Source organism: Lactuca sativa, chromosome 1 (genome assembly GCF_002870075.4).
Source record: "Lactuca sativa cultivar Salinas chromosome 1, Lsat_Salinas_v11, whole genome shotgun sequence".
NCBI lineage: Eukaryota > Viridiplantae > Streptophyta > Magnoliopsida > Asterales > Asteraceae > Lactuca > Lactuca sativa.
Window position 1 is genome coordinate 125,118,420 of NC_056623.2, and position 72,089 is coordinate 125,190,508.

The 72,089-nt window shown below is 37.6% G+C and overlaps 1 protein-coding gene across 1 annotated transcript; it reads left to right on the forward strand.

Annotated features, from left to right (window-relative positions):
- The first annotated feature begins 17,950 nt into the window (after positions 1-17,950).
- On the forward strand, positions 17,951-20,610 carry LOC111893558 (putative receptor-like protein kinase At5g39000). Its single transcript, XM_023889645.2, has 3 exons — positions 17,951-18,083; positions 19,192-20,115; positions 20,198-20,610. The coding sequence occupies exons 2-3, from the start codon at positions 19,318-19,320 to the stop codon at positions 20,414-20,416; spliced, it is 1,017 nt and encodes a 338-aa protein (XP_023745413.1). The 5' UTR covers positions 17,951-18,083; positions 19,192-19,317; the 3' UTR covers positions 20,417-20,610.
- The last annotated feature ends 51,479 nt before the right edge of the window (positions 20,611-72,089 follow it).

Below are 72,089 nucleotides of genomic sequence, written 5' to 3' on the forward strand. Positions count from 1 at the left end.
CGCTTTGATACCAATTGTAAAGTCCAATTCGGATCAACCAATGATCAAAAGCAAATAACAAGCACACAATGCGAAATAATAAGCAAATAAATAACAAACCAAGCTTGCATACGCTTTATAGCCTTAAAACATCTGATACAACTTGGTGGAACTGGAAAATACAAAAGGCATCGACAACCTAAAACATCTGACACAATTCTCTATATATAGACCTTAGGACTGTCAGGAGTTTACGGCCGTAAACTCTATTACAACCGCAAACTAAACAAAAACGTTTTTCATACACACACCCCTATCATTAACTCTTATAACTAGACTAAACCATTATTCTAGGCCCTTCAAACTCTCCTTTCGGCCAAGGGCATCTGCTACCACATTGGCCTTACCGGATGGTAGCGGATTTTCACTCGTAATCACTAAGCAGCTCTATCCATCACCATTGACTCATGTTTAAGTCTTTCTGATTGAAGATGTGTTGCAGGCTTTTATGGTCAGTGAAGATCGTGCACATAGTTCCGTAGAGGTAATGTCTCCAAATCTTTAGTGCGAAAACTACTGCTCCTAACTCCAGGACATGAGTCGTATAGTTAACTTCATGTGCCTTCAGCTGTCTCGAGGCATAAGCAATAACTTTTCCTCTCTGCATAAGTACACAGCCTAAACCCTGATTAGACGCATCGCAGTAGACAACGAAATCATCTGTTCCTTCGGGCAGTGAAAGAATAAGCGTGCTGCACAAGGCTCGTTTCAATGTTTGGAATGTGGTTTCTTGTTTCTCACTCCAACAAAAGGGTACACCTTTCTGCATCAAAGTGTTTAAGGGTTTGGCGATTCTGGAAAAATTCTGGATGAACCTACGATAGTAGCCAGCGAGACCCAAGAATTGACGGATTTCTGTGGGTGTCTTCGGTGTCGACCAATTCTCTATCGCCTTGATTTTGGACGGGTCCACGTGTATACCCTCTTTGCTTACCACGTGACCAAGGAAACATACCTTCCGAATCCAGAATTCGCATTTGGAGAATTTTGCGTACAGCTTCTCCGTTATAAGTGTTTCCAACACTAACCTCAAGTGTTGTTTGTGATCTTCTTCGCTTCGAGAATAGACAAGTATGTCGTCAATGAACACGATGACGAACTTGTCTAGCAAAGGACGACACACCCGGTTCATCAGGTCCATGAACACCGACGATGCATTGGTTAGACTAAAGGGCATCACTACGAACTCGTAGTGTGCATATCGAGTCCTGAATGATGTCTTGGAAACATCATTCTCGTGAACTCGAAGCTGATGGTACCCTTATCTAAGGTCTATCTTCGAGAAGTAACTGGCTCCTTGAAGTTGATCGAAAAGGTCATCTATTCGAGGAAGAGGATAATGGTTTTTGACTGTCAACTTGTTCAGCTCACGGTAGTCTATGCACATCCGAAAGGATCCATCTTTCTTCTTCACAAATAATACTGGGGCTCCCCAGGGTGAGGAACTCGATCTGATGAACCCTTTTTCGAGTGGCTCATTGAGCTGATTGGATAACTCTTGCATTTCTGCTGGAGTTAAGCGATACGGAGATTTAGCTACAGGATTAGCTGAAGGAATTAGGTCGATGCGAAACTCGACTTGATGTTCAGGAGGAATTCCCGGGAGCTGTTTGGGAAACACATCAGGAAAGTTGTAGACTTCGAGGATGCTCTCGAGGTGCTTAACTTCTTGTTTCTCGTTGATTACATGAGCTAAGAATGCGTGACACTCCTTTCGCAGTAGCTTTTGAGATTTGATGCAGGAAATGATACGAAGATTGGAACTGAGTTTATCGCCGTAGATCATGAGAGTATGGCCAGAGGGCAGATTGATACGGATGGCTTTTTCGTAACAAAGGATATCTGCATGATTGGGACTCAACTAATCCATGCCAACGATAACATCAAATCTCTTAATGGAAACTAGCATTAGGTCAATGGGGAATGAATGACCGTTCAGGGTAAGGGTACAGCCTATGAATGTGTCGCTAGCGTTTTCTTTCTCACCGTTAGCCATCTCGACGGTAAATGTCTCGGTTAATGGTTGGGGATTATGTTTAAGTAAATGTTTGAATGAATGGCTAACAAAGGTTCTTTCAGCACCAGGATCGAAAAGAATACTAGCATAAGAGTTGTCAAGAAGGAACGTACCCGAGACAACAGTGGGATTAGCGACTACCTCTTCTCGTCCAATAGCTAGGACTCTCCCAGTGTTACCAGCTGTCGTTGCTTTGGGGCAGCTCTTCTTGAAATTCCCTACTTTCCCACATCCGTAGTAGGCCTGACCGACACCTGCTCCGGAAGATTGATTTGTCGATTGAGTTGGGGCTTTGAAAAATCGAACCGTATGCCCCTTTTTACCGTAGTTGGAGCATGATAGATCACGGAAGGGGTCGGGGTTATGGTGGAATTTACACTTGTCACAGAGAGGGAGGGTACCAACATACCTACTGGTAGGTGTTTGGGCTGTGGATCCAACGGTAGAAACAACAGCAGGGATAGTAGCAGCATGGACTGCCACAGTTTGCTATTTCTTTGAAGACTCTTGGGAAGACTGACCCTTCTTCTTCTTCCAAACTTTCCTTTTCTCACCACTCCTCTTTGTCGGCTCCGGAGTGGTGTCCGCTTCTTCAAGGTCATCACTATGGTCAATCAAAGTCTGCGCCAGGCATTTGGCGCTGTCGTAGGTGTCTGGCTTTGCAGCCAAAACGTTTCCCTTGGTTGGCTGGGTCAGCCCCCAGATAAATCTCTCAATCTTTTTACTCTCCAGGGTAACCATTCCCGAAAAGAGGAGCGCCAAATCATCGAATCTGGAGGTGTAAGCGGTGATATCAGAACCCTTCATCTTTAGGTTCCAGAGTTCGTGTTCCAGCTTCTGTATTTTGCACCGAGGGCAGTACTCAACAAGCAGAAGCTCCTTCAGGACCTCCCAACCCATAGCATTGGCTACAGGTAAAGTTAAGGATTTGACTCGACCGTTCCACCAAGTTAGGGCATTGTCGGTGAGAGTGCAGGCGGCGAACTTCACCTTGTCGGATTCTGAGCAGGCACAGATTTCGAAGATAGATTCGATTTTCTCGAACCATCAAGTTAGGGTAATGACACCTCCAGTTCCATTAAAGGGAGTGGGTTTCGCATTCATAAAATCTTTGTAGGAACACTCCTTCTGGTGTCCCGGGCTACCTTCTATGTTTTGAGGCTGAGTCCCACCTCCTGGCCCGCCTGAACCACCAGGGTTCATTTGTGACATGCCAGCAGCCACAACAGCAGTAACAGCTACTTGGAACATGGCGGGATCAAATGGAGAGGGAGGTGGTGGTGGAGGAGGATTGTTGTTCTTTGAGCTGGGTCTTTTCTTGGGAGGCATCTTCATCTATAATAGCCAGGAAAGAGAGGATCATAGGTCCTCTGAATTGAATCAAGAGATATGGAACAAGAGATATCTCATTATGACAGGTATAAAGTTCTAGTAAGCGATAAAACAGGAAAGAGTTATCAAAGTAGATAAACTATCGCTAAGGAAGGAGTGAGTAGTAATACTCTAAATGGATTTCTACATGTAATCGGCTTTGGCTAAAATACTCTCATAGCATTTTACGTTTCGTTGTAACAATGAATCATTGTTTGGATCTTTGGTATGTTTTAGGCATGCTGCATACCACAGTCACTCCCAAGCACATGTTGGCCATGTCTCGAATGAATATAGTTGATCAGGCTATATTGACCTTAGACACGACTACATAACTGCCCAGGTTTAACCGCAGTGTACAACACCCATTTACTTATGTTTTGTTCTACTGGTAGTTACGGATTCCGGCGGTTAGGTATACTTGTATACTTTTGAAAAATACTTACATTTTAAAGTATACTTTTAGTTCAGAGCACTTCGGCCCCTTAGTCTTTATAGTCTTATACCATGTAAGGTTTCGTATACTAGTTCACTATAAACAAGGGCTCTGATACCAATCTGTCACACCTCGAAACCGATGGCGGAAACGTTCCGGGGCGGAGGACGTCATGTAAAGTATCACAACCAATGTACATAGTAAGCATAGTAAACACAAAACATTATATTACATAGGAATAATTACATTCTTTTGAGTGTAAAGTGATATATGTTTATCTATACAATAGTTTGAACAAAAGTAAAGACGTGACTTCTATACGCTCCGTCTTCTCCAAAAGATCGCGGGTACCTGTCTAATGTGGACCTGAGAATACAAGCAGTTTGAAAATCAGCATAAAGCTGGTTAGTTCATAAGAGGTTTGTTTTCTGAAAATGAACAAGTTTCCTTTGTTTTCTGAAAAGGTGGTTATCCAAGAAAATCCCATATTTTCTTATAAATAAAGTTTAGTTATCCGTTTGTTACACGATCTGGTTATATACAGTTTGTTATCCCAGGAAAAACCCTTATTTTCCTTAAAAGTTTGTAGTCGGTTATCGGTTCTGAATGTAATGTACAAGTATCTACCATACTTAAAAAAATGTTTGTGTGATGTTTCCTGAAAACCTGGTTATCTTTGAAAATGTATGTTAGTTTTATCACGTATATAAAACTCTGGTGTGAAAAGTAAACTAATTCATAAGGTTATTAGTTTACTAGATCCATTATTACCAACAAGTAAATCTCTGTTATCTAAATTGCGAGTTCCATAACCATACGATAGACTATATATGGCAATAAGTAGTCCATTATCATTTTATGACTTTCGTCACCCTTGAACCTTTCGGTTCGACTGTAGCTAGCATCCAGGTGCGGGGTTGTCAATCCCGTATAGATCTATACACTCAAGTCACGCTCTCCCTCCAAGAGATTCTAGTTACGGGGGCAGTCCTCCACTCACGTATATCTGTGGAGTGTTTCCGAGGACGTGTCTCCAATTATTAAGATTAACAAATTTACAAGTAATTATGCGGAAAATCCTGTTTGTGATTCTGGTTACAACGGGGGTCCTCCACTCGCGTATCTCTATGGAGTGTTACCGAGGACGTGTTCTAATGTTCTAGGTTAATGATTTTAACATAAATGAAGTGGAAAATCATTAGTGAAACATACAATGTAATACTGTATAATCAGGTTTGCAATTAGTTTGAAAACTAACTCTGCAAGTCAAACAGTTGGTTAAAACGGTTTCCATTGTGAAAAGTATATGAAATATGAAACATTTCAAATGAAATCATAAGTTTGAGTACAGGATTTCCTTGTACTTTTGCTTGTATTCCCCCTGAAAACATTAAAAACACGGAAAAAGTGTAGGGGTATGAACTCACCAGACGAGAAACGTGTCGGTTGGATACTAAGTGTTAGTTCGGGGCTTGAATACACGCGAGGTTCCTATGTAATATGAAGAGATACATGATTGTATCTAATTAGACTTTGAACTACCAAATAAGTAAGACAATACACTTGGAGACGCGAAAACACTTTATTTCAAGTGTTAGGAGTGACTCGGGTAGCATCTAAGGTGTTTAGGGCCTAGGTACGGAGTTTACTCTTCAAGAGTAAGCCCTTAGAGGTGTTTACGGTCCAAAGACCATGTCCCCATTAGTTTACAGCTGTAAACTCATGGATGGTGTGTTCTTGGATGTTTAAAGGCCTTACAATGCACAAAGGAAGGTTCTAGGGTTGATTCCATGGCTTAGGAAGTGATCGGGACATGAATTGACGTTGGAAAAGGAGTTTACAGTTCTTGAATGATACTTGTGGAGTTTATTACCGTAAACACATGAGTTTACGGCAATAAACTCATGTTTTTCCATGAATCATGTGCTTTGGTGGTTGTTGGTTAAGCATACAAGGTTCTAGACCCAATTCTAAGTCATACAAGGTGTTTAAGGCACTTAAACACTCCATTGAAGGTGTTTATGGTTTTGGGAGACCTTCCCAAACCGTAAACTCAAGTATGACTCATTGCTATATGTTTTGGTGCATCAAATGAAGGAGTACAAGGTTCTAGGCACCCATGGAAGCCTTTGGAGGTGTTTAAGGGGCAATTTAACACCTTAAAAGGTGTTTAAGGTCCTTGAAGATGTGTTTACGGTTCAAGAATGTTCTTGGACCGTAAACTCATGTTTACTACCCAATTAACATGATTTTGGTGTTCAAATGTCGTATATGCAAGTCCTTAAGCCATATCTAAGCACTAGAAGGGACTTGGAGGGGTTTTGGGGCTTCAAAACCCCTTTAAGGGAGTTTGCGGTTTTGGGAGGTGTTCCAAAACTGTAAACACTTGTTCTTGATGGTTTTGGGTAGTTTAAACATAGATTTTCATGTTAAACAAGATTAGAAACATGCTAGGATAGATTACTTACCAAATTGAAGATTGAAAGGGGTGTTTTTGCCAAATTTCGAGTTTTAGAGAGAGAGTGGAGAGAGAAAGTTGTGAGGTGGGTAAAAGTCTGTAAAGGATGCCCACTCAACCTTTATATAGCGGTTGGGTTTGAGACCCGGTGGAAATCTTCCCGATACCGACATTAAACGGGGTTTAAAATTCTACCCGATTAATTTGCCGTAATTACGACTTAGTCATAAAATAAAATTTTTCCAAATAAATAACGAGGTTATTTTATGCTTTTCTAATGGGTTTGGACACTCATGAGTCCATAATAAAAAGTCCCCAAGTTAATTAATTTAAACCAAAAGTTAACGGAAAAATTGGAATACGAACGATTTTATTAACGGGAACGGGTTACAGTGACGGAATAAATTACGGGTTGTCACAGGGACGCCGTGGAACTATTGGCCTTCAACACAAAGTAGGACCGCCTCAACCCAACCACACATACACCATGTCGACACACATATATAAATTCAAAACACGTATAAGCCTAGTAAACTATAACAACATATTGATATAAGCATTATTTGGTTTGTTGACTGACAACACGAAGCAGTACGGTCTCAACCTACCCACACCACAACGACATATACACGGTTTAACATATAACTAGTCAACATATAATCATGCAGATCTGACATATCACTAGGCATAGCATCATCCTATATACCGGGATACAGATCTAACAAATCACTACATCATATAATCATGTGATAAAACAGGATAACAATCCAAAATTGATTCTTACCCCCAAAACCATCTCAAAGGTTGGTGCTTTAAATACATACATGTCTATTCCATGTCATGTACCCATATTAGGTCAAAATGAGGATTATTGACCTAACCTCTATGAATGGCATCAAAACTTGATTATAGACCATATCCAAGACACTACTAGGTCACCTTGACCTGGAGATTCATAAAGTTGCAAATTTATGAGGTCTAACCATCCCCAACAAACAAGAAGAAGAAGCAAAATGGACAAAACTCAAGATCTAACAACTTTGAATGATAAAAATTAGGTCTTGGGCACTTATAAAGGTCCAGAAGAGTGCCAAACTGAAGAATGGGGCTTGCTTGCTGGATCTTCGCTTCCTTCTTCCACATTCTTCCTTCTTTTAGCTCTTAAAGCACCAAAGTCGCTTAAAAAATGGGAGGGAAAGATGATTAGGGTTTCTTTCAGCGCGTGAGGGGCTGATGGGGGGGGGGGGGGGGGGGGGGGGGCTGAGGGTGGACACAGCCTAGCATCCACATTCCTTTAAATAGATAGCAAAACACATAAGATTAGGGTTTCTTTCTAGCCATAAACACGTCATGTTCAAAGAGGTGAATCATTTCCAACACGTCGTGTCAAATCCTCAAAAGGCGATTCATTCCCAAAATTGTTCCTTAAAATTTTGGGTGTTACAATATAATGTTAGGTTATAATGTAGATGGTAACTATTGTGTGGATATATGGATCATTGTTGTCCAATAATTTTTGTTAAATAAATATCCTAGATAATTAAATTATACAAATAAATTAATAACCTCTCACCAAATGGACACGAATATGTAAGGGAACTTTTGTACATTGGCATTACCATCAAAATATGAAACGTTGTATATTTTGGTAATCGATTAGCTGATTCTAAAATTCTTGCATATATCCATAGTTTGTTATTTTTTTAAATATTATTATGGACTCTTACGGATTTTAGTATTTCAACTTTTTTAATATTTTTCATATAATTCTGATGTCATAATTATTATTCCGTATGCATATGATTCTTTAAGAATACGTGAATAAAATCTAAATCTTTTAATTTTAACGTATATTTTAATACTAACAGGTTTTATTATGTGAGAATAGCATTCTGTTAGAATAAACTAATGAAACAGATTTTATTTTGTTTTTAAATAATGATATACAAAAGATTTGGAATCGATGAAACGGGTTTTATTTTGCAATTTTGAATATATAGATACAAAAATTTATAGCTTGTTTTATTCTTTAAAAATCAAGAATTATATTCATTCTCACATAATATCGACCAAAAACAAATATTACATTAATTATTAGAGAATATGATTATGACTACGACTAAAATAAAATTTAACATTAATTCTTAAAATAATACAAGTAACAATTGCTAAGAATTGCATTTATTATTAAAGAATAAAACTAAGAATGGTTAAAGATGAGGGAAAAATATCAAAATCTAACAAAGAAACTAAGACATTCAAAAAGAATATTGTTGCTAAAAATCACTTTTAACTTTGCCGTCCATTCTTCAGCCATCAACTTCTGTGAAACCAAGTATAAATTTAGTTTAGAAAGGAATAATGCATTACCAAATGAAAAAGATAAAAACTAAAGTCGTTTGTACAAATCTGTAGACTTGTGAGTTGTAGCAAAACTCATAACCAAGAATTGTAGAAAATGCACAAATCATTGACGAAATATTAAGATTTCATTCTGACAGAATCGGAGTTTGAGATTCCATTCTGACATAATTTGAATTCAAGATTCAATTATGGCAGAATTACTTACCCTCATCATTATTATATACCAATGCAAAATAGAACTTTGGAATGTTAAACAAAACAAAAAAGGGAATGTACGATGTAAGAAAGTATTGGCTGATGTCATATAGCACCAAAGTGCATCATGATATGTAGATACATAATATATGATGTTGAAGACGATCAAACCATGTAGCAATAAAACTGCATTAAAAAATTTCTAAACCTAACTCTTCTAAGGGTATAATGTCAAATGATCAATTTACCCGTAAATTAATTTTGGTATAATGTTCTACTACTTGTCATCAACATAGTACCTAGTAACCACAACAAAATTAGGAAGCTTTTTTTAATCTTTCTATCTAAAGTTCTTCCTGTTAAGATTATGTTCATAAACAAATCTACAATACACAAGACGTAGCTTGAGCGCTACTTTCATTCATGAATGCTTATACATAAAACCGTATGCGCAGAGAAGGATCTTGCTTACCTAAATAGATTGAGATTTAATGAAGATGCATAACCTCGAGAAATTGCCATCGTCAATCATTTGAGGAAGATACATAAAGAGGAATATTAAGGACGTACTTGTTGATCGATTGAGGGGATGTTATGCACGAACCGTTTGATAAAGCTTGCCGATTGCCGATCGATTATAGGTTGATGAGTTTTTTTCTACAATAAAAAGGCAAACACGTGATATGTAGTTCAGTGGTTTAGGTTATGGAGTTGATTTCCTTAAATATAGACTCGTTAAAATTAATTTCCTAGTTTATATGGATTCAGATTGTATAATAGTTAATTGAGTTTACCAATTTATTGTAATACCTTTTTTAGATTATTGATCCATATTAGTCCTTGTATTCATGTAATAGATGTTCATTCACATATGAATTTTTTTAAAATTCTGATTTTTTTAAAGCTAATTTAATTTCAATTCTAATATAACTTTTAATGTTAACCGATTTTATTTTCTCAGAATGACTTTCTGTTAGAATGACATTCTTTTATGTTAGAATGACATTCTTTGAAAATGTCATAATGAAGTTTTTGAAGAATAATTTTTTTTTGAAGAATATTAGCATTCTTGAACAAGAAGCTAAAAACAGGAGTTTTATATATACATAGACATATGAACTTAAGTATAATCTCATACATATTCTTATATAATAATAGTCTTTTACAGTTTAATACAATTATATATATTTATCAAAATCTCATAAAAATGAATAAAATTCCTAAATGAATAGCATTTTTAAACATACGATTCTTCAAGGAATGCACTTGATCTTCTTCAATGGTCAATATAATCGACTTGATTCCAAAATTTTTACAAGAGTAACATTATGTGAGAACAATATTAAGTGAGAATAATATTCTGTAAGAATATCATTTGATGAGAATGCATTTATCTTCGTCATCTAGCATATGCAACCTTTGCCAAAAATACACATTTTGATCAATTACGTTGACATACATTATCAAAAATATTGTCCAATATATTTCTAGAATGACTATTGAAAATCATATAAAAAAATTACAAATGAGAATTAGTAAGAATAAAATTATGTTAGAATTATATTTTGTTAGAATACTCTTTTGTTCTTGAAAATTTTATAACAATATTATACAATAACTTTTAAAAGTTTAGAATATATTCTTTTCAAATTTAACCAACAACATTATTTTGTAGATACCGGGCGTGTTCGACAAAATTAGATGGTAGCGGGTGGCTTGTAGCAGGTAGCTTGTAACTTGTAGCGTTTTGTTAAATGCTACATGAAGTAGCATTTGGATTTGGAGCGTTTGTTTAAACTAAACACTAGAAGATTGTAGTGCTGAACGAGGCTTTCTGTTGAAAACGGAGTGTTTTGTCAAACGGTAGAAGCTAGAAGCTCTCAAACGTTCCATACCGAACACGCCCACAATCTAGTCGGTGTAAACTTCTACAAAAAAGGTAAGAAACAAACAAGTTCGTCCATGTTAGAATTTAGAATCTAAAAATAGTATAAATACAAGGCAAGAAAAATACATAGTTTTATAAAATTATATAACCAAAATCAATTATCTACTGCTCACTCATAATACCGTAAGGGATTAAAGTACAAATCTACCCTAATAAATAAGAATAATTTTGTCACATGTCCTTCTCTCATTCAATTTGCCACATGTCATTTTGTCATAATTTAAAGATATATTTATTTTCCATTTGTCATTTATTTCATTTTCCATTTCTAATATATTATTAATTAATTTCCATAAATTAAGCCTACCATAATGATATTAATTTCAATTTCAAATAAATTTACTGTTTAAACCTTTGTGTTTAACATTTTGTTATAATTAACCTGTTTAGTATACGGGTCTGATAACTAAACAATAATTTTAATTTATTTATTTTTTGCATGTTTTTTTTCTCATAATTTTTATTTATTTCAAATTTCGAATTCAAATAAAATTTTCATTTAATCGTTTCTATTTAATATTTTGTTTTAATCAACCCGTATAATATACGGGTTTCACAACTAGTTAATACTATAAACTACATGAAGATTGAAAACGAGCACCAAATTCAACTCCGTAAGGGATTAAAGTACAAATTAATACTATAAACTACATGAAGATTGAAAACGCGCACCAAATTCAACTGTAGGATGCATTGGATGTAAAAAACAATGCCTATCCTTTTTACAAAATCTATAAATTAAAAGGACGTCGACACATCTTCTTTTTAAACAATTAATGTCATTGCTAATATTTAAGATTTAAAATATAAGAGTAAATACAAAATGTACAATAGAAATTATAGAAAATAAATGTGTTTATGTATTCATGTATAACACATGAGAATATAAACTATAATATAAATTAGAGACAATTACCATGCTGAAACGTTCCCAAAATACGGTCCAAAAATTCTCATTTTAAATTACTAATAAAACCATAGTTATCAACCCATTTCATAAAAACATAAGTTATAATATCTCCAACATTGTTATTAGATTTTCAAAACATCAGAGTAAACATCCCAAGCTAAAACATCTTGGTGTGTGTGCAATGCAGTCATCCCGAAGTCTTCTCTTTGCAACTGGAAGTACCTGAAACCAAAATTGAAAACTTTAAGCACGAAGCTTAATGAGTCTCCACAAACTACCACATACCATACACATAATCACATACTGCAAACATTGGGCCTAGCCCGCTACCTCGGGCCCCACTCAGCATCGGACGAATCCGGCATCAGGCCTGCCTGGCATCGAGTCTCGTTCGGTATATATATTTGTATCTATTATGCCCCGCCTGTCTCTGGGCCCCGCCGACTACACATGCAAACATATTATCATAATAAAGATAGCACATAACAAGCAAACACAACACTATAACTGCTAGTCTCAAGGCATTGCCTATCTTAGGCCCGACCCCCTACTCTGCTACTAATGAGATATGGAATCCAGTCTACAATCAGCTAGTGATGAGATACGAGCCGCCACCCACACTCATCTCCCTACTAGGCACATACAAGTATCACAAAGACAACGAGTATAACTAAGCATGCATTCCTTCCTCGGGTACCACCCGGCGTCGAACCGTAGTTCGGTAACATAGATATAAACCTCCCTTAGGCCTCGCCCGACATCGGACCGAAATCCGGAACATATAAACTACATCGGGCTAACCCCGACATCGATTCTAAATCCAGTATACACTAACATACATAAACGGGCCGACATTGGTGCCTTCGACCCGATCCTACTGGAGAAAACCCACCTCACAAGCTGACTGTAGAATCATGCGAATAACCCCTCGCTGCTAGTTGGCAGATCCCCGAACTGTTGATCTCTTGCCTCCTCGGGCTGCCATTACCCAAAATAACAATTAGTCTAAACCAATAATTCTCTTTAGGGTAGAATGACCATTTTAAACCTAGTCCAACATGGACCATATCTAAGGCCCAAAACCATAATATGAAAAGGCCCAACACTACGGAGGCTTCCTAAGCCCATTAGTGGCCCACTAATGGCCCAATTTGCTAAATTGGGCCTATTCCCTCTAATGGGCCTTACCTTAAGCCCAAACATATTCTTGGCCCAAATCATCTGACGTATGATGGCCCACTAAGGCCAAAAGAACCAAAATCTACTGCATGGCCCAATCTGAGGCCCAAAACACGCCAAGCCCTCTGATGAGTACGTGGGGCGTACTCCTCTGTACACCAAGCGTACAAGCTGCATGGTGTGTATGTTGCACGTACTTGAATGTACGCCCAACGTACTTCTCTGTTAAGTCACTTTTTCATTAATAACTTAATAATCTATTCCAATGACTATAAACACAGATCTAAGTCCTCTTCAACGTCTTAATCAATAAAGTCACTGACTTGGTGACTTTACATGACCCTAATAAGCCAAATCTCCAAAATGGCATTCTATTCTCATAAAAGTGATCTTAATTCATGCATGAACCCAATAAGAGATCCAAGATTGCAACTTTATGCCTTAGGGACTCATTTAGCACTGAGAGTGGCAACTCTAAGCCTATGAATCAGATTTTAACCATAAAGCTCTATACTTTGGATCGATATGACTCTAAAACCAAACCACACTAGATCTAAGCTTACTTGAGGAAATTTCAACCTTGGATCTACTGCTTCTCCTTTGATCTAAGCTTACTTGAGCAGACGTTGGGCGTGCTTCTCATACGCTGAGCGTACTTCTCAAACACCCGCGTCTACTTTCTTCTCTACACTAGGCGTACCCCCAGCTCATGTTGGGCGTACTTTCGTGCCTACCACCTTGCATGCATGGTACTTTCTTGCCATCTTTCTACATTAAGGACCAATAATGCCAATAACTTCAATGTGCTATAACTTCTTCATTCTAAGTCCGTTTCCGACAAACTTTATATCCATGAAAAGAAGGCGGGAAACCCTACGCTCCTAGCTACACCCAAAGCCTAAACCTTCTTAATAAGACCCAAGACCCATAAAAGGCCAAATCGCCTATACCCTTGGCTTGCAAATCCACAACCGAGTACTTCAAAAACTGGGAGTTACAACTCTCCCCCACTTAAATTGGATTTCGTCCTCGAAATCGCTCCTTACTGGCACCCAAATCCAACTAACGATCTGTGGAACGCAACTGATGGTTCTACGCTTAACCTATTCTTCTCAAGACCACCAAGAGCCAACCGAACTTCCTTCTTGAAGAAAACGAACTTCAAGCTTCCACAACTCACTTCTTCCTTTCCAGAGATCGAATCCATGCTGGTCTGTCTCCCTGACAAACTGTCTCTACATAACCATCTGCATGACAGTTATACTTGATAGAAAGCTCAGATAATATTTCAAGTAAGATATTCATCCCTGGAACAGTTAGACTGAAACAAGAGCTACACAATAGGGTCAAATCAAGTACTCTGAGATTATCCAATCCAACTGTAAGTGTCTTCGCCCTTTCTATTCACAAGCTACCCAACACAATAACCCTCACAATCCCTACTTTTGTCCGAACATCACAATATCTCTTATCTACCTTCCAAAGGAAACAGGACCTCCGAGGTCCAAACTTATGTGTCTATTATCTGGAATACTGGATTCCACCCGGTTACTGAACCACTGATCACCTTCTCAGTCACTCCCAACGAATTCCATAGAAAACTTCAGCTACTGAAACAGCTCTATCGACATTTCCACTATTGGCTATATAAATCCTAGAATCCCGGATCCTATATCTTGACCCCATGGTCTCTGCCAGGATCCACCTGCCTTGCTACTACGCACGGGCCTTACCCACGGGTCTCACCCAAACCATACTACTAAGTAGCCTTGCCCCCAGGTCTCACCTATCTGGGGCTATGTACGTACAACTCCCTCGAGTTCTATCTATCTATCCTTTCCTGATTCTAATCTCGCTTACTCGGTGATATGGGACTCACGCAGACCCCACTGACTAGGAGATAGCGGCCTCGCCCACACTCCGCTAACTAGGAGATATAGGCCTCGCCCACACTCCATTGAGTAGGAGATACGGGCGTCGCCTGTAACAATTGACAAATTGGGTCAACTATTGATGATCAGTTACCGTAAGCGTTGCTGTAGTCTAAACCAAATGTATGATTTGCTAATGTTCATTAAATAAGTTTAAATGATATTACAATTAATTGATCAAAATTTATATATTATGAACCGAAAGAGTTATCATTTTTCATCCGAGTTCATTTTAAACGTTAATTTACAATAGGAAATCAGTGGTATGAAAACCATAAAATTGTACCTGGTTGAGTGTGAAACCTTAGAATTTTGAATTCGACATGGTTTCTACTATTCGTAATTCATGTCGAAAATGGTTTGGAAATCGAATTCGATGGTTGCGAATCTTAACGATAAAATAATTCAATATTTCAAAAATCATGTACATTGATGTACGTATATGTATGAATAGCGTATTTTTCAAACTATATAATATGTAGTGGCTAAAGTTATTATAAAAAATCCATATTACATATAACAAATAGACAATTATGTTAAACACAATGTGTATGTGTTAACTAATTAAAAGTCTATAAAAACACTAAATATATATACATATTTATACATATGTTATGTATCATTTTAAATACCAATTAATTGAATATATAACAACTCGAACATTTACTTTATACAAATCCCAAACTCTTTATATATCTTACCATCATACATGGTAAACCTTGATATAAGAGTGTATAAGTATTGTGGATATGCATTATTGCCTTCAAGAATAATTAAACAAATACATAACCAATACATCACACACACAAACACCCATATTCACAAATGGAAACCAAAACTACAATGTACTTTCGAGATCAAATTATAGATTGCAAAGTACCACAAAAGCCTTCTAAATATCTATTTTTGATCACACAAAATTCACTCAATCTTCCCTCACACTCTATCTTTCTTCCATCCTTTCTTTCTGTTTCGATGCACATCTAAGAACACCTCCATTGGAGGTGGTTCTTTTGTGGTTTCCCGGTGAGCTAATGAGCAACAGCCTCTCTCTTTCCCCTATTGTTCCTGTCGATGTGAACAACAATCCAAACCACCTATGAACTCAAATAAACCACCTAATCACTGCCAATGTTTCCCTCTTCCCCTGTTGAACATTACAACCAAACACACGCCACAACCAAAACATCAATTTGGTACCGTCATTGATCTCTATCAAGAACAAACAAAAGCAAAAGCAAAGAACTTTGTTACATATGGTTAACTGTTGCTTCCATTCTCTTCTTTCTCTTCTATTCGGTCCAACCAAGCATCGGAGATGCCTTTCCCTCCTTGTGGCTGCGTGACCACCGAACACGCCATCCACGCGATCCATGATTTTCGATGACGGAGGTTCGACCAAAAAAGGAGCGCCAGACCCCTCCCCTTTTCTTTCGTGTTTCCTGTCGGACAAATGAGGCAACCAAGAACCGCCAGAGCACACTTGATCTGGCTCTCGCTGCTTTTGTTCGTCTTTCCTCTCTGATCAGATAAAGATGAAGACTAAAGATCAAAGATCCTTTTTCCTTCATTTACGCCTTGTTCTCGAGTTTTTTTTGTAAATTTAATAAGGAAAAGGAAGGAAAATTTTGACAGAAAAAAAAGGAGGGGAAGGAAAATATTCATTTATATAATGTTTCTAAACATGATGGATCTCAAGTAATTAAAGCTACACTGATTTCCTCCTTTCAGGGGCTTCATATTCATAAATTAACTTCTATTTTTTATTATGATCATTAATAGGTCGTATATGCATTCAGATTGCAGTAAAAATATTAAATGCTTATGTCAACGAAGCATAAATGAAATTTATTGTTGAAGATGAGATAGTTGCACGTGTTAGCCACAAGAATCCGTCCATGAAGAAGGATGATTGCAACATTATACTTTGTAAATTGTTCCCGATTTATAACACGTAATGAAATATATGTATGTTATTTAACTTGCCAATGTCAAACAACAACCACCAAAACAAAATAAAAAATGAGAGTTGATCTGTACACAATAATTTTTATCCATACACAACAATTAGTGCTTTAAAATGTTGTATTGTATAACTATATAATGCATAAATTGTTGTATATAGCAAAAAAATATTGTCTACGAATCACTTACCATAAAAAATACGTGCAAAACCTCTTACTCGTGCGCAACACGAGGAACTCCCACTAGTTTAAAGTAAAGTGGAGCCCATCTCAAGCCTCTAATAGGTCTTCTTTCAACAATAATAATTTTTCTTTGTGATTTATTTCTTTTTAAAACAAAATTTCAAATAACATTTATGATAATCAAGTTCATTTGATATTAGATGGTCAACATTTTTTTAGCTTCCATAGTTATTTTTTTGGATTTTATTTCATCATTTCAAGAGGACTAGCCCCTACATTGCAGGTCTCGATGGTTTTGTTGTTCATTTGGTTTTAGATTTGCATTTTTATAATCAATCTGTGTTTTTACTTTTGTATAATATTGTATCTTATAAGTTGGAGAAGGGCAAGGCGGTCGTATTGTCGGAGAAGATGAACGGTGTGGTGGAGGCTAGGGGAAAACTGGAAAAAGAGTGAGACATGGAGAGGTGTGTTGAGTGGACGGATGAGATGGGACAATGGGACCGGCATATTGAAGTTGAATAATAATAATAATAATAATAATAATAATAATAATAATAATAATATAATTATTAAAAAAATATACGGAAGAAAAAAAATAGTATTTTAAAGAATGGTAGGTATGAAATACACAACAAAACCCAAACTTAAGAACCTTCTTAGTTTAAAAAAAAAATAAGCATTAAACATACAAATTACCTTAAATGACACGAAACCATTCCTCTAATTTACTGACGTGTTTAATAAAAAATTTTAAAATTTAAAAATATGTTGGATTGAAATATTATAATTTTTACAGTTGAAAAGAAAATAATAAATAAACATCCCATCTTCTTCAACGTGATGCGAAAAAATGTAAATTTAGATGAAAATAACTTTTTAAAAACACATTATTCACAATTATAAAAAATAGTTTGTTGACTAAGAAATTTCAAAAGTCAATCCTAACAACCCTTGGCATTATAAAGCTGATGTCGACAGGATAGATATTGAAGGGCTGTGAAAGGAAGTTAGGAGTTAGGGCCTGCGTTGTAGAACTAGAAGCTTGCTGAGTTGTTTACCATCAGTTTAACGATTTCAAATACATTGTAAGTTGATAATCTTCATTTTCTTCTGCTTTTTACATGATCAAGTGAATATATGGTCCCTCTTACTGTAATCCTTGTAATCTTTCCAGCTATAACTGATGACACAGAGATTAAAAATTTCGGATTTTTGTTGATATTAGATGTTTCATGAATTGGGTTTTTATGATTATCATTATTTTTGCTAAACAAAAGCCTAAAAAGAGAGTTGAGGTTCTTATTAGATTAGTTGATGATATTTAGAAGTCAGCCACTGTTTGTCCATCAGTACAAATTGCTTCCACTTGTTTCTGAAAGTTCAGATCGAAAGATTTAAGACATCCAATTGTATTTTGTGGAAATATATATATATATATATATATATATATATATATATATATATATATATATATATATATATATATATATATATATATATATATATATATATATATATATATGGGATAGGGAATATACATTACAGCCCCACCTAAGCTTAGGTACAAAACCTCTAAAATATGTTATTTTAACATGCTAAATATACACGGTTTGGTTTCACTTGGTAAATATATCATTCTCTATAACATTTCTTACTTTCATTATTGTTTTATCATCTCCGTTTTCTTTCCTCAATTATCGTTTATTACTTCATCCAAGTGAACATTACTAAACCCTACACTTAAACCTAAACCCTAAATTTAAACCATAAACCCTAAATCTAAACCCTAAACCCTAAACCCTATACCTTAAACCCTAACCCTAAACCCTAAACCCTAAACCTTAACCCTAAACTCTAAACTCTAAACGCTAAACATAAACCTAAACCCTAAACCCTAAACCCTAAACTCTAAACCCTAAATCCTATTGTGTCGATCTTGAGTTTACATCTCGAAGTATTAATCGTGAATCCATTAACCGTAATCTTTATATAGTAAAACAATGTATTTTCAAAAGGTTTAGTACCTAAGCTTAGGTGGGGCTGTAATGTATATTCCCTTTTCCCATATATATATATATATATATATATATATATATATATATATATATATATATATATATATATATATATATATATATATATATATATGTTGTTTTTGAGTGCTTAAGCATTAATTTGTCGAAATCATTTTAGATCATGTCCCAGATAAAGCAGTCAGAACCCATCAAATTCCCCTTCTAGGCCATAAGAAATTGTACTCAAGACTTCCACGTAAGAAATTTGATTGGAGTGGGTGGATATGGGAAGGTTTATAAAGGAATGCTCTCATGGGGAAATCATGTAAACCAGCTAGTTGCTATAAAACGGCTACATGTAACCGAAGTGGGTCAAGGTACCAAAGAATTCAACAGCGAGGTGACCATGCTTTCAAAGTATCCACACAAAAACGTCATAACCCTTATAGGGTTTTGTGACGATAACAAGGAGATGATATTGGTTTATGAATACGCAAGCCGTGGAAGCCTTGATTCATATTTAACTGACACTACTAGACCCGATAGACCATCATGGACACAACTTTTAAAAATATGCATTGATGTTGCTTCTGCATTGGACTATCTTCATAATCAAGTGTCACAAAACTACAGAATAATACATAGGGATATAAAAAGCGCTAATGTTTTGTTAGATGAGAGTTGGAATGCGAAACTTGCAGATTTTGGGTTCGCTAAGATAGGTCTAGCAAATCAAGATACCAGCTTTGTGATCACCAATGTCGCCGGCACAGCTGGTTATTGTGACCCACAATACCTTAAAACAGGTTTCTTAACAAAAGAGTCAGACGTCTATTCTTTCGGTGTTTTTCTGTTTGAAGTTTTATGTGGAAGGATGGAGTGTGAACAACGTTACAATGATGAGAGGAGATTCCTTCATCATTTGGCCCGGACCTGCTACAAAAATGGAGAGATAGACAAGATTATTGATAACAGAATACGGAAAGATATTAAACCTAGAACATTGCTCAAGTTTTCATCCATAGCCTACCAATGCTTGGAAAAATCTCGGGAAAAACGACCTCCGATTATCGAGGTTGTAATCCAACTTAACCAAATTCAAGTAAGTTTGAATATAATTTTTGTTAATTCCATCAACTTTTTTTAGTTAAAAATATATTTACACATCATGTATTGATCATCAGTTAGAAGATGAGACACAACAAGGGAATACTACCCTTCGTTGCTCCCATCGTCATTGTAACCACCAATCTCCGAGAGGTAGCCCTGAAAGAAGTATAAGAAATTATGAGGATCCTCCAAGAACGATTCAACATCAGGTCAAAGTTGAGTCGAGCCAAGTTGAATATGCTTTAACTAGCAAACATCCTCCAAGAGGACCTCCAGGATCCATGAATTGGTAAATACATACTGGAAATGAGCGTCGTTTAGGGAGTTGGAACACCGTCAAGATGTCCTCAACCCCTCATCTTAATGGTCACCTTCTTGATTTAATTTCATGTTGCTGGGTGATTTTAACACCTATGGTATGTCTCATTGTTTTTTTTTCTTTTCTTCTTGTAAAACTTATTTTTAATTATTTCTCAATGTTTCTCAATTTTTGCCATTTAGTCCGTCTCTACCAAAATGTGTACCGCCTTTAACACTTTTAGAGATGGGCATTTGATGACAAGACAATACATTAAAGTGCACAGGTGGTACAAAAATGTGTGTGAGGGGTGTGTGGGAGTGCTTATTTTAAATAATAAATAATTTTTAACTTATTAGTTTATTAGTTTATAGCAGACATGAAAATTGAGTTTTTAGAAAACTTTTAGATTAGTTTGTACATTGTCAAAAGGTTATAAGCTTTTTAGTGTTTGTCAAATAGACCAAACAAGAATTCTTAAAAGTGTGAGACAAATATAACTAACAAGGAGTTTTTTATTTGTTACGGGGTAATTTATCAAAAATGATTTATTAAAAGCTATCAAACAACTATAAGCTATTTTAATATATATATATATATATATATATATATATATATATATATATATATATATATATATATATATATATATATATATATATATATATATATATATATATATATATATATCCAAACATCTTTTTTAACTCATACCAATGTGGAATCGGTAATAAGCTAAAAAAAATTCATTTTTAAACTTTCCCAAACACCATCTATAACACCGATTCATAATTGAAGATGTTTATGTCATATATTAAAGACATAAACTTTTATGACAGAAATTTGGGTTGTAATTTTGTACTTTTTTTAGTGCATAACAAAAAATTTATGGCATACATTTACGACACACATAATGTATGTCATGATTTTAGGTGTTTTAAAAACATATTTTTTTAGATTTACAAATTTTCAGATAAATGACAAGTAATGCCTCATAACACAAAGAAGAATATCATACATAGAAAAACAATTCATTTCGCACAACAACAGTATATGCCATATACTAAACTAAAGACATTTTAAATTTATTTATCAAAAAGATCGTATAAGTTATATGTCAAATACTAATAAACATTTCAAAGTTACCATGAATATTATTTTTTGATACAAAATATCACAAGTAAATAAAGCTTGGTACAAAAGTTGACCATTTTTCGCGAATTCAATCAATATCAACATTCATGTATATACATTTTTGTAGCCCCAACCCTGGATTTTTTTTTGCTTCACTATAAAGAGTGAATAACATGCAAAAGCATGTGATATATAGAAAACAAATTGTTTGTTTGCAAATTTTAGCATCAAGTACACAACACATAAGTAGCGGAAAAATCAAAACATGATCTACATAAGTGCACATGCAATCTAGAATCTATGTTTTACTATTATAGCAACATACTTTGAAAAAAATCATATAAAAGAATTGCTAACCTTAGATTCTGTTGTTTGTAATCTTGTGCATGCCACTTTGTTGCTAGATGAATGATCCAAAGAAGAATCCCTCTAATGGAATCAGACCCACACACCAAATAGAAAAAAGGAAGAACCCACAAACTAGGGACTTTTTGAAAATCACCAACCCTTGGAGAGAGCTTGTGATTTTTGTCCAAGGGCTAAGAGAAAGCGAAGGGTGAATGATTTTCTAACAAGGAAAACAAGAACCTTAGGGATTAACCCTAACTGTCTATTTATAGGTGCAAACAAAATCTCAGATGGATATAAACTGTAAGGTTTATCCTTTTTTTTAATTCAAACTTGCCATATCCCTATCCAGGGATATGTAGAACCGCCCAATAGAAATCCTCTAGGAGCTTTTGCAATATTCCAATTAATGCAATTGATTAATTAATATCCAGCCCCTTAATTAATTAAAACCTTTAAATATTTACCAAAATAATTTATAATTAATTTATTAATTCCTTAATAAATTAACAACATATTTATCTCTTTTTCCTTATGTCATTTGGGTCATGAGGGAAACCCAAAGTGACCCTATTATTATTAAAATAATACCAAAACAGTTAATGACCTTCGACACCATTTCCAACAGTCTCCGACTTGTACAGGTCATCAACTTTTTGCAATCATCTACTTCATAAATAATCAATAGAGAGTAGTCATCTATGCAACTGCCAATATCTGATTAGAATTTAGTCCTTCAGATAAGTGGTAGAGTTATTCCTTTGTTCTAGATATCTCTATGAACATGAGTTATGGATATGAGTCAATTTCTTAGTTCTACATTTTGTTTCCTGGTTATCGATTTCTGACATTACATCTGTCAATCAAACACATCAATTTAGTCAAGGCTCGGCCAAGTACTTCAGAAGTCAACTCCATATCATCGAAGGGCCCATATATACCATTTCCTAGTTATAAGAAGGAACAAATAAACTTTGACTACCGCCTGCTCGTCTAATCGTACATGGAATATCATTTATGACTATCAGTTACGGATAGCGTTAGAGCACACCAATGCACAACATATTTTGCAAATAAAACTCCATATGCATCTAGGTCTAAAGAATAACATATATTTTTGCTTAGAATTACTTGTGACTACATCTATGTAGTAATCTCTAAGTGCAGGTTGTTATAATACTTAAAATCTTAATTTCAAGTACTCATTTTGTATTAGTGCAATTTCAATTGTAATGCCTACAAACATTCACTCCTGTGAATATGCCGACTATGGAATTTTCAACATAAATAAATATTCTAGAAGTTGGGACAAAACAATCAAAAGTGAAACATAGTATTTGAATTTTCAAAATTTTGATAGAAACCTAATACTCTTTATTAAGTCTCTTTGAAATAAACATTCAAAATGGTTTACAATTCATACTTTAATATGTTTCATAAAAAATCAAACTAACAACTAAACTACTACGTCAAATCACTATCTATTCTCATGCAAATGGTCCTTGCATGACCATCATGTTTCTCTCTTGATATTGGGTCCGTGAATAGATCAACAAGATTCTCCTTAGATGATACCCGACTCATGATGATGTCACCGTCTTCTACACGATGTCGATTATAATGATATTGTTGGATTAAGGTGTCTAAGTTCTGAACTAAATTGGTATAAACTTAGTGAATAAAAGTTAATTCATTTTGGGTTGCCCTCATAAGCAGAAATAACTAGAATTTATATTAGGAGAGAGATGAAATGATTGGTTAATATATTATATACTTATTATATTAATTAGAAATAATTTGTTAATTTATCATATGATTAATAAATTAATTACAAATAGTTGGAATTGTTAATCATTAGTCGGAATTAATCAGGAATTAGTTTGAGATTAATTGTAATTAATTAAATATGCAAGGGTTGAATTGTAATTATTCAATAGTTGAATAAAAAGCAATTCTAGAAGCATCCATGGTATGCACTATTTTTAAAAGGGTTTTAGGATTTTTGAAAGCCTCCTAAAGATGGTAAGGATAATTGCTTTCAATAGATAAAATTTGATTATTTTTATTATTCAAATCATGGTTTATCATGGAGATCCCCTAGACATAAATACCTCCCGTTAACTCCTAACTTTTGTGGCTTATTATACCTAGAAGGCGGAGAATGAAATTTCTAAGTTTCATCCTTTCTCCTTTGTCTTTCAAGTGTTACAGGGTTATGGGTGTGAACTATAAGAGGTGTTTACATTATCGGCGCTTGCTTTCGATGTACTTTTAAAGATCATAGGAGTTTAACATATTCGATTATGTTAAAGGTATGTTTTCTAATCTAGAACTTTTTATTATATCTAGAATAGATTAGTTTGCTCATAGGATGTTGCTACAATGATAAAATGCCATAGATAATTATTAAATGCACATTGGTGAAAATCTAATATATTAAAAGCGAGAATGTGGCTTTTATTCGTCAGGCGTGTCGTGCCCTATACTAGTACATCGCACCATGCCTTTTTGCAGTTGTCTCAGATTTTGTTGCCTTTTTCAAATTGGTAGAATAATTTCTAGTAAGATATAGTTATTTTAATTTCTTAAAACTTGAATGTTTAAAATAGGTAATTAGATAAACCCTAAATTCAAAAATTAAGGAACAAGATAAAGTACTCATATTATTTATTAAATGTTGAATTAACATAATTGTGTAAATCATAAAAGACTTAATTTTAATTAATTGAAAGTTTAATTAAAGATAATTATTAAATCTTAAATGGTTTAAAAGATTAATTAATTAAAAGTTAATTAAGATAATTAAATTTAAACCTTGTATTTTTAAAAGTTTTTAAAATACACCCTATATATATATATATATATATATATATATATATATATATATATATATATATATATATATATATATATATATATATATATATATATATATATATATATATATATATATCAGTTGTAGTATTATATGTGGGCCTCATTCATGAAGCCACACCATAAGACAACTACAAGGAAACAACCTATAAAATGACCGTTGAATGGGTGTCCTTTTTACTTACTGCTTCTTTGTATGGTGGAAGGTTATTAACCTAAAGTGTATGATAGAACACAAATGACATTAAAGTATAATGTATAAGTATGAGAAGATTCTATGAAATCTCAATCTAGTTACTTTAAGAAAAATATGAAATTATATGCTAATCCGTGAAAAACACACATTGTTTCTTTGTGAGTCGTTAGTTAAGTATGTGTTGTGAACTGACACACTATGTGGGCTATAAAGCTGAAGTGATGGTACATACTCAAAATTTATTATTGATGACGGGATGTGTGTGGTTAACTGGCATGTGTATGTGAGATCATAAATGACATCAAGGGTGTTGTGCGGGGTTTTATGTTTATTCACATATTGTTAGTGATCCTCGACATCCCAATCATAAATCAGAGAGCGTAGTCCGATATTAACACACCATTTATTCTTCAATGAATCTCAGGATATCTAGGAGTTTCATTTTTATTAAAATTTGTAAAGTGCTTTACCTACCTAAAATAGATTCGTGATTTGATTACGATACATCTCTTCATATTACGAATCATATATATATATATATATATATATATATATATATATATATATATATATATATATACACACACACACACACACACACACAGAGATCATAGCCTTAATTTAAAAAAATTGGGTTAGTAATTAAGGATTGAATCGACTTATTTAAAAATCTCTCCCATAGGTTAGATGGAAATCCTCTCCTACATCCTCGCACTTTATAAATCTAGCTTCTTTACATTCTCCCTAGGGAAGGCTCATATGTTATGGGATCTTCCTCGATTTTGATATTAGGAAAGATGTCATTGATGTGCATATCTGTAAAATCAATAATGGGTCAATTTTGAAAACTTTTTTATTCTAATAATCATGTAGATTTTTCAAAAAGGTCTCTTGCATCATTATGTCCATGTCTTCGATGTTCCAAAATGATCTTTTTTTAACATGTGAATATATGAAATGAAATTGCAATTGAGTGAAATGTTTCTCCAATAGACAAGGTAACAATGATTTGAAAATAGTCAAAGGTTCCAAATTACATCCCAAATGAAGAAAAATGTTTTGTATGTAATCAATGAGAGCTACATAGATAAACTTGAGATTCTCAATGTTACCCTTGACAAGAGTCTTGTTATAGATCTTGTGCTTGGATCTTTCGTTAGTTCTTATGATAATTTCAACTTGATTTATCATATGAATAGTATAGAGTGTACATTGATGGAAAGGGATTAGCTTTCTTATCCAATCCCAGTTATCACCTTTCTGCTTCTTGGTGGAAAGAAAAGGGAATGTTTGAATCCTAAATGGAAAAGAAAGGTTTCATCCGGGACTTCCCATCATGAGGTAATGGAATCACTGTATCCTCTATTGCATGAAAACATGATTAAAAATAGGCAAGTTTCAATTAATGCAATGATAAGGATCATAGGTAATGAAATTGCCCTACGTATTTTGAGATGGTAAAGTCAAATGTTTGACTCAACATCAAATACTTGAATAATCAAACTCCAAATACATTAAATTCATGGTTCCTTGATGCATGATGTGATAATCGCATTTTGATAGCATTATAGGATCTAAAGAAAAGAAGGAAGCTAAGCATTAGAGATCTAAATCCGATCATGAGAATGGACAAGTGTTGCATGTTTCGATGAGTGAGGACTGTGAGCTTGTGCTTATTAATGAAGTTAGGATTAACCTAGTTATTTTCTATTACTCTTTAGAGATATTTAGAAACCAAATTTCATTTTATGCATCGTATAAACATGAATATCAATTTTCATTTGATAATGGAAATGTGACAATTCTAATTTACAAAGACGATGGTTTTATGTTTAAAACTTCTTCTTGCAATTGAAATTCATGAAATTTTAGTTTTGTTTCTAATAATAGTAAGGTTAAATTTAATATTGATTCATCTAAAAGTTTAGATATGATCACACTTGTGGCATAATCGCCTTGGCCATATAAGTAAGAATCACATCACAAAGCTCCAATTTGACCGGACATGGAATCATTCAACCTTGAGTTGGATGATGTATGTGAGTCTTGTTTGTTAGCAAGATGAAATAGTCACCATTCACATGGATATGAGAATGAGGTGAAGGATTGTTTGATCTGGTACAGACTAATATGTGTGGAACCTTCAGATCCACCATAAGGGATGACATATACTACTATTTCATATTTTCTAATAACCTTAGTAGATGTAATTATGTTTATATGATTAAGCATAAGTCTGTTGCTTTGAAAAGTTTCAAAGAGTATCAGAACAAAGTAGGAAATCAATTGGGCATGAAGATAAAGGATTTACAATCCGAAAGGAAAGGTGAATGCCTTAGTATCGAGTTTAATGATGATCATAGAGATTGTGGTATTGTTTCCATAATTGGCTTCTCTAAGGGCACCATAATGTAATGGTGTTTCTAAAGGTAGAACCGAAGGTTATATACATCGATCTATGATGATTTGTGCTTCGCTACCAATTACATTTTTGGGAATATACACTTGAAATAATAGAGCATTTTGAATCTTTTAACCATCTAAGTAGGTTTTGAGGACACCTCATGAAATGTGGAGTTGAAAAGTTCCATCACATTTATGTATGTTGTTGTGAGGTCTTTCATTAGACATGTAAGGTCCTGAAACGGATCTTACCAGTGATCAAACAATAAACACAATCGATAATAATAAAGAATAGAGTAGAAACAAGAATCTAAACAAGCTTGCACACGCTTCTATTAGCAAAAACGTCTGGTACAACTTGTGGAATAGCAGTCGAAACTCTGTCGCATCAACAACCATTAAACGACCTAGCACACCTCTATTTATAACGGACTTGGGCTGGCCTTGGTTTTACGACCGTAAACAGGCTTACGGCCGTAAACTCATAGCTCGTCGTAAACTCATATATAAACTACAAAAAATGCGTATTCATACAAAAGAACCTATTATAGTGAAATCCTAGACCAAACCATTAATTAGACCCTTAAATCTCCCCCTTAGTTTGGTGCTAGCTTGAAGTTAATCTTTGTCCACAATCATCACATCTTCTTGCACCATAGCTCCATTCCACATTCCCTTGTTTATAATCTCAGCAACCATAGCGGTGTATTCTTTCGTGGCTGACTCAAATATCTCCTCAGCAACTCTGATCTGATAATGGATTAAATGATGAATGTCCCATTTTCTAAACTGGAACAAATCCCTTCTATCATACAAACGAATGCATCCCTCCTTTAGTTTGATGATAGCAGATGCTATGGTTTCATCAAATACCCAATAGAGCATTGAGTGTAAGGATCCATCCGGGTAACTTTGAAGCACTGGAACTTGTTTGACCTGAGTTGTAGCAGGCCACATCACCACCTGGAGTGGATGACCAGTTTTGGGATCAATGACGTCAGGATAATGCTTTATTACATATTCAGAAATCTTCATAGATGGAAAGCCCTTCTTCACTTGATCTTCCAGAAAGTGTTTGAAATTAGTTACTTGTTGATTATCTGTCGGGTTTGAAAAGGGAGATTGAGAAAGCTCTGAAAGATCTACCCTAGTCCAAGAATTAAAATCATGAGAGTCTTTAAAGAGCTCCGTATTGCCGCTCTTTTTCCATACAATCCACATATTTAGGGGATCATGATAACCCCAAGGTATGATTCCTGACCGATCACCATATGTGTCTCTGAAACTTACGACTTCGAGATCCGTAATAGTGATTGTGGATTGATTTCCTGGTGCGTTTTTGTCTGAACTCCTCTTGAACAAGAGTTGTCGCTTCTCAGCGGCTTTGGCTTGTCTGTCTCGAATAATCTCTGCAACATGTGGAGCATGAGTAGGCTCTTCTTCAAAACGATTCACGACCCATGAAGTCTGAGCAGTTGCCATGGTAATAGGATGAGCCTGAGAATGAAGACTGATTCTATACTCATCTGTAGATGTCTTATACTTAGCACCGAGATCTTCTTCAAGCTTCTTCTTGAGATCAAAATAGCTGGAGGTTAAAAGATTGAAATGAGCTTGGAGCTCAGAGATTTGCTTGGTCTTTGTTGCCCTATCTTCTTGGAGATCAGAAACTTGAATCTTCAAATTTGTATTCTCACTCAAGAGATCTTCAACTCGAATGCTGAGCTCAATGTTTTTCTGATCCAGTACATTCACTCTCTTCTGAAGTTTATCGATCACAGAATCATCTTCTCTTGCAGCGGTTTGTTCTTGAGCAAGATGCAAGGCCAAACGCACAGAGGCCTGATCGAGATCTTCCCTTGGAGGATAAAATCCTGGTGGAACAGAGGAGCCACCAGTTTCAAAAATGGTGCTAGGGCCTTCACCCAAAGGTTTTGTAGTTACAATAGCGGGAGTGGTAGTTGGAGTAATTGGCAAGCATTGAGACAAGCTAGAATCTAGAGGTCCGAACCTAGGATCTCATCCTCTTCATTTGGATGGAGGCTGCAAGGTCTGGTCTATTGAGTGATCACCCTGAAGTGGTTCAGATGTAGGCAAAGCACTGTCAAGGGGAGGAATCCCTAACACTGTCACCATAGGAGTTGTAAAACAAACCACTTGCTCTTTAGAAATGGGTGTTGAGTCAAGAACGTCTTCAGTTTCCCTTGTCTCCGTTGCTGGGAGAGCAGCATCACTAACATTATCCAATAGAGTGTTGAGGTTGACATTTGTCAAGAAATCATCATTGCTTCCGAAATTTGTAGGAATTTCATCTTGATCGAAACCAGTAAGATCAAGGTCTTCATATTGATCAGCCTCAGTTGCATTAAAAGAAGACCCCTCATTGTAGTCACTTTCAGTTCGCACTGATCTTAGGTTATGCTCCTCGGCTACAGCCACATTAGGAGCAGTTGTCTCCTCCCCTACTTGATCCGAGACAGTAATCACATCTCCTTCGGAGACCACTTTTTCAGATGAGGTGTGTTCTGAAGATATTTTGTCAGAGGAATTATGAGACTCAGACACCTCATTTCGTTCAGCAAAACGTCCGAATTTGACCAATGGGTAAAGGCCTTGAAAAGTGACATTTCCTTTACGATTTTGTTTAATTAGCCCAATGGTGTGTGGGCCCAAGGACTTCATGTCGAGCATATCACCCTCCTTTACCATGTCTGGGAACTGTTTGTTTATGAAAAGATGAATGAACCTGGGATACATCAAGAAGGTATCCCGAGTAGTGGCATTAATGTTAACCACAAATTCATCCAGAATGAACCTTGAGAAATTGAAACAAATTCCCACAACGAGAGAAACTATAGCTCCGGTGTTTCTCAGTGAAATTTCATCTGCACCAGATCTCCTGCCGGAGATGCAGCTCACAAACACATGAGCTAGAAATCTCCAGTAAGGTGGCAGAGGCTTCTTCATCGTAGGTGGAGAGACGCCCTCATACCCCATCTTCCTTAAAATCTTCTAAGCGTCTTCAATACCGATCTCGGTGGGAAAGCTTGGAAGGTCATTGATTAGTAATGTTTCTCTGATGAACTGCTCATTGATCACAATTTTGCATCCTTGAACAATTGCATCCATAGTCACAGCACCGTCGTCATCTCTCGTCATTTTGGCAGTCTGCCAGAACTCGCGTATGATTTTCTGATAGACAGCAGTGTTCATAGTAATGGCAGAGGCCAAATAGCATTCTCGTAATCCATGAATCATTGATTTGAAGTCCACATGAGCCACTGGAGGATCAGCAAGAACGATTCCCAGGTTGTGCATATCTGCAAACTTTAATGCTGCCATTTTATCTACACTAACACATACCAAGTAAGACAAGAGATAAAACTGAGCAGGTAATATTTTAAATGATTTAATTTCGAGCCCAAATATGAATTAATAATTTTTAAAATTAAATTTCAAGTCAAAATGAAGTTTGCGGTCAACGGGGGTTTACGGCCGTAAACCCGTGACTGTAAGCTTATGGCCGCAAACGGAGTTTACGGTCGTAAACTCTTCACGGACCTAAGCTTGGGCCATAAACCCCGACAAACCATTTTTCATTGATTTTAAGCTCAAAAGTCATCGAATCTCTGAAATAAGCCCATATTCCTGGTTGAAAACGTGATACCTTCAAAGCCATCGTAACAATTTCACAAAAAAAAAAAGAGAAAAAAATTCGAGGAGAGAGAGAGTTTGTGGACGAAAATAGAGAAATAAAGAGGATTCCGGCTGTAAACTCCTTAAATACCCTTGATCCTTTTACCTGCTGACCACACAGTGTAAGGCACAGTCCAATATTTTCAAAAAATTTCAAAAACAAAACTTTTTGAGGATTAAAATTAAAACTAAAATTAAAAATAAAATAAAATTAATTTGCAAAATTTAAAATTTAAAATTAACAGTTAAATTTTAACAATTAACTAAATAAAAAAACTAAAATTAAAAATTAAAAATAAAAATAAAAAGAAAAATCAAATCAAATAAAATATACAACTTAAAATTTTAATTATCGAGAATAAATTTGTGACACTAGCATCAAAGTTGTTGGACAGTCCTATTCCACTTGTCGGTACCTTTATTTTCACGTCTTCGTCTGATCGATCGTCAGTATTGTGGTCCACTTAAGCACGAAACATTTGTGATAGAATTTGGACAATTTACCAATGACATGACATTTTTAGCCCTTATTCTTAAATAAATTTCCTTGTGACCATTTAACTGACTATAACCAGGGATATTGTTGTCTGCCTAAATTGAGCAGCGAGATCTATAGACAATTTGTATGTGTTCAATTTTAGTTGTACTAGAATGTGTTTCCCGCTTCCTGATATGCTCCAGCCATCAAGGACTTCCAAAATACGCCTTACACCGGGTGACCAGACAATTATTAAGAGAGAAGATAGATTTAGAATGCATATGTTGTACATCCAGGTCGGATCTCTCCAATCACGCAAAGGATGAAACATATGACTAACTGAAGTTTTAGAGGGATTGAGAAGAGAATGTTGCATATACTGTGTACCAGGTCGGATTATGTGTCACGCAGAGGAGACGGTATGTGGCTAACAGATAGAAAGAATTGCATAGAGAGAAGATGTAGAGAGATAGAATTGCATATGTTATAGTCCAGGTCGGATCTCTCGATCACGCAAAGGAGGCAACATATGAGTAACAGACAGAAAGCAAGAAAATAACCTTCTACAGACCTAGTTTATCAGAATTCCCTAGTTACCCCATCAAAACCGGAATTAAGGACAGAATACGCACATCGAGGAAAAGTTAATCCACAGTTCTAGATACAGGTTCTTTTAATGTGACTGGTAGATTCTCATGTATATCTCCCTGCTCAACCTATCTGAGCGTCGTAATGTCAGGCTAAACGGATCTAACTAGGTCAATTTTTTTCAAGTCCTTGAATTCCTTAAGTTCAACTGTTCCTAGTCATGTCCATTTAAAATCTTTCGTGCCTACCAGCGCATCGAGCACAGAGCATAGAAAATTCAATTTAGGTACGTTACTCAGATTCAGATTGCCTGTTATCACTTAATAATATCATTTCCCTTCGCAACACCTGCAAACAAGACTGTCTGCAATATTTTTAATTTTCTGGATTTTTATTGTTTTTGGATTTTTGATTTTTTATTGTTTTTGGATTTTTAATTATTTCTCCCCCTAAATTTGTGCATGGGTGAGAATGAAAATAAAAAGGAAATAAAATGCGCAAATTTAACTAACCTTCCTACAAAAACAAAAATAAATTTAAAAAATATGAAGAATTAAGAAAAACTTAAAAAATAAAACAGAAAAATTTAATCCTCAAAACGAATCATTTTCAGAAATCCCATAAGCACATCAAAGTGAGCTTTGTTAAAAGGCTTAGTGAACAGATCCGCCACATTATTAGCAGTGGGAACCTGTTCCATCCGGATAAGCGAACGTTCATAGCAATCTCTGATGAAATGAATTTTAATATCGATGTGCTTGGTTTTAGAATGTTGTACATGATTTTTGTCAATTTAAATTGCGGCCTCATTATCACAGTAAATGGGGGTTTCTAAGTAATTCAAATTGTAGTCCAACAACTGATGTTGGATCTAGATAACTTGAGAACAACAGGCAGATGCAGCAACATATTCTGCCTCCGCTGTTGAGGTTGAGACAGTGTGTTGCTTCTTGCACTGCCATGACACTAGCCTGTAACCAAGATATTGACACCCTCCTGAAGTAGATTTCCTATCAAGCTCACATCCTCCATAATTACTGTCAGCAAAAGCATATAAATCAAATTCAGAATTCTTCGGATACCAAAGACCCAATTTTGGGCTGCCTTTGATATACTGAAAAATCCTTTTGACAACAATAAGATGTGAGAGTTTTGGATTAGCCTGATAATGTGCACATTGACAAACTGCAAACATGATGTTTGGACGGATTGTAGTAAGATACATATATCAGCAATCCGATCATCGATTTGTAGAGAGTCTGATCTACGGAATCGCCATCAGCATCTGGAGTCAAAAGAGGTCTTTCAGCCATTGGCGTCGATGCAGACTTAGCGTCATGAAACCCGAACTTCTCAAGAATATCCTCCACATACATGGTCATTTCCCCTAACGAATTCATCTCGAACCGCTTTTTCATAACACCTTCGAATTCCTTGCAAAGCTGCGGACTGGTCGACCCAAAAATAATGTCGTCAACATAGATTTGAACCAGAATCTGATCATTACCGACATGCTTGATAAACAAAGTTTGATCGATAGTTCCACGAGATTATCCATGCTCGAGCAAGTGCTTTGTTAGAGTCGCATACCACGCTCGAGGAGCTTGATGTAACCTATAAAGTGCCTTGTCCAACTTGTAGACATGATTAGGAAATTTTGAGTCAACAAACCCAGGGGGATGATCAACGTAGATTTCTTCCTTCACCTTGCCATACAAAAAGGTTGTCTTGATGTCCATTTGTTAAACAGTGAAGTTCATGTAAGAGGTATATGCAAGGAAGATACTAATAGCCTCCAAGCGAGCTACTGGAGCATAAAATTCAGTGTAATCAAGACCCTCAACTTGTCGAAACCCGCGAACCACCAATCTAGCTTTATTTCGTACTATAACCCCTGAATCATCCTGCTTGTTTCGATAGACCCATCGTGTGTCAAGAGACTTTTTTCCCTTTGGCAACTCAACCAACTTCCAAACCCAGAGTTTTTCAAATTGATGTAATTCTTCATGCATTGCATCTACCCAGCTGGGCTCATTTAGAGCCATTTCAACATTATTGGGCTCTATTTGAGAGATAAAGAAAGAGTAAAGACAGGTATTAACATCTCCACTCTGACTTCTGGTTTTAACGCCGTCGCCCAGCTGACCAATGATGTTCTCGATCGGATGATCGCGTTGAATCCTTGAGGATATCTCTTGGCTGATATCATTAAGCGAGACAGGAAGATTGTGAATATTGACACCTCCTTTATTTGCTGATTGAGCCACTCCAGACGACTCTGCTACAAACTCATTTGAAATGTTTTCAAGAAAGAGTAGTTCCATAAAAGTTGAAGTGACAGCGGAAGCATCTTTAGACATAAAATCTCTTTCTATAGGAGTGAGTGTTGTAGTTTCAGCATCAGGAGTATCATTCTGAGCTGGAGATTTTGGACTATCAGGTTGTACAGATGACTCCCCCTTAGGCGAAGCAGAGGACTCCCCCTTAGGCTGTGAAGAGGATACCGTTGGGGGTCTGTAGACAACTTCTTCGTCTTCGTCTTTAGACACATTCTTCGAACCAGAGATAGACCCAAATGAGCTACCCGAAGACACATTTATGGATTTGAAAAGCAATGTGTGATCAAAGAACCAATCCGGACCCACTCGAGCATCTGTCTCATTTTCTTCCAACCAGCTCACGTCATAAGATTCCACAACCTGCTTTGTCTTCTTATTATAGACTATATAAGTGGTGCGTGCATCATACCCTATGAAGTAATAATCATCGGCTTTGGCATTAGAGTTCGAGTTGGTCTCTAGGTGAAGAAGCATGCAAGGGCAGCCAAATACACGAAAATGATTGACTGAAGGCTTGTGACCATATAGAATCTCATATGGGGTCTTCATCTGAGCTTTGTTGATCAACACGTGATTCTGAATGTAGCAAGCAGTGTTTATCGCCTCGGCCCAAAAGAAAACTGGTAGCTTGGAGTCACACAGCATTGTCCTTGCAGCGTCTTTTTTAAGTTCTATTTCTCCTCTCAACAACACCATTTTGTTGAGGGGTGTGAGCGGAGCTGTATTGACACATAATACCTTTTTCTGCGCAAAAATGATCGAGAATAGAATTCTTGAACTCTGTTCCATTGTCGGTACGAAGCGCCTTCACCCGGTTGTTAGTTTGGTTTTCAATCAACACAATGAATTTCTTAATTACATCAGTAACTCATGCTTTGTTGGATAGAAATAGAACCCATGTAAAATGAGAGAAATCATCAATCACAACCAGACAATATGAATTTATGTTTGTACTGAGAACGTTGACTGGTCCAAACAAATCCATATGTAGCAATTGAAGCACCTTGGGCACATGACACACACTTTTCAAAAGATATAAAGTCTTTGACAGGAAAACCACGAACCATCTCATTCTTTGCAAGATGATTCAAGTTCTTGTCGTTAGCATGACCGAGTCTTCGGTGCCACATCATTGCATTTTGTTCTAAGATCTTTGAAAAGAGGCACCTAACTTGTTCTGGAAGATTGCTATTCATATCAATGATGTAAGAATTCCCATCCCTTTTAGATTTTGCAAGAATCCACTCTTTTGGGATGACAAAGCCTAGCTTGAGAATCATGCATTCCTTATCAGTGAAATGTGTAGAATAGCCTTTGTCGCATATCTGAGACACACTCAACAAACTATGCTTCAGTTCGGGAGCAAAGTTTACATTCTCGAAACTTAACACCCCATTTGTGACGGTTCCTCTTTGAGTGATCTTTCCACCTTCTCCGCCTGCAAAGGAAATATATCCCCCATTAAAAGATTAAATGGTGTTTAGTTGGGCGATATCTCCTATCATATGTCGGGAGCAGTCACTGTCGACGAACCAAGGTCTGACGACATTACCCCGCAATTGTCCCTGCAAAAGGTGCGGGTTCATTTAGATTTGGGAACCCTGGTCATTACATTCATGGGTTGTCCCGACGCCTTTTCAGATTTATCATTATTTAATAACTTTTCATAGGACACAGATGATGGATTGGAGGCTACTTTGGGCAACCATTCATAATTATGTTTTCTAACAGTCCCGGGTGGTTTTGAAATAGGATTTTTATCGGTTTGCTTGGAGCACTTGGGTTTTCTACCAGAATTGGTTGAAGTCCCATTGCTACTTCTTGACGAAACCAACCTTGTCTTGGCCATGTTCGATTTTGGCAAACTGTTTGGGACTTTGTTATGAATGACCTTTTTATGCTTTTGAAAAACAACCCGTTTTCTACTTTGATCGTCCTTCCAATCATCATTCCAAGAATGAGTTCTAGAGGAATTTCTAGTTAAAGACCTTCCTCTGAGTTCGTTCTCGCCTCTTGGTGACTCAAAATGTACAAACATTCTATTAGGACAATTCCTAGCTATATGACCACTAATACCACAATTGAAACAAATCTGTTTGTTATTGTTAAAACTTGTACTGCATTTTTCAAATTTGTTTTCCATACCAACACCTTTGCTTTTCTCATATGAACATGAACAAGAATTAGGTTGTGAGACAAGTGAGGGTGCATCAGATGGAGAAACTTGTGAAATTGGTGGTTTTTCATTATTATCATCACAAACATTAGAATTGCCAACAACATAATCAAACACTTTATAACCATTCAAAACAGTATCAGAAGGTGCAGAAACATCACAAAAAACATTGTCACTTGCAACATCAGAAAAATTAAAGTCTTTATTTAAAACTAAAACTTCAGGTTCAGACTCAGTTTTATTTTCAGAAATAGATCCTTCAACTTCGTGATTTGATTGATTTAAGGATTGATCTGCAGGAGAAGTAGAAATGTTAGTACTTTCAACATTATTAAATACTCCCTAAACAAAACCAGATGGCTTGCCATAAATTATGGATGGTTCAGTGGCAATCTCCTCCTTGGACAAAGGTTGAAACTGATATGAATGATTGAAAGGAGGAGGTACTTTATTATACCCTAGACCCTTTAACTGATATGTTTAAATTGCATGCAGTGGTCTATTATATTGGCAACTACCTCACTTGATACATCAAATTTTCGAAAATCAAAATTAGCAGTTTCAATTTTGCCCTTTAATGTTTCAATTTCAGTCACTAACTCAGCGTTTTATCTCTTTATGTAGTCATAATTTTCAAATTTATTACTATAGTCTTCCTGAAGTCTGCTAAAGTCCTTTATTTTATATTCTAACTGGGCCTTAAGAGGTTTTTGTCCTTTTCTACGGTGGTAACCCTCATACCTAAGGTCCTCTACTTCTCTACGCATTGTTTCAATTTCCTCATGGAGAATTTTAACATAATCAATACAAGCTTGAGAGCATGAAGGTAGACTTACCTCGTTTTTCTTTGGTTCAGGAGAAGAAGAGACCATCAGTGCAAACTGCAGCTCCATCATTTGATCTTCAGCTGCAACAATCTCAGCGGGAGCATCATCACCAACCTAAGCCAAATAAGCATTTTCAGGTCCTAATATGTTCAGGGCCTGCATCTGATCCTCCCAGTTAAATGATTGCGCAACCATAGCCTTCTTGTTGTTGACTTGAGCACCGATCCGTTTGTTTCCTACTGCAACTATTTTCTAATCATTGTTTAATCTTCTGTCTAGCTTCGGGCACTCATGAGCAAAATGACCTGGCTCGTGGCAGTTGAAACAACGTAGCTTTCCCTTGCTGAACCCTACCTTCTTGTCAACACTCATCCCCCAGTTGTTCTTCCCAGTCTTCTTTACAAACTGTTTTACCCTGAAAACTGCCATGGTAATTTGCCATGTGATATCCATTTCTTCTACGTCTTCAGGATGAATTTGATCGAGATCAGCAAATGACAATTAGGGCGGAAGATCTCCAGCTACAATTGCATTGTAGCAGTTAACAAGCCTAGTAGCAAGAGCAAGATTTTCATCACCCTCCTTTCCGTTTGATGAGGAAGCCACATTAGAGGGAGAAGCAACTTAAGTAGCAACAATGACTGGTTCCGAGAGAATGGCATGGCTGATGCAGCAGGAAGTGAAGTAACTGATGGAGTGGAAAATGACTGAATCTGAGCTTGCTGAGTAGCAAAGGGTTGACCTGCAGAACAAAAGGTGAAATATGAAAGAGCATTGTTAGAAGAGATCCCAAGGTTTGCAGTTGAATATGAATTCACATGATTTATCTCCCGCTGTTTGTCATCAATATCACAGGCCTTGATGACTGCCATCATCTCATGACTTTGGGAGAGCATTCAGTAGTTTCTTGTTTATTTCAGACTTAGTTTTCTTGATGTACTTCTCAATCTTGTACTTCCATTCAGGGAAACCTTCAGCGGACAGCAGTCTTGGAATTCAAGTGGTTGTGCCCATTACAGAATCCAGCTCGTGGTGGTGTGTTTGACTTTGTGAATCCATTTAATATTAAATAGAAATTAGATTTGATTATTTATAAAAAAACTTAGTTTCCAGTCAAACAAAAGTTCATGGTCAAGGATCCGTTTACGGCCGTAAACTCAGTTTACGGTCTCAAGTAGTTTACGGTCGTTGAATACGGTGGATGAGTTCAAGTTACCGATTATTGAAGATGCTCTATTTGTGGCCTAAGAACCAAGCTTACCGTTCAAGGATAGAATGGAGTTTGCAGCCGTAATCTGAGTTTACGGTCGTAAGCTCTAGCCGTAATCTTCTAGAAGTTCGAGAAAAATGTGATTTTTGAGTTAATCTAGAAACCCTTTCGCAGCAGAAACCAACTTCAATCGTAAACAGTAAAGAATATGTTCAAAAACTCGATTGTATTCCGCTTTGACACCGGTTTGGCTCTGATACCAATTGTGAGGTCCTGAAACGGACCTTACCAGTGACCAAACAATAAACACAATCGATAATAATAAAGAACGGAGTAGAAACAAGAATCTAAACAAGCTTGCACATTCTTCTATTAGAAAAAATGTCTGGTACAACTTGGGGAATAGCAGTCGAAACTCTGTGGCATCAACAACCATTAAACGACCTAGCACACCTCTATTTATAACGGACCTGGGCCGACCTTCGGTTTACGGCCATAAATAGGCTTACGGCCGTAAACTCATATATAAACTACCAAAAATGCATATTTATACAAAAGAACCAATTACAGTGAAAGCCTAGACCAAACCATTTATTAGACCCTTCAAGACGAGAAACCAATAAACAACTTGAATCGAAATCTAAGAAGTGTTATGTTGTCGGTGTTCACAAAAGGCTTTTGATATTTGTTTTAAAGACACCAGAGAATGTGGTGCTTATTGCTCAAAAGGAAAGTTCCTTGAGAGACAAAACATATACATATTAAGAAGTCAGTGGGAGTTATATTGTCTTTGAAAAAAATTCAAGATATGACTGACAATGAGCCTATAGTTGGCACTAGCTCTCAACTTGAGGTTGAAATACCAGTTAGTCAGATGACATTACCTTACCTCTTTATAGATCTAGTAGAATTAAAGCACCTCCAAAGTTTTATGAGTTTCATCTAATTGAGGAAGGAGATACGTTGATTAGTGATAAAACATTGATCAATGTGCATAGGCGTGATATGTACTAGGAAGTAATCGTAGGCCATATGAATGCCATTAGAAGAGCCTAAGAATAGCGACATTCAGACATTGAGGGCTAACCAAGTATGGGATTGGATTATCCAAAGGCCAGTCTTATGAAAGTATGTTATATTTAGATCTTCAATGTGAATACTAACAAGGGTAAGAATATACACACATTCAAAGCTAGTATGGTAATAAATGGTTTTGCTCAAACTCAAGAAATTGATTATGAGGAAACATTCTCATCAGTAGCTAAAAAATGTATATTTGGTTATTTGTTGACCTTGTTTCCTTCTTTGATCATGAGAAAGTCCAAGAGTGTTGTCTTTCTTGAAGTCCAGTTGAGTCTTCAGTACATGTCAAATCTAGTGGGAGTATCGTTGCCTTCCTCGTATTGCATGTTGATGACAATACTGCTCATTGGAAATATTGTTACTAAGTTGCAAGGTGAAGAAGCTTGGGAATTGTTTCACTATGATGGACATGGGGAGGGGATATTGATACTTGTTCTTCGAGTCTAAAAGTATAGATCAAAATTTTTAATAGGATTCAATCAATGTGCAATATGTTGAAAGGTCTCAAAATGTAAATTTCCAAAAGGATGGTTCATATGCTTCATAGCAATGAATTGAATGATTCTCAAATCCTTTGTATTAGTCATGAAAATGATAGCATGAGTCGAGTCCTATATGCTTTGGATATATGATTGATCATGAATATTATGACTTGTGCTTATTCTGATGTCTCAAAATTTTTAAGTATCGTGAGATTCTATTAGAAATTAACTCAATTGAATCATTAGACAAATGTCAAGAACATTATGAGGTATTAAAAGATACCAAGGAATGGTTTCTTGTAGACATCAGAGAACATAATTGAGAAGACTTATAGTGACAAGAATATTAGAAATGAATTTGATTCTTAGTCTAAATGAACATTCTTTTTAAATTATAGTTCGATAACATGAAAGGTTTCATGCAAGAGATGGTGCTAGTGTCAACTATACAATTCAAATTGTAATAGTGTACATGGAGTAACCAAGGAGCGTGTACCTGGATTAGAAAGCTTCATAGTTGACATTAGAGTTGTTTTGAGTGTAACATCCCGAAATAGCAAGAGTAGAGTTGAAGGACTAAAAGTGTTATTTGAGGAAGAGTGACTCGGCGAGTCCATGGATGGACTCGGCGAGTACAATCGCGAATTTGGTCGCGTGTTAAGTAGCCGACTCGGCGAGTCGATGAGATGGACTCGGCGAGTAGGCGCTGGGTGGAGAAAACCCTAATTCTCGGGGTTGAGCCCTATATAAGGAACATTATGTTCTTTCCCCAGCCTCTTTATTTTCCTCTTGAGTACCAGAAACCCTAAATCGCAGAGGAGCTCCATTGTTGAATGGATTGGAGCATTGGAGAAGTTTTTTGAAGGAATTTTGTGGAATTGAAGGCTTTGGGCAAGGGGCTTTGCTTGGAATCAACTTCATTTCAGTTAGGGGCGTCCATTGGAGGTAATATCTTGTTCTTGGTCTGATTGTATGTTGTTTCTTCAATTTGGGGTTTGTGGGATCTTGTCTAAGGAAGTAAATGGAAGTCTAGAGGTTAGATCTGAGGTTGCTACCTCAGATCTGGAAGGGAGGAGAATCAGAGAGCATGAAAGTCCCTGTATTGGAGTGTTTAGTGAAGCTTGCAAGTCCCAAACCCTAGTTATAAGTGAATATGGCCTAGATCTCTATGGATTCACGTAAAGTTTGCCACTTTACGTGATGGATGAGTTGTAGGAGGCTAGATCTATGTTTTGGATCAATTGGACGGTCTGGAATGCTTCTGTATGATTCAGATCGGTGGTACTCAGCGAGTCACATGGGTGAACTCGACGAGTTGCTTGAAGATGAGCTGGGACTCGACGAGTTGGATGAAGATGGATTGGAACTCGGCAAGTTGTATGAACAACTCGGCGAGTAGGTTGAAGATAGCCATAGACTCGGCGAGTCTGTTCTTAGACTCGGCGAGTCTTGTCGAAGAGTCCCGATATTTTCTGGCTGAGTCGAGAATCGGTGAGTCAAGGGATGACTCGGTGAGTTGAGGGTGAGTGGACTCAGAGTTGTTGAACTCGGCGAGTCTCGGGGTGACTCGGCGAGTTAGGTCGCGGATTGAGTGAAGTTCTAAGTATGGGGACTCGGCGAGTCATCAGGTTGACTCGGCGAGTAGGGCCAGTCAGGGGTTGACTTTGACCTTGTCTTTGACCAAGGGTTGACCAGTGGTTTCCAGGGGTATTTTGGTAATTGTTGATTATTGTTTGAGTTCAGTACATTGGTGGCTGTCCAGAGGTGGAGATCGTATCAGTGATCGGAGCAGCTTGAGCTATCTATTCAGTCGGCAGTTTCGAGGTGAGTTATCCTCACTATATCGCTAGGGTTTATGGCACCAAGGCCAACCTTTTTATCGGATGGAAATCCGGGTGGTTGTCAGTTGTTATGATATGGGCCGGAAGGCGTTATATGTTGCGGGCCGGAAAGCATTACATGTTGTGGGCCGGAAGGCATTGCTATGTGGACCGGAAGGTCATGGCCTGGAAAGGCGTATGTATGCATTTAGTATATCGACTGATTCGTAGGGTGATCTTATGCTAGTGACCGGCTAGGCCGGTATCTTGATTAGAGTAATGCTATGTTATGTGATCTGTTGATCGATTGCTGACTGTGAACTGTTATATGATTATGTGTTATGCATATGATTGCTAGATCTGGGGTGTGACCCGGTATGCAGGGTCGTTCTATGTTCTGTTATGATATGTATGCTTTTTATGCTGTGGGCCGGAAGGCAATATGTTGTGGGCCGGAAGGCAATATGTTATAGGCCGGAAGGCAATATGATATGGGCCGGAAGGCATTGCGTTATGGGCCGGAAGGTGATATGTTTTAGACCAGAAGGTCGTGGCCTGGAAGGGCGTATATGTGGTTGGTATATTGGGGGTATCTCACTAAGCTTTCGGTCTTACAGTTGTGGTTATATGTTTTCAGGTTCTCAGGAGTCTATGACAAGGCAAAGGCGTGATCGTACCGTTCCTCGTGTTGGCGTTTTATGATATGAACCTGGAAAAATACTTTGTTCAATAATGTATTGAAAACCTTTTTATAACAACGTTATTAAAATGGGTGGTTTTGAAAAGTTTTAATTGTTTTGAAATTTTGGTCGTTACAAGTTAGTATCCGAGCCTTGGTTTGAGTGAATTGGAGGAACATTCGTGTGACTCCAGTCTCAAATCGAGGAGGGATTTAAAAAGAGAAATTTAAAATGGTTTTCAAATTAAGTAAAAGGAGGACGCGGAGGTACGATTAGCCGGAGCCAGTAAGTAACCCCAAGATACCATACGTGATATTTGTTTTATGGAGCTTTGATAGAACAGCATGCTAGAGTTAGGCTAGGGATCTTCAGGAATTCATGATAATGTTGCCTGATTTGTGATGCCTGTAGCCTAGGGTCCCTTATGGGAGATTCTCAGTGTTCCTCTAGTGGTGAGGGGTTGAGCGTTGTTATGCATGTTTCTCTAGGGTATTGTGGTAGTACTTCATACAAATATGGGTAGGTGTGGAAGGTAGTATGGGCCCGTACTACTGAAAGCACAGGACCCATACGCGTATCAGGGAAGCCATGATCTCTAGGGTTGAGTTGAGAGAGTTGGATCCCAAGTTTGTGGGATGAGTCTGAGACTTGGTATGGTGTTTTTCAGTATGGAGATTTCGAGGCATGATGAGAGTGGATCCGGATCAGGATCTGGAGCTGGAGAGAGAGTTCCGGGTGGATCGGTGCCGTCTGAGGTTATCGATCAGATGAGCACGAGCAAGTTGGATGCGAGGATTCGCGAGATCCTGCATGATGAGGTTGCTGCATTATTCCGGGCTGAGTTGCCGGAACTGTTTGGGTCGATCAAGACCGCCATGGTTGAGTATTTTGATGAGCGCTATGCGGCTCTCGCAGAGACGGCTGCCGCGGCGGCTACAACGGCTGTAGCAGCGGCAAGGGGAGGAGCTAGTCGGGGTTTTCAGTATCGGGACATCTATTATACGAAGCCTCCCACATTCGATGGAGTTCAGGACTCGATTGTTGCTATGAGATGGTTATCAGACGTGGAGGGGTGTTTCTCCACGTGTTTATGCCCTGCTGATCAGAGGGTGAGGTGTGCTCTGAACCTGTTGAGGCTCGGGGCGAAGGATTGGTGGAGATTGACCACGGGGTCATATTCCGATGCACAGAGGGCTGCGGTTTCATGGGATCAGTTCAGAGAGATGTTCAACACTCGCTATGTTCCGCGGGATGAGAGGGAGAGATTGGCTCGGGAGTTCCTTGAGCCGAAACAGGATTCGGAGTCAGTGACAGAGATCACCAGGATATTCACTGAGAGGGCGATGTTTTGCCCAGAGTTCGCTTCGGAGCAGGCTCAGATGTCCCGATATCTGAGTATGCTCAAGGGGGATATCAGACAGTTCGTGTCTGCGCAGGGGTGCGAGACCTTGTTGGAATTGCAGGAGGCCGCCAGGCAGCGTGAGTTATGATGGGTTTAATACAAACAATCCTATGTGTGCATGCAACCCTAGTATTGGATCTATGTTTTCACTATTAGTTATACAGCTTTATGAACACAAAAAGAAACCTGGCATGGTACTATAATTTTCGAAATTCATATATAAAGCTAGAATACATACCTTTTGTTGTTACATAGCAATAACAACTAGTTCCTTGAATTTCCTTAGCTCTTGAAAGCAAGTACCACAAGTGTAGTACCTCTAATGGAGTCACAAACACCATATGCAACTTGGATGAAGAGAAGAAGAAAAGGAGGCACCAAAAACGGCTGGAAACCCTAATGGAAGTGTTGTCCACGTTTTTGGGGCATAGGGGCCCTTTATATACATGTAGGCTATTAGGGTTTACAACTAGGAAACCCTAATTTGACTGCTTAGGCCCTAAGCAGCCCATGGACTCCTTAAACATATCCCTTGGACGATTTCTAAAGGGCTTCCCATAGAATTTGTCCAACCTATATATTATTAGGTGATCCATAGCCCAATTATAATTATCTTATAATTACAACTTCATTCCCCTAAGTTTAATTAATCTCTTTTAGCCACAAAATTAATTAACAATTAATTCTTGACTAATATTAATTAAGCAATATGATTTCTCCTTTAATATATTATTCTCATAATATATTAATAAATCATATTTAAACCTTTCTCTCCTTAAATCATCCTACATATTGCTATGGTGAAGGCAACCCAAAAGGACCATGCTCATAATCGGGTCAAGTACATACCAAAATAGTTATGGACTTAGACACTAATCCAACAGTCTCCCACTTGGATAAGTCTAATAACTATTTTTCGTATGACTTCAGAACCTGATCAGCAATCGTAGCTTTCAAAAGCCGTTGTCAACTCTGATCTTATCAGATAGCGTGTCCTCTAGATAAGGGATTATATATTCCTCCATTCTCAAGATATCGTATAGACAAAAGACATGAATTTCATTCATTCTGTCTATACTGTTTCCCGACTTCCGATTTATGACGACTGATAACAGACTACAATTGAACACATCAACTTAGTCCCGGCTTGGCCAAGCGCTTAGGTGTCATCATTAAATCATCAAGGGGCCCACAGATATCGCTTTTATCCTACTTTGGGTAAAAGGAATGGATAAACTTCGACTCATATGCTCGCTTGCATTTACTGATCGAATCACACACAACAATAAGTTTTATAACACCAAGTTACTGGTGCGTTTACTTATTATCAATGTGCAACCGACCAACAAATAACAACTCACATGTCTCGGTTTCAAGAATATACAATATTATCGTCTCACTAATCACTCGTGATAAAACCATGAAGTGATCCAAGTGAGCGTGGGTTTAATCCAATACTCTAATCTTATCAAAGCACTCATGAACTCTGCAGCAAACTTGTGCTATGTCTAAACACTTCAGACAATCTACAGACAGATTCATGACAGTCTTTATTCATACCTACTCCCAACGTATGACCGACTGTGGATGTTTGAATAACCTAGTTATTATGGAAGTCAAAACATGCAAATTGAAACATGACAATAATACTTAATCCTATATGGCCCCAGAGTTGTGAGAGTAAATAAAACACTTCTATTTATCCACCATATTGATCACTCATTATTTATCATTTAATGTTTCGGATAATCAACTCATTACTTGAATTACAACAACAATTGTCCCATGCTTTAAGCATGCACACTTTGTTTCCTATGGTCCATGCTTTGTGAAGTAGAACAATTGAAAACTTTTCCAATGAATCTCATTTCACAATTCCTCAATCCCCATTATTAGTGTAAGAGCACAAGGTTCCTCCACTACTAGAATATGCTAGATTCTAACATTTTACGCAACGATCCTTTCGTAAAGTCATAGCACAAAAGTCACCAAGACTTGGCTAATGAAATTACAAAGTACTCTATCGGAAATTGTTACAAGACAATTCCATAGACGTGAAGTCTCACATTCAAAGTACATTCCTTTGAACATCCTTCTTGCATAAAGTTTTCTAATCTAAACACAGAATCTCAATATCCAACTCCCAATATGGAAACATTTCCACATTTGCCATATGACGACTCATTCTTAATAGAATCTTATCTATTCATAATAATGTCGATATGGTCCATCCAATACCATACTTCCAACTACTCACAAGCGACCAATCCTTTTGGATCGTCCTTTGATAGTTGTTTAATAATTTTAGTCAAAATCCATTCTAGTCCTTTTTCCCTCTTAATGTGCTAGACATTTGAAAAATTTTAGAATGGTAAAATATTATAACCTTTGCAATTGATCCTATACCCGAAGCGTATGGGACACGATGCATAATGTCTTACATAAAGATGTGATACTTTACCAATCTTTTGCCATAATATTTTATGTGTCATGTTCTCACAATTCGAACTATGAAGAGGGATGCCGTAATCATAATCGAATTTTAAGAACACACAATGTATCCTTTGACTGAAAATATTAAAATTTCTTAATCTAAGCTTTAGATTTTGAAACGGAGTATAATATTCTCTCCCTTAATTATAGCAAAACAACTTTTCAACCCATGCAACTTTGCAAATGGAACCTTTGTTTTTCTATAATTAATATTGCTAACTTGCAATACTCGCCATAACAATCATACAAGCATAACACTTATGCTCCCACTCTCATGATGATTATCATATAAGCATAACATTTATGCTCCCACTAGCTTTGACATGTATTCAGAAAACAAATGAACTTTCAGAAAACAATGCCTATTGAATCTCTGAAATCCATATTTCTAATACTAGATGCTTCGATAAGCCTTTATCTAAGCTTCTTAACCTTATACACCTTTGCCTTAGATAGCTCATATGTGTGTTTAAACAATTCATAACTTATGTTACTAAGTTCCAAATGTTGAAACTAATTGCCAAATCTCACAATTCGAACTATGGAAAGGGATGCCTTAACCATAATCGAATTTGAGAATACAATTTTCACAATTGCTATCTTCTTAAAACCTCTCTTAGTGAAAGCATTTCCTCACAGTCATTTTCATGAAGGAGGGAATCTTATGACACTTATATTTTATGGTGTATGAGTTCCTATCCATGTGAATTTGCCAAAAACAAGGTTTGCGACAAATCCAAACTCATATGGACTGAACTTTCTTAATCTTGATTTCTTGCCCTATGGTAACACGAGTGCCCACCACGCCTTCCAAGTAGTTTAGTAACTTGTCCTTACATATCAATTTACTTTCCATCGAATAAGGCTTTAGTGTGTATTCAAATGAGAACTCATAGAACTCATATACACAATTAACTCAATTGGAATGGCACAGAAACAAAACAATGTCAGCACGATAGGTTGTAAACCTCAAGTCGTGTGCTAGTGATGATCGATAAGGTTTATTCTTGATTTGTTCTTGAAACCTTTTCAAGACCATTAAGACTCCCACTGACTTCTTGACATATAAGATTCTCTTGTCAAGAAACATTTCTTGACAAACAAATATTCAAGAGTTAGTGAAGCATTTATCAAGACAAAACACTTCGCACAATTGGTCCTAGTTGGTCTTTGTCTTATCCAAGACAGCACAACTTTCCAATTTCAAATGTGCAAGAATAAGAAAACTTTTCCAAATTCCAGATTTGATGAGTGTTATAAACCTACTTAAGACTTTTCACTCAATGTCACAATCTAGACTCTAAGACTTGATATTGGAACGAAGTATGATTGACTTATTGATATATCCATTTCTACAATACTTGATACCTCTTCTTAGACATGCAAATGCACTAAGACTCACTTAGAGGATCAATTGAGATATGGTTCTTAATCATTAAGACTTATCATAAAACACAATAAAAGGTACTCTCCCTTCTTCTTAGAATAGAGAAACTTTTATCTTTCTGCCTACTTGATTCTTCTTTATTTGTTCTACTATTCATTGAAGCTTTTTCAATCAACTCAGAATTATACTTAATCTTATAAGTATAATCATATTTACTAAGCTTTAGTAATTCATGACGAATATCTTTGTCACTCTTGTGGTGGACTTGATCAACGCACAACTTGTGTACTTGATCTCCTTGTCCTTCAATTGACACTTTGCCAAAGAATTAATCTAAGTTTCCCAAATGTAAAAGTTTTTCATTCATCATACAATACACATTGCATGATTCCAAGTTTCCGTCAAATTGAAACTTGGGTGATGAGAAACTCTCCTTACTTGGTAAATTCTTGATACTTCCACAAATAATACAATTAAGAATCAAATCCATTATTGCTAATAATAGAAACATTCAAACATTAATTTTCATACATGCCATTGCAAGGATAAATAAATAAGATAAAATCAAAATTCATTTTATTGCGGAAAAAATTTGTCCTTACAATGTAATTCAATTGAAAAACTATGTTATTACATATTTCTTAACAATCTATTCTAACTCCAAGTAGTAGCTCAAGAATCCATTCTTCAAGTAATGCGATCGGAATCCATTTCTTCATGATCAGATTCAGCTCGCTTCTTTTCTCAAGCTTCCTCTCTTTTCTTCGATCCTACAAAACATCAAAATGTAATCTTATCACATCATGTATTAAGAATCTAGAATAGGAACTTAAAAGAGTTAGTTAATGGATTTTACCTGAAGCAGAGTCATACGTCTTGACTCTCCCATCTCTTAGATCTCTCAGATAATTAGGGCAGCTTTGTTTCCAATGCCCCTTCTCTTGGCAATAAAAGCAAATAGACTCCTTTGGCACAACACATCGGACAATCACAGACTTAGTTCTTTCTGGACTTCCAATGTTGCCAGTATCCATTGAAGTTTGGGAGTTTGATTCACTAGACAAATTTTCTTGACCAGCACGCCAAATCATTGTTGATTCAGCAGCTATAAGCAAGTAGGTGAGATCAATTAGGGTCACGTCGTGGTCCATCATATAGTACTCTCTAACGAAATCACTATATGATTCAGGAAGTGACTGAAGAACCCAGTCAACAGCCAACTCACTTGAAATCTCGACACCCAACATGTTTAACCTATCAATGTGTGTTTTCATCTCTAAGACGTGCGCACACACAGGTTTCCCATCTTCGTGTTTACTTGCCAAAAGGGCTTGAGTGAGCTTGAACTTTTCAAGCCTTTGAACTTGTGGGTCAGGGAGAACAATTAGAGGAGGTGGAGGAAGTGAAGCATGACTGTCATTTCCTTGATCGTATCTCGGAACGTCATCTTCATTCGGAAAACTTGTTCCATGGAATTTGGGAAGACCATTGTAAGATTCAGACATCTACAAAACGGGAGAAAATTCAAGTTATGTTGATTAGAATTCTTGATGTAACACCCAAATGAAACACCAAGCTAGGATCCAACACAATACTCTACAACCTAGAAGAGGGATGCCGTAATCTAGTTGCAGAATATTTGAAGGTAGGCAAATGACGATTTACCAATTTCCACCATGAAAAACGAAAAAGAAGTTTAAGTTTTAAATGAATTGAAACTCCTAGATCTTTTGAGACTCATTGAACTCTTCAATGGCATGTTTAATCTCGATTATGCCCTACTATTCGTGACTGGGATGCCGAGGATCACAAACAAGGTGTGAATAACCATACGAATCACGTGGTGCACCCAATGTTACTATCACCTAATCAATGTGCCGGTTAGCCACACACGCTCCATTGATCTATGACAAACATCGAGTCACCCTTCGCTACCAATGTCATCCCCAAATTAGTGTGCCGGTTAACCACACACGCTCCACTAACGTTTGACAAGGGTACGAAGTGCAATTCCATGGGTTAGCATACAATTTCACCTTTTGCCTAAAGTAACTATAATTTGGGAATTTGAAAAAAGCATTTAGTTACTTTGTACTTCATTATACTTATAATGGAAGGTTTCTTTCCTATCCTACCCGTTCGGCTAACGACCCTCCATTAGTCAAGAGTGCGGTGGGTAAGAGTGGATACCCATTCAATCGCCATTTTATAGGCAATTTCCTTAAACACCCCTTATAGACTAGCTTCGTGAATGAGGCTTACTAACGGTAAGACTGAATTTTTAGTTATACATATATAATATTAAACTTTTAATGTTATATATAGTATAAGGGTGTATTTTACACTTTTAAAATACTAGGTGGTTTAAATTATACTTTTAATTAACCAAAATCATTATGGATTTATTAAATCTCTTTTAATTATACACTTAATTAATTTAATAAAACCATAAGGGTTTAATTTGAACTTTTCAAAATCAGGGTTTTGGATTTTACACTTTCAAAATTAACTTTTAATCAACAATTTAAATTCCAAAACTTGAGGGCAAGTTTTGAAACTCTTCAAAACAATTAGGTTTTAATCTCACTTAAAATTTTGAATTTGAGACATTTAAATTAAAATTTTAAATATTAAAACTGTTGATTTAATAATTACCATAAATTAAACAATTAATTTAAATTATTAAATCACAAGGGATTATCTAGATCATGAGGATAATTACCAATTATACATCTAAGATATCCAAATCCCTTGAATCCCTCTCTAAATCTCGAAAATAAGGGATGGGATAATTCAAGATCTTTAATTACCATATTTAACAATTAAAAGATAATTACAAGATATGGGATTATCCAAATCCCTAAAATTTAGGATCTAACCTTGGGGAAGGAGGTAATTTCGAAATCCAAGGGTTGGAAAACCCTAGATTTCAAAATCTTGGAGGCTAAGGAAAGGATTTGGGAAACCCTAGCAAAAATCGCCATCTAGGGTTTAGCAACCCTAATTGCGAAAAATACCTAGCCTTTAGGGTTCATTAGCCATAAACCCTAATATGTCAAGTTCATAAATTTGAATAAAAGCTAATTGAAAACAAAAACCAATGGCTCTGATACCACTGATGGGTTTAATACAAACAATCCTATGTGTGCATGCAATCCTAGTATTGGATCTATGTTTTCACTATTAGTTATACAGCTTTATGAACACAAAAAGAAACCTGGCATGCTACTATAATTTTCGAAATTCATATATAAAGCTAGAATACATACCTTTTGTTGTTACATAGCAATAACAACTAGTTCCTTGAATTTCCTTAGCTCTTGAAAGCAAGTACCACAAGTGTAGTACCTCTAATGGAGTCAAAAACACCATATGCAACTTGGATGAAGAGAAGAAGAAAAGGAGGTACCAAAAACGGCTGGAAACCCTAATGGAAGTGTTGTCCACGTTTTTGGGGCATAGGGGCCCTTTATATACATGTAGGCTATTAGGGTTTACAACTAGGAAACCCTAATTTGACTGCTTAGGCCCTAAGCAGCCCATGGACTCCTTAAACATATCCCTTGGACGATTTCTAATGGGCTTCCCATAGAATTCGTCCAACCTATATATTATTAGGTGATCCATAGCCCAATTATAATTATCTTATAATTACAACTTCAATCCCCTAAGTTTAATTAATCTCTTTTAGCCACAAAATTAATTAACAATTAATTCTTGACTAATATTAATTAAACAATATGATTTCTCCTTTAATATATTATTCTCATAATATATTAATAAATCATATTTAAACCTTTCTCTCCTTAAATCATCCTACATATTGCTATGGTGAAGGCAACCCAAAAGGACCATGCTCATAATCGGGTCAAGTACATACCAAAATAGTTATGGACTTAGACACTAATCCAACAAGTTAGAGGTTGAGTTGCAGTCGCGTGAGTTGAGGCAGGCTCCGATGCAGTCGCAGCCGGCCCCGAAACAGTCCAGGACCGTTGATGTTAGAGTGGGGGATCGGAGCGGCCACACTTGTGGGAAGTGTTGAAGGGGTCACACCGGAGTTTGCTGGTCCGGTGGTGCATGCCGCAAGTGCGGAAAGGAGGGGCACTATGCGCGGGATTGTCGGCAGTCAGTGTCGATTCGGGATTTGCGGATTTGTTGTCATTGTCGTCAGATTGGACATTTCAGGGTCAACTGTCCACAACTTTCTTCAGGATCGGTGCAGGCTCCAGCACTGGCCACTTTGAGGATTTCAGGTAGAGGTCAGGATGGAGCGGAGCCCCAAGGGCTCAGGGTCGTGCTTATCAGCTTGCGGCAGAGGAGGTCGGAGCAGTGCCGGAGGCAGCTGTGGGTATGTTTCTTTCTTGATGTCTTGTTATCTTGTGATTACTGTGGGTATTGTTGTGCTGGTATCTTTGTATGGATTTCGATGCGGTATTCGTTGTTTCGCGGGTTTGGCATGGTTATGGATTGGTGTTTCGGGTTTTCGTTTTGGTATCCGTTGTTCCCTGAAGGTTTGGTATGGTTATAGTTTAGTGTTTTGTGCTGGTATCCTTGTGCGGTTTTCGATGCGGTATTCGTCCTTTTGCAGGTTGTGGGTTTTGTTATGGGTTATTGTTTGGGAATTCCGTTGGTTATCATTCGTGAGGGTTATTAGTGGAGATTCGGCAATGGGTTGAATGTCATGTAGCATCTACAGTCGTGGAATGGATAATTGAAAGACCGGATTCTTTTGAGCGGAATGATCAGTGAGGAGATGTGTTTTGCTGAGGGTTGCTTATGCTTGTGGGAAGCAGTCAGTGTGTAAGTGTTCTCTTTGTGCGGGGTTGTTCTGGAAGGTCGTTAATGGCGACCGGTGGTTGTTAGTCAGTGCTTAAGTGGGGGAGAATTGGAGAATTCTCCGGTAGATCGATGAGTATTTGAGGGTGCTTAGCTGTTAGGATTCAGCAGTGTTCTGTTAGCCCAGAGTATAGGCTGATAGGGGCGAGTGTCGGGTATGCGAGGCGAGATACAGACCTAGGGCATTTGATTGTGGAGGCCTGGAAGCAGGTCGGGATCAACTTTGAGTAGGTATCCGGGGTTATGTGATCAGAGTATTTGTATGCTTTATGTATGTTATGTGTTGTACTGCATTATTTCTATGTGATTTGTGTTGTGCATGTTTACAGAGTTGGAACCGGAGGGTTCCTGGAGTTAGAACCGGAAGGTTCACAGAGTTAGAACCTGAGGGTTCACTGAGTTTGGGTGTACGGACCCACAGAGTTATAGCCTCGAGTGGCTAATATGTGTTATGTGAGTCGGTCCAGTCATGCTGGAGACTCTGTTGGTATTGTTGGATCAGTTTGAGATTGCTGATTGTGTATGTTGCAGTGTGATTCCATTGGAAGGTCTGGCCCCGGGTAGTGATTTTGATGAGTTGAGAGAATGCATGGGCTTGAGAGCCCCTGCAATGAGAGCCTGAGTATGTGAATAGCGGTTACGCAAAAAGGGTGGTGTCGCGTTGGGCGAGCACCGTGGCACTTGTTGGGGTGGCAATGTGGCCAAGGGGATTCCTTGGAAAAGGAAAAGAGAAAGGTGTGTAACTCCGAAGGGGAGTGCAAGTTCACGAAAGTGAAAGCTGCAGAGCAGAGTTATGATTGGAGCATTTCGGGTATGGTTTTGAGCATCGTGTTCGCGGCAGTGAAGTAGGGCTCATCCGGTTTGGGATGTCTGCTAAGGTCGCGGAGGGAAATCCGCAAGTGTAGAGCCAAGAGGCTCAGAAGGGATGCAGGGAGAAAGAGAATCTTGAACTCTCAGTGTGATTCTAATCAGGGTATGGGGTGGATATTAGTGGTTCATCCTGGGAGATGTTTGAGGATAGTATCAGTGTATCAGGTTTCCCAACCTGAAGGTGTTAGAGCTGGTTCAGCTTGTGTGTGCGGTTGCAAGGGGAGAACTCATGAGAGTTGCCCTGAGATAGAGAATGAGTTTTTCCGTTGTCACGGCATGGATAGAGTGGGATTCGGATCGGGGATCCGATGGTTCATGGTTTTCTAGCCTTTATGAGTCGAGTGATGGTTGTGATTTGGAGCAGTGTTGCATTATGGGTAATTCTCAGGGGTTAAGTGAAGTTATTAGAGGGTGAATCCGGTGCCCTATTTGAGACGATGGTTAGGACACCGTGAGGGAAGGAAAGTGTGTTCGAGTTTCGTTTGGGTATGCCTTGTGGGACCTGGTCTGGTTGAGGCCAGGTGGCGCGTTGCGGGAGTATCTTTGGAGTTGAGCTGCTATAGGCTTCGAGGGCGCAGCCTAATATAAGTAGGGGAGAATTGTAACATCCCGAAATAGCAAGAGTAGAGTTGAAGGACTAAAAGTGTTATTTGAGGAAGAGTGACTCGGCGAGTCCATGGATGGACTCGGCGAGTACAGTCGCGAATTTGGTCACGTGTTATGTAGCCGACTCGGCGAGTCGATGAGATGGACTCGGCGAGTAGGCGCTGGGTGGAGAAAACCCTAATTCTCGGGGTTGAGCCCTATATAAGGAACATTATGTTCTTTCCCCAGCCTCTTTATTTTCCTCTTGAGTACCAGAAACCCTAAATCGCAGAGGAGCTCCATTGTTGAGTTGATTGGAGCATTGGAGAAGTTTGTTGAAGGAATTTTGTGGAATTGAAGGCTTGGGGCAAGGGGCTTTGCTTGGAATCAACTTCATTTCAGTTGGGGGCGTGCATTGGAGGTAATATCTTGTTCTTGGTCTGATTGTATGTTGTTTCTTCAATTTGGGGTTTGTGGGATCTTGTCTAAGGAAGTAAATGGAAGTCTAGAGGATAGATCTGAGGTTGCTACCTCAGATCTGGAAGGGAGGAGAATCAGAGAGCATGAAAGTCCCTGTGTTGGAGTGTTTAGTGAAGCTTGCAAGTCCCAAACCCTAGTTATAAGTGAATATGGCCTAGATCTCTATGGATTCACGTAAAGTTTGCCACTTTACGTGATGGATGAGTTGTAGGAGACTAGATCTATGTTTTGGATCAATTGCATGGTCTGGAATGCTTCTGTATAGATTCAGAACGGTGGTACTCGGCGAGTCACATGGGTGAACTCGACGAGTTGCTTGACGATGAGCTGGGACTCGACGAGTTGGAAGAACAACTCGTCGAGTTGGATGAAGATGGCTTGGAACTCGGCGAGTTGTATGAACAACTCGGCGAGTAGGTTAAACATAGCCATAGACTCGGCGAGTCTGTTCTTAGACTCGGCAAGTCTTGTCGAAGAGTCCCGATATTCTCTGGCTGAGTCGAGAATCGGTGAGTCAAGGGATGACTCGGTGAGTTGAGGGCGAGTGGACTCAGAGTTGTTGAACTCGGCGAGTCTCGGGGTGACTCGGCGAGTTAGGTCGCGGAGTGAGTGAAGTTCTAAGTATGGGGACTCAGCGAGTCATCAGGTTGACTCGGCGAGTAGGGCCAGTCAGGGGTTGACTTTGACCTTGTCTTTGACCAAGGGTTGACCAGTGGTTTCCAGGGGTATTTTGGTAATTGTTGATTATTGTTTGAGTTCAGTACATTGGTGGCTGTCCAGAGGTTGAGATCGTATCAGTGATCGGAGCATCTTGAGCTATCTGTTCAGTCGGCAGTTTCGAGGTGAGTTATCCTCACTATATCGCTAGGGTTTATGGCACCAAGGCCAACCTTTTTATCGGCTGGAAATCCGGGTGGTTGTCAGTTGTTATGATATGGGCCGGAAGGCGATATATGTTGTGGGCCGGAAGGCATTACATGTTGTGGGCCGGAAGGCATTGCTATGTGGACCGGAAGGTCATGGCCTGGAAAGGCGTATGTATGCATTTAGTATATCGACTGATTCGTAGGGTGATCGTATGCTAGTGACCGGCTAGGCCGGTATCTTGATTAGAGTAATGCTATGTTATGTGATCTGTTGATCGATTGCTGACTGTGAACTGTTATATGATTATGTGTTATGCGTATGATTGCTAGATCTGGGGTGTGACCCGGTATGCAGGGTCGTTCTATGTTCTGTTATGATATGTATGCTTTTTATGCGGTGGGCCGGATGGCAATATGTTGTGGGCCGGAAGGCAATATGTTATAGGCCGGAAGGCAATATAATATGGGCCGGAAGGCATTGCGTTATGGGCCAGAAGGCGATATGTTTTAGACCAGAAGGTCGTGGCCTGGAAGGGCGTATATGTGGTTGGTATATTGGGGGTATCTCACTAAGCTTTCGGGCTTACAGTTGTGGTTTTATGTTTTCAGGTTCTCATGAGTCTGTGACAAGGCAAAGGCGTGATCGTACCGTTCGTCGTGTTGGCGTTTTATGATATGAACCTGGGAAAATACTTTGTTAAATAATGTATTAAAAACCTTTTTATAACAACGTTATTAAAATGGGTGGTTTTGAAAAGTTTTAATTGTTTTGAAATTTTGGTCGTTACATTGAGGTAACAAATTTCCTTTAGAGATATGCTGTGAAAGTGCAATTGTGTTGACTAATGATTCTTGACATCACAGAAGGCTAATGTATATAAGGAGGAAAATCCACTACATCCAAGAAAATGGTTGAGGATGCAGATCTAATTGTGAAGTGGATATATTTTCAATGATTCGTTCACAATAGTAATGAGAAAAGGAAAACATGATATGCATGTTAAGATCATCGGCATGAGAAATGTTTACAAGTTTAGTTGTTAAGTCGATTACCCGAAACATTTATACAATCAATAAATTTTTAATTCTTATAATGATTAAATAATGGATAATTATTTAAGTTCAAAGAGTATGATGCCATAGAAAAATTAGTTCATCATTGTGTTTCATTTTGCATGTTACATCCTAAATATTAGTTTATTCAAAATGTCAAGATTGTTTCAATATTCATGAGTACTTGCAAAAATAGAGATTTTAAGTATTGGTTAAACTCGTTCTTAGAAATTACTTCATGGATTTAATCACGAATAATTCTAAAATGATAATATCTTTTATTCTTAAAACGGAGATATATAAGTCGTAGTTTCCAACTTTGTTATGCATTGCTCTGCATCAATGCATATGTATCTGGATGTTATAAAGTGTAATTCCGTGTACGGAATGGTGAGAAAATATATGATTATATAGTCAAATTTTATACGTTCCTTTTTCCATTACATGACACACGACATATTTGGGCCCTTCAATGATTTGTTGTCGACATCTGAAGTGTTTAGCCAAGCCCAGACCAAATTGATATATTCAGTTGGTAGTCTGGATTTATTAGTCATTAATCAGAAATCGAGAAACAGAATCTTGCACCACGAGATTGATTCATATCCATGTCTCGTGTCCAGACGATATCATGTAGAATGAAGGAATAATTGACGCTTATCTCAAGACAAACATTTGATTTTATTACAGTTTGGCAGTGGCTGTGGAAATCACCATTTACTTGTTATTCAAGTTCTATAATTGTAAATGTACTTGATGACATATCTAAGTGGGAGAATGTTGGATTATGGTGTTTAAGGTCTTAACTAAATTGGTATAATCTTAGTGAATAAAAGTATAGTTCTTTTTTGGTTGCCCTTATAACTAGAAATAATTATAATTGATAATAGGAGAGAGATAAAATTATTGGTTAATATATTATATGAATAATATATTAATTAGAAATGATTTCTTAATTTATTATCCAATTAATAAATTAATTAGAAATACTTGGAATTGATTAATCATTAATCAAAATTTATCTGGAATTAATTCGTGATTAATTGGAATTAATTAAAGGTACAAGGTTTAAATTGTAATTGTTCAATAGTAGAAAAAAAATAAGCAATTCTAGAGCCATCCATGGTATAGATGGTTTTTAAAGCGTTTTAGGGTTTTTGGAAGCCTCTTAGAGCTGATAAATATAACTGCTTTAAATAGATAAAATTTGATTATTTTGTTATTCAAATTAGGGTTTATCTTGGAAATCCTTTAGCTATAAATACCTCCCCTTGGCTCTTTAAATTTTGTGACTTATCATATCTATAAGGTGTAGAACAAAATTTCTAAGTCTCAACCTCCCTTCTGTTGTCTTTTAAGTGTTCTAGGGTTTTAGGTGTGAACCACTAGAGGCTTTCACATTATTGGAGCTTTTCCATGGACTTTTGAAGGTCAACGGAGTTTAACATATTCAATTATGTTAAATGTGTGTTTTCTAATCTTGAATTTTCGATTATCCTGGGATTAGATGCCAGAGATCCTTTTAGGTTCCATGTACCCATAAGTGTGTATCTAAAATGGAGCAAATACAATGTTTTTTGTAACCCATAAAACCCATCAGATACTTCCTATGAATGTGTATTAAATTACCATTGTCCTTGGGTTCTTTAGTCAAGGAGACTACACCCTTGTTATCACAGAAGATCTTCATAGGTTCTTTGATGCTTGGTACAACTCCAAGATCACCAACAAATTTCTTTAACCATATAGCCTCCGTTACAGCTTCAATAGTTGTAATTTTGTAATATCAATAAAATCCATGAAAATTTTAAACTTTTTAAATAGTTCCACAAAACACCATTGTTTACAAAATAGTTTTCAAAACATGTTAATTATCAGAGTTTTCCCAAAGATCATAAAACAAAGCATGAGGAAGTGAATGATCACGCCTTTTCCTATATGCGATCATCTGAGGTACTTGAAACATAATCCAAAACTATAAGCCCAAAGCTTAGAGAATTCCACCGAAGTACCAACACAACAAATAAAACATATAGAATAACTACATAATATGTGTCTAATGAACCATGGTGTTAGAATACCCTAGGCCCTCAATCATCGAGTTGGAATGCCAACATACAGTGGGTCCAATCATCCTCGGGATGAAATACCATAGGCCCTCAACCATCAGGTTGGAATGCCCCGGCCTGTTGGCTTACATACAAAGTAGTGAAGGCTCACCCATCGACCAAACATATGCACATATAACAGATAAGCAATACCATTAACCAACCATCAAACAAACATATAGATCTTATAGATCACTAAGCATAGCATAATCCTATCTACCATGATCTCGATCTAATAAATAGGAAAAAGAGTGGATCTGCAGGGTCCCAAATGAATTGGCTTATTCGAAAAAGGCCTTGTTCTTTGGAAGATATATCTCGTGTCTGGTACTGCACGGTTCCACTCTGCAGGAACTCTGAATCATTCTCTTGAAGCTCATCCTCTTCATCATAAACGATCCCCTTACCCCGAAATGACCTGGACCAATAGGGAAATCCCAATTCATTGGGCCTTTCAATACAATCAAATAGAAAGCCCCAAGGGCGCCATATTCTAGGAGCCCAAACTATGTGATTGAATAAATCCTCCTCTATCTATTGTCAGTTGTCCCCCTCTTCAAACTCCGATTTGTCTTTTTCATAGATCACTACAACATAACAACGTTCTATTTACAAGGATATTGTTTTATAGATCTCCACATCACAAAACCATGCTTAACAGAATATCAATCCCATGGGCCTGCATTGGTAACTTCTACCTGCAAGTGCAATGAGGAAAACTCACCTCACACAGCTGAATCCCACAGAAGGTCTCTGACTATTGGCTCACTGAAATCCCCACACTATTACAACATAATAATCATCCAATTAATACTTGGATTACAATCTAAGCTAACAGTCCATAATTAGGGTAAGTGGCCACTTTACTCTTTACTTAGTTAGGCTAAGACCCATGCCTAAATCTTCATCAGAAAAGGACTAATCCTAAATAACCATCAAGAACCATAATTTGCCGAACTTTCTGAATTGGGTCCAACTCCTACTTGGGACTTACCCTAGAGTGCAATCCTTCATATGGCCCAAAACATCAATACTCATATGTACGAAAGAGGACCCAAGTATCCAAGCCCAAAAAGGTGGCCCAAACTTGAAGCCCAAAACAACAAAGCCTACAGACTAAGTATGTGGGGTGTACCCAGCTGTACGCTAAGCATACTCGCATGGAGTCTTGTACATTGCGCGTACTGGCTTGTAAGCCCAACGTACTCCGGTGCTAAGCCATATCTCCTATTAAGCTCTTAATACTTTAAGATAAATCCCTAAAATGTAGATCTGACTTCCTTGAGCTGGAATAACACGTAATGTTGCCAACTTTACGTTCAGGCATGTCTAAATGAAGTTATTAAACATATAAATGACTTAATAAATGGCTTAAGGCATGAATGATGAATAACACCCCATAAAGTTGGCACCTTTATGCCAAGGAAGCCTCTAACAATATCAGGTCTAATGAAATGATCCCTTCAAATCGCCCCAAGCAATCAATCCATGCAAAAGGGACCAAAAGTGTGCCAAAAAACCCATAAAGAAAACTAGACATTGACAAGTCAAGGTTTGAACTTGATACATTAGGAAGCTTTCATAGTGATGAAAGGTTCGGGATCTCAAGTCTCCCACTAAGCTATAAACTTCACTCTCTTCAAGGTTCTTCAAAGATAGACCAAATCAACACAAATTTCTCTTCAAAATCTCAAAGATGAAAGAATCGGACGATTAGGGTTTTCTGGAGGTTTAGGGACAAGAAATGAGGCCAAACCTAAAGGTCAAGGATGAATATATAGGGTGCAACACCCTACTTTAGGGTTTGAAGAAACCACACATACACCCAACGTACATAAGCGTACGCCCAACGTATGCATCCGATGTCCTGAACCATATTTAGCTAGTACGTTAAGTGTACCAAGTGGTACGCCTCGCGTACAGGTTTCTCAGCTAGTACGCTAAGTGTACCAAGTGATATGCCCCACATACTACTCCAAGGGCTAAAAAGAAACAACTTGAATAAACGATGGGAGAAAGTGAACATACCAAGATCAGTGTGGTACAATTCTCCCCCACTTGAATCACACTTCATCCTTGAAGTCCGCTGTGGTGAACAACTCAGGGTCATGCTCTCGCATCTCAGCCTCCAGTTCTAGTTCCACTTCGATCCCCTCCGATGCTCACATTGCACATTTACCAAGGGTAGTTCCTCGTTATGTAATTCCTTCATCTTCCTTTCCAAGATAGCCACCAGACTCTTAACATAGTTTAGGTGCTCATCAACCTGAATATCATCCAATACGCTCTTTCGCAGCTATGAAATGTGGAAAGTGTTGTCAATCTGATTATGCTCCTTGGGAAGGTCTAATATATAAGTAACCTTGCCAACCCTAGAAACCACTCAAAGCGGACCAATATATCGGGGACCCAATTTTCCCCTCTTCCTGAAGGGTATATGATATGTGTATTTTTATACATATTTTAATGCACTTTATCTTAATATTTTGGCCTTATTTATTCTCTTTTAGAACTAAAAAGTACTCATAATGCTTTGAATTATATTTTGCCGCTATTCATTGTCGATAAAGCACAAAAGAAAAGACTGAAGCGGAAACCGGGTTTAGAAGCTAAAAGAAATTAAAAATGCTGAAGAACCGATTACGCCCCGCGTACATAGCAATTACGCCCCGCGTAACGACCAAGTTGACTTACGCCCCGCGTAACTTAAGGGTACGCCCCACGTACTGGTTGGCCTCGGATAAGTTCAATCGCGTAGTGATCCTTAGTACGCCACGCGTAATCCGATTTACGCCTAGCGTACGTAAGTCGGCTACCAAGGTTATAAAAGTCGATTTTCAGCTAACCAGGAGGGGGGATTCGACTTCCGACTTAATTTAGTCGATATTAAACTTCTGTTAAGATGTTTTGAGGGTTTAGAAGGCGGACGGAAAGCCGTTAAGCTAATGGTAGCAGAGATCGGAAGGGTTAGAGAGCGGATACATGTCGGTAATCATATGGATTGCTAACGTGACCATGTTTAGCATTCCATTGTGGTACTATTCTGTATTTAGTTACTGATTTTGGTGTAAAAACCTTTTACTTTGTGTTTATGATTGAATGAAGCTTTGATTATTAGACTAATTGCTATATTGAATCGTTTGTTTGTGTTTAATTTATCTTGTCAAGCTTGTTAAAAGATCCTTACGTATTAATGATAATTATTTGCTGTTAATTGTTAAGTGAATCGAGTTGCATGAACATCTGCTTGATTGCTTGTCTCTTATAATTTTTTATGACCATCAAGATTATAAGTCTAGGAATAACGAATGTGAAACTAGGATTAACTTGGGAGTAAGTAAGTTAATGTGTGAGCCTTGTTTGATGACCATCAACAAGAGGTTAATTAAATGTCTAATTTGATTAACTATATTTACAAGTCTTGCTTGATACGAACTGAACATTAGGAAGCATGTTAGTTTAACCAACTGATCAATGTTTGAATTAACTTGTTTGCTAAAGGATTAGTTATAGTGAACATGAATCTAATCATTTTAGGAATTGGTGAGCATGAATAAATGAATTTGTGTATGCAATTGTCTATGTTTTTAAGGTGTAATTTGTCTTATCCAAAGTACCTGAAGAGATTTGTTTTCCTGTTAGTTTATCGAGAGTAGTTAATTAATTGTTAGTTTGAGATTTATTTCTTTATTCTTTTCGTGTGACCTGTAACCTATAATCAAATATATTAAATTAATCCACCGTTCCCTGTGATCGATACCCGACTTACCTAAGCTATACTGTAATCTGACTAGGTACACTGCCTATAAGTGCATAGTTAGTCTAAGTTTGTTAGGTTATAAATATTAAAATTAGTGGGTACTTTCATGCACATCAAGTTTTTGGCGCCGTTGCCGGGGAACCGTTTGTCATTAATTTAGTTTATTTGATTATTCGTTATTTTTTTTTTAGTTAGTTTTTATTTTTAGTTTGATTTTGGTTGATATCATTTCACTTGTCGGGAAGGTTCTTGTTTTTATTTGCAGAAATATGGGATTGTACACATTGCTTGACTTTACTTTTTTCATGGGTTTCGAGAATGAAAGCGATTAGGGAAATTTTGACCTGCTTAGCCTACTACTTTGATTTGTCCAACTCAATCCATGAGGGGTAGTATAGCAAGGCGTATTGTGGTGGTTAAGTGGAAGACCGAGCTCTTGCTGTTCTTGACTAGTTAGGTCACTTCTTGTTCCGCTTTTAGTCAAAGGTGCAAGGAAAACAAAGGAAATATTCTAACGGGTCCCGAAAGTGGGTATTTTTGCAAACCAATTCTTGCGTGCAAAGGTTTTTAATCAACCATTGTTGTTTGATCTTGACAAAGATAAGTGATTATGACGTCTCAGTTTTTTTTTTTAATCACTCATCGTGAAGTCATCAGTTGCTGAAGTAATTAAAAAAGAAAAATAATTAATTATAAGTCCTTAAATTAAATTGACCCTTTGACTTCTTCGTTATTCTTTTCACAACTCCTTTCTTCGCACACACGAACTATGACGGCAACGTATCTCCAATAATCTCGATTTTGCTTCTTTTCTTGTCAAATTCGACACACATGTATGTTTTTCGGGTACTCAATGTTATGCATTTGTGTTTCAATCGATGGAATAAGTTGCAAAAAGCCTTTGTTCGAAATCTAAGGTTTATAGGGTTCTTGAATTAGGGCCGATTTCGCAAATATATGTTCTGATTACCACTTGAATGGATCGATTTCTGTCAATTAACTAAACCCTAGGACTTAATTTGGTTTTAATCCCGTCCCACACCTATCGATTTGAGCTCAGGGACGGACGCCAAGCGTAACCCTGTTGACTTCGATTTTTGACTGCTCTATGTAGATTCCCTGTTAAGTGTTTACTAATTTTGAATAGATAAGAGATTACGGGGAATTGATTTTTAAAGGTGGTCCTGATTCTATCCTACTGCCTTTGGACCACGCAATATTAAAAACTTAACTGTGTTGTTACCCCTGCTGTGTTTATTTTGATATGGTTTATGACTTTAGCACAAGCAAGGGAACCAGGACACAGACTCGTGAACCTGGATGTACGCCCAACGTACGCTGGATGTACGCCCAACGTACAGACCATGTCCAGCTCCAATATTTTTGGTTTAAAAATTTGTTAATACTGCTATATGTTGTTTGGTTTTGTGTTTGTATGTGCAGATTATGGCCCAAAGAACGCAAAGGACCAACCCACCCGAGGATGTGACCGATCACCGTTTTTTACAATTTCCGCAAACACTGAACGATGCAACCCGGGCACGTTATGTCACCAACTTGCGCTTGCTTCTAACCAAAGAGATCGATATAGCACCATCATTCGACTGGGAATTGGCTACCCGGACAGGACTTGCTGCACTGATCCAGGATTTTTTGCAATACATGCACTTGGACGCGAGTGGAGTGGATTTGTTCGTGTGTCAGGGATGGGCACGTTTGTTCAGGATCCAGGAGCCTGTTTATCGGGAATTTTTGTTGGAGTTTTATGCTATAGTTTCCTATGATCCTAGGAAGGCACCCAATGACAGGACAGCCTTTGCCTTCAGACTGGGGGGAGTGAGCCGGGAATGCAGCGTGATAGAGCTTGCGACTCGAGTGGGTATTTACACAGTCGATGAGACGAGGGGTGTCCACTTCCCGACATTCCTTGCTGATTGTCTCACGGACCGGCCAGTAGACTATAACAAGAACACTTTTTGGGCCGAGATTACGGGAGGAGTTTATACACCATCTACCGCACGGGGGGGGGGGGGGGATGATTTGGTCTACTACATACCGACTGCTGCACCGATTGATTTCTATGTCTCTCACGCATCACAAGAATAGTGAGAGAGTGCCTTCGACGGACCTGTATTTCCTGTGGGCACTTGTTACTCCAGGGAGGCACCTGAACCATCCAGTTGCTTTAGCTACATATTTGGGACGGAGGGCCAGGGGACTTCGGGGGGACAGCCCGATTTGCGGAGGGCATTTTATCACACGGTTAGCTCGATCATATCAGTTGCTAACGCGTGAGATCACGAGATCGATGGTGTTTCATGACATGAGGCCGATGAGTCTTCAGCTATTAGAGTTGATGCGTGTATTAGAGCGGGGTGGAGATGGTGTCTTGAGGGTACGAGCAGATGATGTGGCGGACGAGGAGGGTGCTGCCGAGCCACAGCCGAGACGGGTCCAGCGGCGTAGACCTGCTCCTCGGGGAGCACAGCAGGGACCTGAGCCGGAGATTGATATGCGCTACCTAGCTCAAGGCATTGACCATCTTGACATGAGGGTTCAAAACCTTAGTGAGTATGTTGCACATGTGGACAGGCAACAGCAGTGGTATGGGGATGCGTTGAACGCATTCTTTGCCCATCAGGGGTTTCAGTACTCGGTTCCCTACCCTCCACCATTCCAGTCACGACATGATGGGGCCGGTACTTCTGGGACACAACCGCATGATGATGGGGATGATGAGTGATCCTTTTTATTTTGTTTATTTTTGTGTTATTTTTAGTTTAGTATTAGTTTTTTTATGTAATTAAATTTTAATTTAGTTTGTTTTACTTTTGTTTTCCATGTTAATGCTCTTTGGTTGTTTAGATTTCTGCAGAATTTTCGCCCTTAGAAAGCTGGCAGTAAGTTCAGCAGCTAGGTCCGACTGTTGCTAGAGAGAGCAGTGTGAGAGTTGAAGATTAGAGTCGAGACCCACAATTTGTCACAAGTGTGGGGTGCATATTTATTTCGTGAGCGATCATTTTGAAGATTGGCATTTTTACGATGTTTTGACTCTTATGATATGGATGAGCAGTTCCCACACCATAGAGTTTTCTTTCGACACGAGGAAGAAGTATCGTCCTGGCTGCCACGACATGGTTGACACTTTCCTATGTTGTGGGGGATTTTTCATCGCGAGAAGAGGATGTCATTCTTGACGAGATGACGTGGTCGACACTTTCCCACGTCATGGTTATTACACATTGCATTTGTTTGCAATCTTGTGCACCACATTTTTTAAGACGGCGGTCTGGATTTTATGTTTTCGGCAAATTCAGAAGCAGCAGTTCCAGTTTTCAGTCTTTCAGCGATATTTGAAGCAACTTATAGCAGCCCCATTTGATCACACCACAACTACCTAGGGGAGTCTGTTCCTTTTCTCCCTTTTTATGTTCTTAATTCGTTTTAGCATACAATGAGGGCATTGTATTAAATAAGTGTGGGGTAGGGGGTCGGTAAAAGTAAATTAAATTAAAAGAATAAATGAAATTGCTAGAGTTGGGAAATTTAAAAGTTTGAAAACTTGAAATAATAGTTTAATTTAGAAAAATCTAGTGATAATTTTAATTTTTGCTATATTGTATGAGATAATCCGATGAGAACTCAAATGTTTAGTTGAGCCTATATACGTTCTAGTGTATTTGTGGCCTCCCTTATTTTAGTGAAATCATGGAACAAAAACATAACCCCGCTTGGTTTGAGGGATGCAATATGTTTAGCAGCCTAAACCTAAAATGTATCCAGGAAAATTATTATCGTTAGCCAATAAAGGTTGAGGTTGAGCGCCTCTGCTTAAGCATGTAGGTTTGAGTGAAAAAAAAGTGAGGTACATGTAAAAAAAGAGAGAGAAACAAGAAAAAGTTTGAAGAATTTTGGAGCAAATATAGTGAACATCAAAAGATCAAAATTCTAAAAAGTTGAAGATACCACAAATCGAACAATAAAGGTGCTGAATTCAAAGAAATCAAACATCAAATGATCAAAGAAGTGAAGAATTCAAAAGAGCTCCATAGTGGTATCATAAATTGTAATTCTAGATTATGTATGCTTAGGTTGCTCAACTAAAAGTACCTTGAGGTTAGGAGGTTTTCTGCGGATGGATTCGGAGGGTTGCATAAAATGAGCATTGTTCGGAAAAAGTGGGCGAGTGTTTATGAAGATTGTGAGTATTTAAAATATGGGGGGGGGTACTTTAGGAAAATTTTAGGCACAAATGCATGTGTTGCGGTCTTGGCATAATGGCTAAGTTTTAAATGGATTGCTTAGTGCGATATTGGTAAAATAAAAATAAATTTCCTTGGGGGCAAGCAAAGGCTAAGTGTGGGGTATTTTGATATGTGTATTTTTATATATATTTTTATGCATTTTATCTTAATATTTTGGCCTTATTTATTCTCTTTTAGAACTAAAAAGTACTCATAATGCTTTGAATTATGTTTTGCAGCTATTCGTTGTCGATAAAGCACAAAAGAAAAGACTGAAGCGAAAACCGGGTTTAGAAGCTAAAAGAAATTAAAAATGCTGAAGAACCGATTACGCCCCGCGTACATAGCAATTACGCCCCGCGTAACGACCAAATTGACTTACGCCCCGCGTAACTTAAGGGTACGCCCCACGTACTGGTTGGCCTCGGATAAGTTCAATCGTGTAGTGATCCTTAGTATGCCCCGCGTAATCCGACTTACGCCCAGCGTACGTAAGTCGGCTACCAAGGTTATAAAAGTCGATTTTCAGCTAACCAGGAGGGGGGATTCGACTTCCGACTTAATTTAGTCGATATTAAACTTCTGTTAAGCTGTTTTGAGGGTTTAGAAGGCGGACGGAAAGCCGTTAAGCTAATGGTAGCAGAGATCGGAAGGGTTGGAGAGCGGATACATGTCGGTAATCATATGGATTGCTAACGTGACCATGTTTAGCATTCCATTGTGGTACTATTCTATATTTAGTTACTGATTTGGGTGTAAAAACCTTTTACTTTGTGTTTATGATTGAATGAAGCTTTGATTATTAGACTAATTGCTATATTGAATCGTTTGTTTGTGTTTAATTTATCTTGTCAAGCTTGTTAAACGATCCTTAAGTATTAATGATAATTATTTGCTGTTAATTGTTAAGTGAATCGAGTTGCATGAACATCTGCTTGATTGCTTGTCTCTTATGATTTTTGATGACCATCAAGATTATACGTCTAGGAATAACGAATGTGAAACTAGGATTAACTTGGGAGTAAGTAAGTTAATGTGTGATCCTTGTTTGATGACCATCAACAAGAGGTTAATTAAATGTCTAATTTGATTAACTATATTTACAAGTCATGCTTGATACGAACTGAACACTAGGAAGCATGTTAGTTTAACCAACTGATCATTGTTTGAATTGACTTGTTTGCTAAAGGATTAGTTATAGTGAACACGAATCTAATCATTTTAGGAATCAGTGAACATGAATAAGTGAATTTGTGTACGCAATTGTCTATGTTTTTAAGGTGTAATTTGTCTAAACCAAAGTACCTGGAGAGATTTGTTTTCCTGTTAGTTTATCGAGAGTAGTTAATTAATTGTTAGTTTGAGATTTATTTCTTTATTCTTTTCGTGTGACCTGTAACCTATAATCAAATATACTAAATTAATCCACTGTTCCTTGTGATCGACACCCGACTTACCTAAGCTATACTGTAATCTGACTAGGTACACTGCCTATAAGTGCATAGTTAGTTTAAGTTTGTTAGGTTATAAATATTAAAATTAGTGGGTACTTTCGTGCACATCAGTATAACACCCATCCAAGGTGAGACCATGGGCAATACCATGTCACAAACCTGAAACTCCAACTCGGAACGATGGCGGTTGGCACAACTCTTCTTCCTACTTTGAATAATTGCAATCTCTGTCTGATCTGTCGAATCATCTATGTGGTCTGAAGGACGACTTCGGTCAACCCCATAACCTTATGACCAAGCTCGCCCCACCAAAACGGGGTATGCCATCTCCGCCCATACAAGATCTTAAAAGGTTGAGCACCAATGCTAGAGTGATAACTATTGTTGTAAGGAAAATTTACAACAGGCATGTAGGAGTCCCATCTCCCACCAAAATCAATGAAACATGTTGCAACATATCCTACATGGACTGTATCGTCCGCTCATACTAGCCCTCGATTTGCGGATGATAAGCAATGTTGAAGTACAACCTCATGCCCAGTTCCTCACGGAACTTTTGCCAAAAATGGGAGGTAAACCAAATACCACGGTCTAAAACAATGGAGACAGGAACCCCATGGCGACCAACGATCTCGTGAACATACACATCGGCTAACTTTTCGGCTGTCGAGTTCTCCCGAATCACCAAAAAATGGGCCCTCTTGGTCAAACGATCCATGATGACCCAGATAGCATCAAAACCCGTTTTCGTCATCAGCAATTTGGTGATAAAATCCATTGAAATCTACTCCCATTTCCACATGGGAACCTCCAGAGGCTACTGCTTGCCATATGGCCTCTAATGCTCAACCTTGACCATCCTACAGGTCATGCATCCCTCAACGTACCAGGTTATCTCCCTCTTCATGCACGACAACCAATAGCTTAAGCTCAGATCCTGGTACATCTTGGTAGCCCCCAGATGAATAGAAAAATTAGACTTTTAAGCCTCCTCCAATACAGTCTGTCTGACCCCACTAGACATCGAAACCCAAACCCGACCACAACATGTCAACAACACACGAGTATCTAAAACTAATCTGGTAATATCACCTCTGATTCTCTCTTTCTTCCAATTCTCTTCCCAGATACCCTCGACCTGAGCCTCCCTAATTAAACCCATGTGCGGGGAATCCAATGGTATCCTTATACACGACACCCCATCTAAAGATCCACCCAACTTGTGGCTTAAAACATCCGCCACTACATTCGCTTTACTCGGATGGCAAAGGATCTCGCAGTCATATTACGTGACTACATCCAGTAACCTGCGCCGCCTTATGTTCAAATTCGGCTGATCTATAATATGTCTTAGACTCTTGTTATCCGTGTAGATAGTACAAAAGAACCCATAAAGATAATGCATCCAAATCATGAGGGCAAAAACCATTGCCTAAACTCCAGATCATGCATGAGACATTGCGTCTCGTGCGGCTTCAGTTATCGCGAAGCAAAAGCAATCACATGTCCTCTCTGCATGAGGACTGTCCCCAAACCCGTGATGGAAGCATCACAAAAAACCACAAAATCTTCAATCCTCTCCGGGAGGGCCAAAACCTAGGCTTCACATAATCTCTGCCGCAAAGTTTCAAATACCAACTGCTGCTCAGGGCCCCATCGTAAATCCACCCTTTTTTCGTTAGACGAGTGAGGGGTACCACAATCTTGTAGAAATCCTGAATGAATCTTCGATAGTACCATGCTAAACCCTAGAAACTCCTGATATCTGAGGGAGACTTCGGAACCTCCTGTTGGATTAGGTGTCTGAGCGCATAACTATAATTGGTATGTACTTTACCGGAGAGTAGCATGGTCCCCTTTGGGTTGCCTTCACCAGAACAATCTGATAGGATGGATATTTGAGAAAGAGGTTATTTTTAATTTATTAATATATTATAAGTATAATATAGTAATTTTGAAATCATATTATTTAATTAGTATTGGTTAAGAATTAATTTGGAATTAATTTTGTGATCGAAAGAGACTAATTAAATTAATGGGGACTGATTATGTAGATCAACGATACATATGGTTTGGCCTATTGATCCATGATGGGCTAAGTTTATGTAAGAGTCCATGAAGTCTTAGCCCACATGATTTATGGATCATAAGCCAAGTGTATGGATTAGGGTTTACACATGACTCTTGGTATCCTACTCTATATATATGTAACCCCTTGGCCAAAAATTGGACATACAAGTAATCTTCGAGATACTATGGTTGATTTTTAGTGCCTAGAAAGATGATCTAAATCCGAAAATTCTTTAATGGCTGATGTTGGGTTTTATAAGTGTTGCGTCTTGGGCTTGGTCCTAAGCCCAGTTTTGCAGCCGGTTTGGGCCTGTCCAACCATGCATTTTATTATTCTAGGGTTTTAGTATTTAAGGTGCATGCATGTATCCTTTGTTAAAAAAAAAAAGCTAAAATCATTTTTCTTATAGAAGTATTGTAAACCTTAGCTCGCCTCTACAGTGGAAGTTCTTTACAGAGCTCTGCTAAGGCGTGACTATATTTGAATCATAAGCTTCATATTGATTCCATATTGTGTTCTTAATCGTATTGTGATTGAATTGTTTGTTCTTAATCAATATACCTGTGAAGGATCTAAACGATCTAGAGATTTATTCTCATCAATTGGTATCAGAGTCTGAGGCTGTGTAATTCATACACTTCTCTTCTGTTGAAGAAATTATTAGGGTTTTTCCGCATTGATTGATATTAATTGAGTCGTCATTCCAAATTGGTGCATCTCATTAATTGTCGATCTTACCCTAACGATAGATTACAAGTCTGATCTTAAACAAGTTATCGATCAAACATCACAATATCTATGGACGATTCTCAATCCAATCCAATCAACATCTCCAACAGTATTGGATCAACAACAAAAATTCCAATCTTATACTCTCAGGATTATGAAGTATGGATGCACTACTTCGAAGATTATGTAATCGGCTCAGAGGATAATGGGTACTTGATCTAGGAAGCAATCACAGTTGGTCCGTTTGCTCACTCAAGCACTTCTAAGATTGTCAAAACTCAAAAGGAGTACAATTAGCTTGTGAATGATGTGAAAGACATTCCTCAAGATGAGAAAGAGAAGTTTCAATGCAACATCAAAGCCTTAAGAATGATCAGGTTTGCTCTACAACTGGACACGTTTCGATTGGTGAGTTCATGTGCTACAGCAAAATAGATATGGGATAGGTTAAAGGAATTGTACTCTACTGATGAAGATCTGGAACATTCGATTCAAACCTTGCTGCTTTCTGAATTTGGTGATTTCAAACAGAAGCCCGAAGAGAAACTCATTCAGGCTTTTGATTGGTTTAATCATCTTCTCAGTAAGATGATAAAGCACGGAATCGAAAGGAAGGTTATTGAGCAGAAACTTACCTTCATGAACGGTCTGAGACCCGAATGGATGGCGGTTGTGTCCACAGTGAAGGCACACGAACAGTTCAAATCATACTCTCTGGCGAAACTTGTGGGGATTCTGAAGTCCCACGAAATTGCGGTGTCAAAGGAAACGAATGTGATTTCTAGTTTGGGACCATTAGCTCTTATTTCAAAAAGTAAAGGTGCTAGTGAAGAAGAAGAAGAATTGGATCTTTCAGACTACGATCTGACCGGTGAAGAGTATGCCCTGATGGTTTCCAATCCAAGAAAGTTTATCAAAAGAAAGTTCCCAGCCAACAAGAACCGGAACTGGTAGGGAAGTTATAGTTCCGAAAAGGTGAAGGAGGAACTAAAA

Bases quoted from the DNA above. Each gene is read 5' to 3' on its own strand.
- LOC111893558 (XM_023889645.2), top strand. From the start codon at position 19,318: ATGCTCTCATGGGGAAATCATGTAAACCAGCTAGTTGCTATAAAACGG. The intron at 20,116-20,197 runs GTAAGTTTGAAT...ATTGATCATCAG, and splicing joins TCCAACTTAACCAAATTCAA to TTAGAAGATGAGACACAACA.